At 44.4% G+C, this 63546-nt stretch overlaps 2 protein-coding genes across 14 annotated transcripts; both read right to left on the bottom strand.

The window, feature by feature from the left end:
• Window positions 1-3784: 3784 nt before the first annotated feature.
• On the bottom strand, window positions 3785-55238 carry LOC106601250 (myocardin-related transcription factor A). Of its 12 annotated transcripts, none has more exons than XM_014193309.2 (18): window positions 55020-55238; window positions 53078-53131; window positions 43308-43504; window positions 31234-31299; window positions 15789-15844; window positions 15564-15639; window positions 15123-15338; window positions 10368-10645; window positions 9969-10222; window positions 9693-9858; window positions 9153-9596; window positions 8233-9033; window positions 7877-8086; window positions 7653-7769; window positions 7150-7299; window positions 6954-7043; window positions 6741-6798; window positions 3785-6638 (listed from the first exon to the last, which is right to left on the bottom strand). In XM_014193309.2, exons 3-18 carry the CDS (start codon window positions 43465-43467, stop codon window positions 6043-6045), a joined length of 3738 nt encoding a protein of 1245 aa, XP_014048784.2. In that variant the 5' UTR covers window positions 43468-43504; window positions 53078-53131; window positions 55020-55238; the 3' UTR covers window positions 3785-6042. The 12 variants fall into 12 exon arrangements, with proteins under 12 accessions (XP_014048784.2, XP_014048783.2, XP_045571090.1 ...); XM_014193308.2 differs by having other exon boundaries at window positions 53078-53128; XM_045715134.1 differs by lacking the exon at window positions 55020-55238 and adding an exon at window positions 54573-54792.
• Window positions 55239-58691: 3453 nt separating this feature from the next.
• Window positions 58692-61264, bottom strand: LOC106601293 (reticulon-4 receptor-like 2). Of its 2 annotated transcripts, none has more exons than XM_014193397.2 (3): window positions 61126-61264; window positions 60343-60713; window positions 58692-60127 (listed from the first exon to the last, which is right to left on the bottom strand). In XM_014193397.2, the coding sequence occupies exons 2-3, from the start codon at window positions 60616-60618 to the stop codon at window positions 59348-59350; spliced, it is 1056 nt and encodes a 351-aa protein (XP_014048872.1). In that variant the 5' UTR covers window positions 60619-60713; window positions 61126-61264; the 3' UTR covers window positions 58692-59347. The 2 variants fall into 2 exon arrangements, with proteins under 2 accessions (XP_014048872.1, XP_014048873.1); XM_014193398.2 differs by having other exon boundaries at window positions 61130-61264.
• Between the last annotated feature and the right edge of the window lie 2282 nt (window positions 61265-63546).

The following is a 63546-nucleotide window of genomic DNA, read 5'->3' as shown; positions in this document are numbered from 1 at the left end:
CGACCAACCAGTGCTCCTGCACATTGGTTAACCGGGCTATCTGCATTGTGTCCCGCCACCCACCACACCCTCTTTTACACTGCTGCTACTCTCTGTTCATCATATATGCCTAGTCACTTTAACCATATCTACATGTACATACTACCTCAATCAGCCTGACTAACCGGTGTCTGTATGTAGCCTCGCTACTTTTATAGCCTCGCTACTGTATATAGCCTGTCTTTTTACTGTTGATTTTATTTCTTTACTTAGCTATTGTTCACCTAATACCTTTTTTGCACTGTTGGTTAGAGCCTGTAAGTAAGCATTTCACTGTAAGCTCTACACCTGATGCATTCGGCGCACGTGACAAATACAATTTGATTTGATTCCAATTTGTTGTGGCTAACGTTAGCTAGCTAAAGTTCGCTAGGCTAGGGGTTCAAATCAAATTTGATTTGTCACATGCGCCGAATACAACACATAGACCTTACAGTGAAATGCTTACTTACAAGCCTGTAACCAAATATACAGTTAAGAAAAATACGTGTTAAGTAAAAAATAGATAAGTAAAAAATATGAAATAAAAGTAATAAATAATTAAAGAGCAGCAGTAAAATAACAATAGCGAGGTTATATGCAGAGGGTACTGGTACAGAGTCAAAGGGCGGGGGCACCAGTTAGTCAGGGTAATTGAGGTAATATGTACATGTAGGTAGAGTTAAAGTGACTACGCATAGATAATAAACAGAGAATAGTAGCCGCGTAAAGGGGCTGGGGGGGGGGGGGGCAATGCAAATAGTCTGGGTTAGGAGTTAGGTTAAAGGGTTAAGGTTAGTGGAAGGGTTTGCTAACATGCTAAATAGTTGCAAAGTATCTCAAAAGTAGTAAGTACTTTCAAATGAGCTAAAATGCTAAAGTTATCCATGATGAGAATCAAAACACGTAACCTTTGGGTTGCTAGACAGTCGCATTGTTGCTAGACGGTCGCATTATCCCACCCATCCACCCGGATGGACCATCCACCCTTACTCCTTTTGTTTCTTGTCTTATGCAAACATACCAAAAGCAACAAATCATACCAATTTCAGTCTCCAGGCTTTACATTTATTATGTTACCCCTAGTTTGTGAGACCAGGCTGTGTAGATAAGGGAGACCATGAACACAAAAGGGACTGCAGTCAATAATGAAGGAAATGAATAAATCATAAAGCTATGGGAGAGGAAAAGAAAGAGCAAGAATAAGACAGCACGGGACAATGAAAGAAGGAGCAGAACGAATGGAAGTGGGGAAAAAAGGAGTGATGTTTCCAGAAGGAAAGACGGAAGCAGAACTGGAGGAATTGAACATGAGAGAGACAGAGAAAGACAGACAGCACTAAATTAAAAGAGACAAGAGCGACAGCAAAACCAGAGAGGGCTGACTAAGAGAGAGATAAGCCCACCACATGAGGAACCAGCATTGTGATTGTAATACTGCTGATTGATTGTTAATTGTGCGGCAAGAATGGGGGGCCTTGAGGGGTGGCTGAGCCTGAGGGGAGGGAGCAGAATAGGGGGTTTGAGACAGGCAACAGTCTGGCACAACAGTAAGGGGTGATTGGACTGCAGTCGGAGGATATCGAGCCTTTCAAACCTCCCTCTCGACACATGCTCTCTCTTGCACGCGCACACACACACACACACACACACACGCCCACACACTCTGCAGGCCAGCGACAGCTCCATCAATCTCATTGGCTCAGTGTCTGCACACAGCAGCTGTCAGTGCACAGGCAGGGAGGTCCCAGGCTGCAACGACAGGCTTAAGAAAAGGGAGAGAGAGGGAAGTGTGTGGATGGAAAACATGGAGGACGAAGAGAAATAGATAAGAGCAGACACGGGTCACGCAACTGACATATGCAGGCGCCGTGCTCTGAGTGGCGCGGTGGTCCTGTAATGGTCTGTGGACGGCTGGACACCCTGTCTATCTGGAGGGGGGCATCGACAGCGACCTCAGTATATTAGATGGATGGGCTCCATCGATCTTCCCATCCACCGTTTCATAAACTCAATTAAATTTGAGCACTCCTGAAGAGCTGCATAGTCCCCCTGCACTGCTATTCTCCCATTTGGAAGGAAATCAGGCACCCTTTGCTTGAAGGTCACATCACACCCTGGTGGCCAGAAGAGGTAACGCAGGAAAGAAAAAAGCATTTGGTTCCCTTCCAAGTCTGTACTGTACCTCCGTCAATCAACTCAATTTGCAGCTCTACCTCTACAGGACTCTTTTATCCCCACTAATGTCAACCGGATGATTGTCATTTGTCAAATTAATTCCAGAGAAATTGCTTCAATCCCCCAACAATGGCAGGTAGGTACCCCCACCACTTCATAAGACACAAGTGACCCTAATCAATATGTATGGTTTAAGAGGGGTGATCTGTGATGGAGTAGTGGGTGGGGTTAGACAGCCCATAAAACCTGATGGACTATTTCAGAGCAGAAAATGAATTAAATGCGGAGGAATTCATTGCGATTGGATGCATCCGGAATGACTTAAGTGGGATGGGAGGAGGCATGATGTGGGTGGGTGGTGTGGCGGGGGGTCTCGAGTGACGTTTTCAATTACAGTCAGGAATAAAGTATCTTACTCAATACTCAGAGACCTGCACACTATTGTTTCAGCTTCAATTACAGTCAGGAATAAAGTATCTTACTCAATACTCAGAGACCTGCACACTATTGTTTCAGCTTCAATTACAGTCAGGAATAAAGTATCTTACTCAATACTCAGAGACCTGCACACTATTGTTTCAGCTTCAATTACAGTCAGGAATAAAGTATCTTACTCAATACTCAGAGACCTGCACACTATTGTTTCAGCTTCAATTACAGTCAGGAATAAAGTATCTTACTCAATACTCAGAGACCTGCACACTATTGTTTCAGCTTCAATTACAGTCAGGAATAAAGTATCTTACTCAATACTCAGAGACCTGCACACTATTGTTTCAGCTTCAATTACAGTCAGGAATAAAGTATCTTACTCAATACTCAGAGACCTGCACACTATTGTTTCAGCTTCAATTACAGTCAGGAATAAAGTAGCAAGAGGAACTGGAAAGACGGGACACTTCTTCACTGAGAAAATAAAAGCTGGAAAATTAATTGGGGTTCCAGATTGGTTAATTAAATGAAAGGGACAATATGGGAGGGGCTAGAGGAGAACTAGAACGCTTTCAAAGAATCCTTTAATGGTTCCTTAAAATGTTTGGGGGAGGGGGGGGATATGAACTGCTTATTGAAAGAGTTCAGTTTTGACAAGTGTCCAGAAGCCCTTTGGATCTTCATTGAAGAGGTAAGGGAAGAGGACGATGGCTGCTGTGACCGAGTCCTGTAAGGTTTAGAGAAAGCATTAAATAAAATAATGTATACAAAGATGATACATGTGATCTACATAACATGTGGAAAACCAATACCAATTGTATATACCTTTGTGTTTCTCCTCGTCAGTATACCTGCAGACACACAGACAAAAAAAGTGAGCACATGAAAGTGGACAGTTGCAAAGCAGGGTCTATATCTATGGGCTAGTTGTAATACAGTAGTTTGGTCATTCTAGGGCAGGGATCATCAACTAGATTCAGCTGCAGACCAATTTTTTCTTGAGTGGATGGTCAGGGGGCTGGAACATATTTACAAATATTTCACAAAACAGATGTAATCATTTCAAACCTTGCATACATTTGTATATGAACGTATATCTCTTGTGCATGGGAATTCTTCGGAACTGACTTCCATTATTAAAATAACTTGAAGCCGATTTGCTCGTGTTTTTAGTCTTTTATGTCCAACAATAAAACAATTATATATTGTACTTTATTTTGCTCAGAAAATTTGGGGGGCCAAATAAAATCACCCACTGGTCAAATTCGGGACAAGGGCCGCCAGTTGGAGAAACGTGCTCTAGGGGGATTCTGGTGCTAAATGAGTACTTCACAGTATCCGCTTTTTCAAAATGTTCATCTTCAACTCTCATTCCATGCTGTGGCCCCCAAACATCCACGCTGTAAACCACAATTTATCAAATTTAATCAATTACTTTTCAAAAAAAATTGAAAATACATAATAAAATGTCCAAACCATGAAGAAGCCCAACCAGTTTCCCTCCCCAGAGCAATCCCCAAATCCCTCAAGTTTTGACAACTTAAAATGGAGCATTTCAGAATCCCTAATACAGCAGATCGGGGCTGACTGGTCTACAATCTCTCTACCATGGAGGGTTTTCCATTCAACAGCACCAGTCAGGCCACCATGAGGGCAAAGTCAAAGAGGAGGATATACTGGACAGAAACTGCCTGTCCGCCCCCACCACAAACACACACACAGGAGAAGTGAGAGAGAAGCATATCTTGAATGTATGTTTATGGTGATATGCAACAAACCATGAAAAGGATAATACATTCAAACAAGCAAGCGATGCTCAAAATTGAGCATGTGGGCATGTGTGTGTGCAGTGTTGTATGATTGCGAGTCTGAGACCATGCTAATGCAGGCTGTATCACAACCGGTCGTGATTGGGAGTCCCATAGGGCGGCACACAATTGGCCCAGCGTCGTCCGGGTTTGGCCGGGGTACGCCGTCATTGTAAATAAGAATTGGTTCTTAACTGACTTGCCTAGTTAAATAAAGGTTAAATAAAATAAAAAATGGGTATTCTAACTCCGGATACAGAGTTCACACTGTTGACAGAATTTGTCACAGTAAACCGTGTACTTCGTAGTGCTCCATTGCCTAACATGGAGTCAGGTCAAAAAAAGAACTGTGCATTATAATACATTTTCAGTGTCTAAATTGGTATATTACAGCAAGAATTTATAGGGAGGACTTTCTAAAAAAATTGTTTGGCAAAGGTACTGATACAGTACATATGAATAATAATACAGTCCTGATGTTAAGTGGCACCCAAAATAATAACACAACATTCGTGGTTCACCACTGCAGCTCCTGGTTCAGTAGGCATCACTATAATTGATGGAGTGGACTACAGCATACATGAAACACGTCATCTCTGCATACTTAATTGCTTATATAGGTTAAAATGAAACAAACATTTCCGTCTTTGCAATCTCTTAACCATAACTTACTTTAGCTACAGTACTGGCTGACATAGTTCTGCGTGTCTATGAAATTAACCTACGTCCAAGGAGATAAAGTACACTACGTAGCAGCAATACCTCCGTAAAAAAAAAGCAGGTTCTCATTTTTATCAAATATATAAAATCCTATCACGTCTGTCATGATGTTCTAGAGCAATATCATTAAAGCTAAGAGAGTAAGACCACGTGTTCTAAAACATGAAATCATGTTTCCTGGCATTTTCAAATATATTCCAAAATACACCCCATATTATGGGCAAAAATACATTTTAGTCAAATATCACTGTCTGTGTGTCTCTCCTCTGTACCAGGCTCCTCCTGCAGTTCTCCTACTCAGCCAGAGCTGCGCTCACCAGACTGCTACACTGGAGCCATGGTCTGACTCCTGCATGCAGTCATGCTAACAAATAGCTACTTGATTCTCCTTCACCTTGGCTTCCCTGATCATCTCCTCTAAAGTTCTCATGAAAATAAGTAGGTTGTGGTTTTTTAACCCTAAAGCTGCTAGACAGACGTGATTATCGTCTTGTTCTCACATTACTGGTTCAACATTGTTACAATATCTCCATACTATTACTTATACTACTAAGGGCAATAATAAACATAGACAATAGTCTAAATGGGTAGCTACGGTAAGCTGCTGACAGGCTCAGATAAAGGAGCATCATCAACTACGGTCCACAGGGTTTGTTAACAAAGGTATTACTGTATAAGCTACGTGTGTAAGAGGGCCTGCCTTATAGAACGTAAGCGTACACATAAGAATTCTATCAAAGTGTTATTCAGTAAGAGGGACTGAGTTCAGAGTGCAGTAGAGCCAGTGTGTTTTTGAGTCGTTGTACCGTACGTTGAGAAAAGAGAGAGTCTGACAACGTAACATCAGCATCCATCCGTGTGGATGACACTGTAAGACTGTCCAGGGCTATAAGCAGGAGTCCCAGTGGAGCTGCAGGTCTGAACTGTCCAGAAAGTCTGCTGAGAAGACGCTGGGGGGCGTGTGGGGGCCCAGGGGACCCAGTGGGGCGAGCCCTGCAATCTCGTTGCTCGCCCCTCCCATGGTGATATCCAGCCAATCCATGCTGTCCAGGGCATGGTCTCCGAAGTCCAGGCCAGGGGGGTTGGCCGTGTAGCCCGACAGCTCATAGGTGTCCATGGGCGAAGATGTGTGGTCCAGGATGCTGGGTGTGCTCAGCATTTGACTGTGAAGGTCGTCAATCAGGGTCAGGGGCCCGCCAGGCTCTACCCCCAGGAGGGGTTTGCCCGTGGTGCTCTCCAGGAAGTCCTCCAGACGTCCACTTCCTGTGTTGCTTACGTCCTGGTCAACGGTGGCTGGCGCCTGCAGCTCCTCCTCCTCCCCTGGGCCCGGCTTGGGGGTCTCGGGTTCGGGAGGGGTAGGGGGCGAGAAGTGGAGTTGCAGCTGGAGAGGGGAGGGGGCCTGAGAGTGGGAAGGGGAAGGGGTGTTGGGGCGCAATCGCGCCAGGGAAGGGTCGGGCGCTGGTTTGAAGGTGGCTGAGATTTCTGGGAGAGGAGGAGAGAGAAGAAATGTCAACCAGTAGGAGACAAATATTGAATCAGGAAACCAGGAGGAGCTCTCCTTCTCTATCGGCATTCAACACTCACCTCCTGTCTGAATGAGGATGTCGAAGAGGTCGTCCATATGCTGGGTGGATCCATTATCCTGGGAGCAAGACACAGGGAGAATAGTAAAACGTGACACAGCCACTGAGTTGAGAGGTGAATACAGAAGAGCAAGAGTCTCGGCATGGTTGTCCATAATGAGACCTCTGAGACACAAACATAGAAACAGAGAGACAACCAGGCGGCGTGGGTTACCTTGTCATCCGGTGGGTTAGGGGAGGGCGTCTGTTTGGGAGAAGGAGGGCTGAACAGGGGTTCATGGTCAAGACCTGGACTCAAATCCTCCTGATGGAAATACAACAATGTTCTCATGTCTTAAAAATGTATACTGTTAACTTGTCCCTTTAGAGAACTGCAACTACAGTACAAGTTTTAACAAGTTCACAATTACCGTTTGAGCTGGAGGAGAGGGGGAGGCGTCTTTTTCAGAAGGGGAGGAGTCATCATTGGGGAAGAAAGGCTGGAGATTGGGTGGGGCAGAGAAGGAGAGTGCGACCCCTGGGGAGTGATTGGTTGACACCTGCAGCCCCACCTTCTGTCCCTAAGCAAAATAAATCTTAATTAGCTGAGATTCAAATGAGCTGAAAGCTTCATTCTGAGTTTAAAACATAAATCACAAAGATGAGGAATATCATTACAGTAATTACCAGAATAATAATCACTATTACATTAGTTATCAGCTCTTATATATCAAGGATGCTATCAGTGTATTACAGGGTTTACATCATTAATTCACATAACACAGACGATTATTGGAGTCACCGGGGCAATTCTGAATGACTCTCTCACTTAATGGGACATTAGCAACAAGCCAGTCACCACCATAATTGAGGCTCCATTGACCGCTGTTCAACGGACATCCTACATGTCAGGCTTTTGGAACCTTTCCCTTACCTTTCTGGTTGGCTGTTCCACGAGGCCTGGTTGAGTTTTCGGTTTTGATTGGGTGTCACTGCTGGACAACTGAAGAGGGGATTGGCTGGGCAGCTTGGTGGGAGTTGACTGCAGTCTCTGGTTAGACCAAGGAGAGAAAAGGCGTGAGAACGAAAAGTAAGCAGCACAAGGAGTCCCTAAACAAAAACATTAGGTTTGAGTGAAAGAGGGATTTAAATGTTTGCCTGCAGTATGATGCGATTGGTTGCTTTGCCCTGTGGAGTGCCTTGTGGCGTTTCACTCCCTTGGCTCTCGGCACAGTGATTGGTCAGTGCGATGAGGAAATGGTTGCCGTTGCTGTCTGTCACCAGGGTAGGTGTGGAGTGTGTCTTGAGGAGATCCAAGGGGAAGGAAGTGGTGGAGCGCGACTGCTGATTGAGGAACATCTGAGACACCTGGAAGAGACCAAAGGCAATAGTCTGTTAGAGACAAAACACAAGGTGACACACTGACTATTTTGACTGGGATCACATTTGTTTTGCCGTCACTGTCTGCAGCTCTTGTTGTGACTAGCCGTTGAGTTGTTTTGACTGCCACTGACCTGTTGTGACTTCAGCTGTTGTTGTGCCTGCAATATCTGCTGATGTTGATGTTTTGAATGTAACAGCTGTTGGTTCTTTGATTGTATCTGCTGTTGTTGTTGGGACAGCAGCTGTTGCTGCTGCTTGAGCTGTTGCTTGTGGGACTTCTTCTTCCTCTGCTGTGAGCGGTGTTTCTGCAGATTCTGCTGGTTCTGCTGTAGGAGCAGCTGCTGCAGGGCCTGCTGTTGTGCCAGCTGCAGCGCGTTGATCTGCTGCATCTGCTGGAGTTTCAGCTGCTCCAGCTGCGACCGCTGCTGCGCCTGGATCTGCTCCAGCTGCACCTGCTGAGGTGGGGCTTCCAAGGACGGCTCCACAGCCTCTTCCACATCCCCGACCTCCTGCTTGATGGTCATCTTGGTGACCTCCATGTGGCACTGGGAAGGGGTCGGGGAGCGGGCAATGGGGCAAAATGTGGAGGGGATGCTGGGGATGTCTGGGGGCTCTTCCTTCACCCTGACAAGGCCCAGGGGTTCTGGGGGGGCGTCCCGGCCCCCTCTATTGCCCTGTTCCAGCTGGACGCGCAGGGTCTCCACCAGCCGCTGTTTCTGCCTTAGCATGCACGTCAGCTCCTCGATCTGCTTGTCCTTCTCCTGCAGCATCTGGTCCTTGTTCACAGACGGGGGTGCTACTTGCAGGCGTTTCTGCAGAGCAGCCATGGAGAACTGGCAGGCTGTTGGGGCCGAGCCACTCAACTCCTCTTTGATAGTGCCAAGGTGCTGGGGGGAGGGATGGAGGCTTAGCTGGGTGAGGGGAGAGCTTACCTATTTGGAAAGAGAAAAGTAGTCTCAAGATTCAAACTATAAAACCTGATTTCTGGGCACTATAAAAACATATATTTTTTTTAAAGTAAGGACACATCTGATATAGAAAGGAGACCTACCATCTCCCCAAATGAGTCTCCATTACAGCTCGTCTCGTCTGGGCTCATCCCAGCTAGTGAGCGGTCCGAGGGGGCAGGAGAGACAGGCGGGGAGGAGCTAGTGCTGCCGAAGTGCATGATCTGCTGTGGAGCAGAGGTCATGAACGGGAAGGTTGCCAAGGTTACCACACCTGCATCTCCTGATTGGTGGACCACAGAGGACAGGGCCTGGTGTTGGGAAAGTTGCTGTTGTTGTAGTAGTAGTAGTTGTTGTTGTGTTGGGTGGTTGGTTTTGGGAGCTCCGGCCCCAGACCCTGTGGCACCCCCTGCTGTTGTAGTTGTTGCACTACCACCACCACGACTGTTCTGCTGAGCCTGGTAGTTCCTCAACCGCTCGATGAGGTCATTCTTGGTGCCTGATACAGGCAAGCTCCGCAGTTTGAGCTCATGCTTCAGTTCAGCCACCTGGAGGACAAAAGAAGGTGTCAGAATGTGAAATGTTTAGACACAGTTGGTTTTGTCAACAGTCAACTCTTGATAAATGCAACGGCTTTTACTGACCTTCAGGTCGTCCAGGTTAGAAGGCAAAGAACCTGGTGTGGCCCCTCCCACATGTGTGACATTCTGCCGGCTTGGTGCACTTTGACTGGAGGAGGATGTCGAGGGGGCGGGTACGGCCGGAGAAGGAGAGGGGCCATTGGTGGGAGGTGGTTGATCTGTTAGTGGTCTGGAGAGAAAAAACATGAGTCAAAACGATGATAGGATAGGATACAGGCTGTAGTTGATGAGTATGTGAAGCAATTGTATACACACACGCGCAAACACACACTCACTCACTTGGGCGGTGCAGGAAGGATGGTGTGGTAGTTGTAGTGTTGCTGCTGCTGGTTGATGATCTGCAGCTGGAGGAAGAGCTGCTGCTGGTGGAGGATCTTGGCGTAGGTGGAGTCCAGCTGAGGGGGCGGCTCGTGGTCGGCCTTCTGGTCCGGGGGGATGTACTGGTGGTACTTCAGCTTTCTCACCTTGGGCTTGTTGTCCTTGGGCTTCTTGGATCGCTGAGGGGGGCGCTCTGAGGTGGGCTTTGGCTGGGACTGCAGGGGGAAAGATCATTGAGACGTAGTGGATTAAACACTGGACTAGTCTACTGTTAACAACAGAAGTAATGCTAAACTAATAATACAAATACAATGGGCTTTGGTACAATACTCATAATTAGCCGTGACAGCTGCCACTAACCTTGATCAGTGCAGGGGCGGCTCTCAGAACTGCTGTCCCATTGCTCAACTTCACTGGTTGGCAGGGCCCATAGAAGGGAGGAAGAGGAGGGGGTGGCGGAGGAACCTGAGTGAGAAACTGTGTGGGGGTGCTGTTGCAAGCTAGGGCGTCGTGGGGAGAGGGCAGAGGGGCGTGGCCCAGCGGAGACTCCTGACCAATGGGCTGATCAGGAGAGAGAGTATCACTACTGTCCTCATCAAAGGAGGATATCTCCCCAGCAACCTTGGGGAAGTCTGTCTCTGAGGGAGAGAAAGAGGGATGAAGAGAAGAAAGAACAAAAGAGTGAAAAGAGAGAAGGGGGAAAAAAGAGGGAAATAAATAGTGAGAAAGTAGAATAATGAGCCACCATCGTTGTTGTGATGTAGTGTGAGAGAGCCATGTAAAAAAAAGCCAGGCTTTGTGTCAACATTAGCCATGTCAGTCAGTTAATCAGTCAGTCAGCATCAACAGAGGTTCCTGCAGTGGCAGCAGGAGGAGATGGAGGCCTGCTGGGCCCGGGGCTTTATCGTCACATTGTATATGGCTGGTACATCCCCACGCCTTTGACAAAGACCATTATGGATCTTTTATTTACTGACGGCAGGCAGTTGGAGCGCTCAGCGAGCACCGTTGGCTATTAATTTCCCATCAGTGGGAGATGATGAATAACCAATATGGGGTTTGATTCATTCTCTTCCTGAACCAATCATTTGATGGCTTCCCCTTTGCACCGCCGTGTGTGTGTGTGTTTGTGTTTGTGTGGCTGAGAGTGTGGAAAGCAGCACAGGTTTAGGTCATGTGCTTGTTCTGTGTGGATATAACTGCCTGTAATTTGATTGTTGTTATTAAGAACCACCGACAGCAGGGGCAATCCCCTGAGATTGAACCATGCTGGAACCTGACGCTCAGACATGTTTACGTTCATCTTCACAGCAATCAATCCAGTTTCTATCATCTCATTTATCTCTCGGTTTAACAGCACAGTAGAGACTACCTGTTATGCGAACATACATTTCCTTTACATTTAATCCAGCCAAGTCATGTCTTGATGCGTGCACAAACACAGCCACACACCAACACGCAAACTGACACTCTCACATTTTATAGTGTTGTGTGAAATTGAAATCAACATGTTTCTGTGATCCATGAATGCACAAATGCGAACAAACATTTGTATGATTAATATAATTTGCGCCCATGAGGGGCCCGCAGTGGGGAGGTTGGCAATGAGGTTGGCCCCTGCTCATCAGACAGTCATGAATTTACGGTATGTGTGTAAATACATATCTAAGGTTAACAATGATATCTCCATGCTTGGCAGCAGCTTTGAAGCATCTGAAGGCAGGCAAGGCCCTTCTAGATGGGCATGGTGGGAGAATGCCAACTTGAACATCAATATACTCATTTTGGCTGGAGGACATGGCCAGGAGGGACAAGCAGAGGTTCTCCCGTTTTAACACACATACAGTGCATTCACAGTGTATTCGGAAAGTACTCAGACGCTTGACTTTTTCCACATTTTGTTACGTTACAGCCGTATTCTAAAATCTCATCAATGTACACACAACACCCCAAACTGACAAAGTGAAAACAGGTTTTTAGATATGTTTGCAAATGTATTAAACTTAAACAGAAATACCTTATTCCATAAGTATTCAGATCCTTTGCTATGAGAATCGAAATTGAGCTCAGGTGCATCCTGTTTCCATTGATCATCCCTTTTGATTGCAGTCCACCTGTGATAAATTCAATTGATTGGACATGATTTGGAAAGGCCCACACCTATCTATATAAGGTCCCACAGTTGACAGTGCATGTCACAGCAAAAACCAAGGCATGAGGACGAAGGAATTGTCCGTAGAGCTCAGAGACAGGATTGTGTCGGTACAGATCTGGGTAAGGGTACCAAAATATTTCTGGTCCCTAAAAACACAGTGGCCTCCATCATTCTTAAATGGAAGAAGTTTGGAATCACCAAGACAGCTGGCCGCCCGGCCAAACTGAGCAATCGGGGGAGAAGGGCCTTGGTCAGGGAGGTGACCAAGTACCCAATAGTTACTCTGACAGAGCTCCAGAGTTCCTCTGTGGAGATGGGATAACTTTCCAGAAGGACAACCATCTCTGCAGCACTCCACCATCAGGCCATTATGTTAGAGTGGCCAGACAGAAGCCACTCCTCAGTAAAAGGCACATGACAGTCCACTTGGAGTTTGCCAAAAGGTACCTAGACTCTCAGACCATGAAAAACAAGGTTCTCTGGTCTGATGAAACCAAGATTGAACTCTTTGGCCTGAATGTCAAGCGTCATGTCTGGAAGAAACCTGGCACCATCCTTAAGGTGAAGCATAGTGGTGGCAGCATCATGCTGTGGGTATGTTTTTCAGCGGCAGGGATTGGGAGACGAGTCAAGATTGAGGGAAAGATTAACAGAGCAAAGTACAGAGAGATCCTTGATGAAAACCTGCTCCAGAGCACTCAGGACCTCAGACTGGGGTGAAGGTTCACCTTCCAACAGGACAACGATCCTAAGCACACAGCCAAGACAACGCAGGAGTGGCTTTGGGACAAGTCTCTGAATGTCCTTGAGCGGCACAGCCAGAGCCCGGACTTGAACCCGATTGAACATCTCTGGAGAAACCTGAAAATAGCTGTGCAGCGAAGCTCCCCATCCAACCTGACAGAGCTTGAGAGGATCTGCAGAGAAGAATAGGAGAAACTCCCCAAATACAGGAGTGCCAAGCTTGCAGCATTATACACAAGAAGACTTGAGGCTGTAATCGCTGCCAAAGGTGCTTCAACAAAGTACTGAGTAAAGGGTCTGAATACTTATATAAATGTGATATTGCAGTTTTTTATTTTGAATAAATTAGCAAACATTTCTAAAAACCTGTTTTTGCTTTGTCATTATGGGGTATTGTGTGTAGATTGAGGGGGGGAAAACTATTGAATCCATTTTAGCTGTAACGTAACAAAATGTCAAGGGGTCTGAATACTTTCTGAATGTACTGTACATACACACACATACACTGAGACACACACAGATGTACAGTATTAATGTGACTGGGTCCGATGTGAGCAGAGTTCATATGAGATTTTATTCAGTACCTGTTCTTGACGACCTTCATATAGAGTTTCACTGGGTGGACTATTTTTGCTTATTCAGCAGATGTTCACATCACGCTAGTGAGCAAATTTGTGAATTGTGGCAATTGGAAACATGGGGCTTGTGGAATGGTGGACTTCTTACAAGAACCTGTTTGATGCTGTTGAAATGATAGAATAGTGTAGTGATCATCATGAGAGCTCATTTGCTAGTGTGGCTACATAATATGGAGTGGTACTGTGTCTGCTTGATGCTGCTGCTTTAGTTACCTACGATGGCCTGTTTGATGCTGCTGCTGCTTTAGTTACCTACGATGGCCTGTTTGATGCTGCTGCTGCTGCTTTAGTTACCTACGATGGCCTGTTTGATGCTGCTGCTGCTTTAGTTACCTACGATGGCCTGTTTGATGCTGCTGCTGCTTTAGTTACCTACGATGGCCTGTTTGATGCTGCTGCTGCTGCTGCTTTAGTTACCTACGATGGCCTGTTTGATGCTGCTGCTGCTGCTGCTTTAGTTACCTACGATGGCCTGTTTGATGCTGCTGCTGCTGCTGCTTTAGTTACCTACGATGGCCTGTTTGATGCTGCTGCTGCTGCTGCTTTAGTTACCTACGATGGCCTGTTTGATGCTGCTGCTGCTGCTTTAGTTACCTACGATGGCCTGTTTGATGCTGCTGCTGCTTTAGTTACCTACGATGGCCTGTTTGATGCTGCTGCTGCTGCTTTAGTTACCTACGATGGCCTGTTTGATGCTGCTGCTTTAGTTACCTACGATGGCCTGTTTGATGCTGCTGCTTTAGTTACCTACGATGGCCTGTTTGATGCTGCTGCTTTAGTTACCTACGATGGCCTGTTTGATGCTGCTGCTTTAGTTACCTACGATGGCCTGTTTGATGCTGCTGCTTTAGTTACCTACGATGGCCTGTTTGATGCTGCTGCTTTAGTTACCTACGATGGCCTGTTTGATGCTGCTGCTTTAGTTACCTACGATGGCCTGTTTGATGCTGCTGCTTTAGTTACCTACGATGGCCTGTTTGATGCTGCTGCTTTAGTTACCTACGATGGCCTGTTTGATGCTGCTGCTGCTGCTTTAGTTACCTACGATGGCCTGTTTGATGCTGCTGCTGCTTTAGTTACCTACGATGGCCTGTTTGATGCTGCTGCTGCTTTAGTTACCTACGATGGCCTGTTTGATGCTGCTGCTGCTTTAGTTACCTACGATGGCCTGTTTGATGCTGCTGCTGCTTTAGTTACCTACGATGGCCTGTTTGATGCTGCTGCTGCTTTAGTTACCTACGATGGCCTGTTTGATGCTGCTGCTGCTTTAGTTACCTACGATGGCCTGTTTGATGCTGCTGCTGCTTTAGTTACCTACGATGGCCTGTTTGATGCTGCTGCTGCTTTAGTTACCTATGATGGCCTGTTTGATGCTGCTGCTGCTTTAGTTACCTATGATGGCCTGTTTGATGCTGCTGCTGCTTTAGTTACCTACGATGGCCTGTTTGATGCTGCTGCTGCTTTAGTTACCTATGATGGCCTGTTTGATGCTGCTGCTTTAGTTACCTATGATGGCCTGTTTGATGCTGCTGCTTTAGTTACCTATGATGGCCTGTTTGATGCTGCTGCTTTAGTTACCTATGATGGCCTGTTTGATGCTACTGTGTACAGGCAGGATGTTCTTGTGAATGAGCTCCATGGGGCCGGGCCGGTGGGAGATCTTGTCGTTGAGGTTGTCAGCCAGACGGGCCCTCTTCAGCTGCAGTTGTTTGGCCTGGAGGGAGGGTTCCGCCGACGTCTCTGAACACACAGCACACAGCGGGTTAGCCAGCCAACAACCATCAGGCACGTGATCTTTATCAGGGAACCAGGAAATCAAAGCTGTGAGTTTCAACGTCAATGCTTATGTAATGATGCAGATACGAAGTTACAAGCACACAGCACAGCTACCAGTTATGGCACTCAATATCAGCTAATGGAATGGAAGAGCAAACAATTGTGGGAATTTATTTTGTAGCCTACATTTTTCAGGTGCAGCACCCTCTGGCTCAGGGAGGGGGCGCTGTCTGAGAAACTCACCCTCCAGAATGTGCATCCTGACCAGCTCCGACCTCTCCGGCCGACTTCGGATCTTCCTCTTTAGGTAGTCTTCAGTCTGGGAGAGGGGAGAAGAGGAAGAGAAAAGAGGAAGAGAGAAGGGGAGAAATGATTCACTTTTTAACCAGTTCACCGTTGAGGGTCAGTTTAAAAGTGTTCATCTGACAGACACCACAAAGAGTGAGAGGAGTATGAAGAGAAACTCACCCGCGCTCGCTCTAAACTTCGTCTCTGTTCGTGGAAGGCAGCTGGACTTTTCAGCGCTGGAGAGAGAGAGAGGACATTAACAGGGCAAAGTGTATGTTCATGCTGATGTTTAAAAAAACAAGTGGCTAGAAACGCATGTCCTCATGTACCAGGCAATGACATCATAATGTACACTGCTCCAAAAAATAAAGGGAACACTTAAACAACCCATCCTAGATCTGAATGAAAGAAATAATCTTATTAAATACTTTTTTCTTTACATAGTTGAATGTGCTGACAACAAAATCACACAAAAATAATCAATGGAAATCCAATTTATCAACCCATGGAGGTCTGGATTTGGAGTCACACTCAAAATTAAAGTGGAAAACCACAAGACAGGCTGATCCAACTTTGATGTAATGTCCTTAAAACAAGTCAAAATGAGGCTCAGTAGTGTGTGTGGCCTCCACGTGCCTGTATGACCTCCCTACAACACCTGGGCATGCTCCAGATGAGGTGGCGGATGGTCTCCTGAGGGATCTCCTCCCAGACCTGGACTAAAGCATCCGCCAACTCCTGGACAGTCTGTGGTGCAACGTGGCGTTGGTGGATGGAGCGAGACATGATGTCCCAGATGTGCTCAATTGGATTCAGGTCTGGGGAACGGGCGGGCCAGTCCATAGCATCAATGCCATCCTCTTGCAGGAACTGCTGACACACTCCAGCCACATGAGGTCTAGCATTGTCTTGCATTAGGAGGAACCCAGGGCCAACCGCACCAGCATATGGTCTCACAAGGGGTCTGAGGATCTCATCTCGGTACCTAATGGCAGTCAGGCTACCTCTGGCGAGCACATGGAGGGCTGTGTGGCCCCCCAGAGAAATGCCACCCCACACCATGACTGACCCACCGCCAAACCGGTCATGCTGGAGGATGTTGCAGGCAGCAGAACGTTCTCCATGGCGTCTCCAGACTCTGTCACGTCTGTCACGTGCTCAGTGTGAACCTGCTTTCATCTGTGAAGAGCACAGGGCACCAGTGGCGAATTTGCCAATCTTGGTGTTCTCTGGTAAATGCCAAACGTCCTGCACGGTGTTGGGCTGTAAGCACAACCCCCACCTGTGGATGTCGGGCCCTCATACCACCCTCATGGAGTCTGTTTCTGACCGTTTGAGCAGACACATGCACATTTGTGGCCTGCTGGAGGTCATTTTGCTGGGCTCTGGCAGTGCTTCTCCTGCTCCTCCTTGCACAAAGGCTGAGGTAGCGGTCCTGCTGCTGGGTTGTTGCCCTCCTACGGCCTCCTCCACGTCTCCTGATGTACTGGCCCGTCTCCTGGTAGCGCCTCCATGCTCTGGACACTACGCTGACAGACACAGCAAACCTTCTTGCCACAGCTCACATTGATGTGCCATCCTGGATGAGCTGCACTACCTGAGTCACTTGTGTGGGTTGTAGACTCCGTCTCATGCTACCACTAGAGTGAAAGCACCGCCAGCATTCAAAAGTGACCAAAACATCAGCCAGGAAGCATAGGAACTGAGAAGTGGTCTGTGGTCCCCACCTGCAGAACCACTCCTTTATTGGGGGTGTCTTGCTAATTGCCTATAATTTCCACCTGTTGTTTATTCCATTTGCACAACAGCATGTGCAATTTATTGTCAATCAGTGCTGCTTCCTAAGTGGACAGTTTGATTTCACAGAAGTGTGATTGACTTGGAGTTACATTGTGTTGTTTAAGTGTTCCCTTTATTTTTTTGAGCAGTGTACTTTACATTTTACACTTGAGTACTCAAAACCAATAGCATATCAGTATGCCTCTAGTCATTCATGAGTCAAATAGCAGGTTTCCATTTTCATGGTCTGACAGTCACAAGGTGGGAATGGAATGGAGACATCAACGGGTTTTCCCTGAATGTGATTTTCCACTGTTTGATAATTACTCCAGCCACTACATATTGCTTCCCGGTCTATAGAATAATGCATGTATTGTATATTGAGCTATCATATAGGTACCTGCAGTACCTTGTTTCTGTGGGGAGAAGTGACAAGTAACCTGCTTCTGCAGTCAGAGCAGACAAGAGACAGCGATAAATAGAGTGCTAGCTAGATTGTCAGTAACACATTAGCTCTCCCTCCCTCATCTCCCTCCCTCCAATGCATAGTCTGTGTTCTGACCGGGCGGGTCAGGTCAGTTGGCCCCAGGTCAGCCTCATAGTACCAGTACAAGCCTCAGTTCACCCCGTTGAGCATGGGCACATCACTGTTGCCCCCACACCCCTAGGACTCTACCCCTGTGCCCCCTAGCCTCCTGGATGGGTACATGACCTCCTTGGGCGGTGCGGTTCCAGCGTGCCTGTCTGTCAGTGAGGAGAGAGGAGCGGGAGGGCGATGAGGTCAGAGCCAAAAGCCCCATTTATCTGCGTGAGCGCCCGCATCACCGGCCTCCAACCCACTCGCTGCTGACACACTGCCCTGCTGTTAGGGTACAAGAGGGACTGCTACGTAGCAGTTATAACATGTAACGGCCCTGCTACGCTACAGCCATCTCAAACGTTTGTTTACAGTGCCTTGCGAAAGTATTCGGCCCCCTTGAACTTTGACCTTTTGCCACATTTCAGGCTTCAAACATAAAGATATAAAACAAATTTTTTGTGAAGAATCATCAACAAGTGGGACACAATTATGAAGTGGAACGAAATTTATTGGATATTTCAAACTTTTTTAACAAATAAAAAACAGAAAAATTGGCCGTGCAAAATTATTCAGCCCCTTTACTTTCAGTGCAGCAAACTCTCTCCAGAAGTTCAGTGAGGATCTCTGAATGATCCAATGTTGACCTAAATGACTAATGATGATAAATAAAATCCACCTGTGTGTAATCAAGTCTCCGTATAAATGCACCTGCTCTGTGATAGTCTCAGAGGTCCGTTTAAAGCGCAGAGAGCATCATGAAGAACAAGGAACACACCAGGCAGGTCCGAGATACTGTTGTGGAGAAGTTTAAAGCCGGATTTGGATACAAAAAGATTTCCCAAGCTTTAAACATCCCAAGGAGCACTGTGCAAGCGATAATATTGAAATCGAAGGAGTATCAGACCACTGCAAATCTACGAAGACCCGGCCGCCCCTCTAAACTTTCAGCTCATACAAGAAGAAGACTGATCAGAGATGCAGCCAAGAGGCCCATGATCACTCTGGATGAACTGCAGAGATCTACAGCTGAGGTGGGAGACTCTGTCCATAGGACAACAATCAGTCGTATACTGCACAAATCTGGCCTTTATGGAAGAGTGGCAAGAAGAAAGCCATTTCTTAAAGATATACATAAAAAGTGTCGTTTAAAGTTTGCCACTAGCCACCTGGGAGACACACCAAACATGTGGAAGAAGGTGCTCTGGTCAGATGAAACCAAAATCGAACTTTTTGGCAACAATGCAAAACGTTATGTTTGGCGTAAAAGCAACACAGCTCATCACCCTGAACACACCATCCCCACTGTCAAACATGGTGGTGGCAGCATCATGGTTTGGGCCTGCTTTTCTTCAGCAGGGGCAGGGAAGATGGTTCAAATTGATGGGAAGATGGATGGAGCCAAATACAGGACCATTCTGGAAGAAAACCTGATGGAGTCTGCAAAAGACCTGAGACTGGGACGGAGATTTGTCTTCCAACAAGACAATGATCCAAAACATAAAGCAAAATCTACAATGGAATGGTTCACAAATAAACATATCCAGGTGTTAGAACGGCCAAGTCAAAGTCCAGACCTGAATCCAATCGAGAATCTGTGGAAAGAACTGAAAACTGCTGTTCACAAACGCTCTCCATCCAACCTCACTGAGCTCGAGCTGTTTTGCAAGGAAGAATGGGCAAAAATGTCAGTCTCTCGATGTGCAAAACTGATAGAAACATACCCCAAGCGACTTACAGCTGTAATCGCAGCAAAAGGTGGCACTACAAAGTATTAACTTAAGGGGGCTGAATAATTTTGCACGGCCAATTTTTCAGTTTTTTATTTGTTAAAAAAGTTTGAAATATCCAATAAATTTCGTTCCACTTCATGATTGTGTCCCACTTGTTGTTGATTCTTCACAAAAAAATACAGTTTTATATCTTTATGTTTGAAGCCTGAAATGTGGCAAAAGGTCGAAAAGTTCAAGGGGGCCGAATACTTTCGCAAGGCACTGTATTCTTCCTCGGGGGTTGATTTGAAAATCAAACTATTGTAATGGAAGGGGCCGGCTCTCGGGGGCTGTGGGTGTTTAAGTGAGAAAGACACAGAGGAGAGCCAACCAGTAAAAAGCACAGCCCACTTTATTATCGAGGCATTGTGCTGACAACATCAAAGAGCCATTCCAGGATCTGAAATCAGGAGGACTTTGAGAGTTAGGTGTTATCCTGAGTAGTTTACATCTGGTTGAAGTCTGTTGTTGTGTTTTTATTGTGGAGTTGAACGTGTTAATCTGATGCTGGGTGTTGGTCTGTGCAACTACCTGTACATGAACCCCACTTTCACTCTCTTTTTTCACTTCCTGTCTGGCTTCCTCCCCGGCTTCCTCCCCTTACTTCTAGTCACAACACCCATTATGTAACCAAGACGTATGGACTAAACAAAATGACCCTCATTACACCTTCTAATTGAATTTAATGAAAGATAATAAAACAATAATTGCTGTTGCTCTCATATTCTCATAGCATAGCACCCTAATCTTCATTAATTAGGTATTCATTGTTGAAAGGGTTTCCTGAACCTTCCTTCACCAACTAATCAACCAACATGACTGCGAAATATATATCTGGCCTCTTGAGCAAAACACTGTACATCCTGACCACTCGCCACTGAAGAAATGTACATGGTGAAAGAATTCTTCTCAGTCCTTCCCTGCGCTCCTAAATGGACTGACTGTGTCTGTATCTGTGGCTAAGCTTATGAACATCATGGACCGTGATGTATTTATGCATGCAGAATAACGAGTCACCTAAGTGCATCTGTGAGCGCGAGGAAGAGTGTTTCATGCATGATGGTGTGTGGATCACGTCTTCTCTGCAGTTTTACTAGAAGCAGCACGCGATGTCTTAAAGTGGATATAAATAACATGTAAGGTAGGATATCACCAGGCCTGCTTATTATAGCCCAGGTTCACTCAGTGTGACACAAACACACCCTTACACCACAGCCGGCTAACCACGCATGCAGTCGCACAAATACTGTTAAATGATTCCAACCATGAGAAACAGTCATGATTGTTATTTAATTCAATACATGGTATGTGATATCACTAGCTAAAACAGCCATCTAATAAAAACAATCAACCGTCATTAAACTGCCCAAAATGGACAATAAAGTATCTGTTCTATTTTAAAGGTCATTTTGATTCCTGTAATTGAAGGCTTGACAATACGTTTCACTGTTATCTTGAATTAGACAAATGCTTCAAATTGCAAAAATCTAAATGTCTCTCCACAGAGACATGTGTGTGCGTCCTGAATATGCTTCACTGTTTTCTAGGTTAGAGCGTATACGCTATGGAAAATCCCATTATCTTGACTTAGTAATTCATTTTCATACACTCGTAACAATGTGCGTAAGCAAACATATGACTGTTAGCCAACGTCCTAGAATGTTATGTTATCCACCCAACAGTGCACATTCAGGCTAATGTTTGTCTGGACAAAGAGCCAATTGGCTCATACAAAAGTATGTGGACACTCCTTCAAATTAGTGGACTATTTCAGCCACAAGCGTCAGCTGGACTCTGGAGCAGTGGAAATGCGTTCTCTGGCGTGATGAATCACACTTCACCATCTGGCAGTCCGACGGACTAATCTGGGTTTGGTGGATGCCAGGAGAACGCAACCTGCCCCAATGCATAGTGCCAACTGTAACGTTTGGTGGAGGAGGAATAATGGTCTGGGGCTGTTTTTCATGGTTCGGGCTAGGTCCCTTAGTTTCAGTGAAGGGAAATGTTAACGCTATAGCATACAGTGACATTCTAGCCGATTCTGTGCTTCCAACTTTGTGGCAATGGTTTGGGGAAGGCCCTTTCCTGTTTCAGCATGACAATGCCCCCATGCACAAAGAGTTCCATACAGAAATGGTTTGTCGAGATCGGTGTGGAAGAACTTGACTGGCTTGCACAGCAGGTGTCCACATACTTTTGTTCATGTAGTGTACGTATCTCTGAGGTGGTGAGTAGAAAATGTTGCAGGCCTCCGACTGAACCAGTCCTCCGGTCAGCAGTGATCAGAGGAGCCTGACACTGAGCATCACCCCTACAGTTAACCCTCATTTAGCGCTTCTCTTTTTCTGTGGTTCAAACAAAAACATAGCTTTTACATGAGACCACTTCCTCACTGCTCTCTGATTGGATGGAGTGGTGCCACCCTGGGATTGCATAAGACAGAGACTGGTGTCCCAAATGGCACCCTATTCCATACAAAGTGCACTACACCAAAAATGTAAGAGGGAATGAGAGGAAAGAGAAGTGGCTGTCTGCACACACAGTACCAGCAAGGAGGACCTATTTTGAAGTGATACTCAGACCTAGAGGTTAAATATGTATTCAGGAGGGAAGCGAGAGGACGAGGGGGAGCGAAGGAAATAGTCAGGAGACATGATGACTCACCTGCCGTAAGGTGGTCATTTAGCAGACCAATGCCTTTCCTGTGACTGCTACTCTTTCCCTCTCCTGTCCTCTGCCATCTCCTCGCACCCTCTCCTCTACTGTCCTCTGCCATCTCCTCGCAGCCTCTCCTCTACTGTTCTCTGCCATCTCCTCACAGCCTCTCCTCTCCTGTCCTCTGCCATCTCCTCACAGCCTCTCCTCTACTGTTCTCTGCCATCTCCTCGCACCCTCTCCTCTCCTGTTCTCTGCCATCTCCTCGCACCCTCTCCTCTACTGTTCTCTGCCACCTCCTCGCACCCTCTCCTCTACTGTTCTCTGCCACCTCCTCGCACCCTCTCCCCTACTGTTCCCTGCCATCTCCTCGCACCCTCTCCTCTCCTATTCTCTGCCATCTCCTCGCACCCTCTCCTCTACTGTTCTCTGCCACCTCCTCACACCCTCTCCTCTACTGTTCTCTGCCATCTCCTCACAGCCTCTCCTATCCTCTGCCATCTCCTCACAGCCTCTCCTCTACTGTTCTCTGCCATCGCCTCACACCCTCTCCCTCTACTGTTCCTCTGCCATCGCCTCGCACCCTCTCCCCTACTGTTCCCTGCCATCTCCTCGCACCCTCTCCTCTACTGTTCCCTGCCATCTCCTCGCACCCTCTCCTCTCCTGTTCTCTGCCACCTCCTCGCACCCTCTCCTCTCCTGTTCCCTGCCATCTCCTCGCACCCTCTCCTCTACTGTTCTCTGCCACCTCCTCACACCCTCTCCTCTCCTGTTCCCTGCCATCTCCTCGCACCCTCTCCTCTACTGTTCTCTGCCATCGCCTCGCACCCTCTCCCCTACTGTTCCCTGCCATCGCCTCGCACCCTCTCCTCTACTGTTCTCTGCCATCTCCTCGCACCCTCTCCCCTACTGTTCCCTGCCATCTCCTCGCACCCTCTCCTCTCCTGTTCCCTGCCATCTCCTCGCACCCTCTCCTCTACTGTTCCCTGCCATCTCCTCGCACCCTCTCCTCTACTGTTCCCTGCCATCTCCTCGCACCCTCTCCTCTACTGTTCCCTGCCATCGCCTCGCACCCTCTCCCCTACTGTTCCCTGCCATCTCCTCGCACCCTCTCCCCTACTGTTCTCTGCCATCGCCTCGCACCCTCTCCCCTACTGTTCCCTGCCATCTCCTCGCACCCTCTCCCCTACTGTTCCCTGCCATCTCCTCGCACCCTCTCCCCTACTGTTCTCTGCCATCTCCACACACCGTCTCCTCTCCTATTCTCTGCCATCTCCACACACCGTCTCCTCTCCTATTCTCTGCCATCTCCACACACCGTCTCCTCTCCTATTCTCTGCCATCTCCTCACACCGTCTCCTATTCTCTGCCATCTCCTCACACCGTCTCCTATTCTCTGCCATCTCCTCACACCGTCTCCTATTCTCTGCCATCTCCTCACACCGTCTCCTATTCTCTGCCATCTCCTCACACCGTCTCCTATTCTCTGCCATCTCCTCACACCGTCTCCTATTCTCTGCCATCTCCTCACACCCTCTCCTCTACTGTTCTGTGCCATCTCCTCACAGCCGCTCCTCTCCTATTCTATTCTCTGCCATCTCCTCACAGCGTCTCCTATTCTCTGCCATCTCCTCACACCCTCTCCTCTACTGTTCTGTGCCATCTCCTCACAGCCTCTCCTCTCCTATTCTATTCTGTGCCATCTCCTCACAGCCTCTCCTCTGCCATCTCCTCACACCCTCTCCTCTACTGTTCTGTGCCATCTCCTCACAGCCTCTCCTCTGCCATCTCCTCACACCCTCTCCTCTACTGTTCTGTGCCATCTCCTCATACCCTCTGCACTCTCTCCAAAATCCTCCCTCTCTTATGTTGAATGAGACCCTGGCCTTGTTGCTTAGTCTGGCCCCATGCAGACTGGGGTTCTCTTCTGATCAACGTAAGAAAGGAGAAGTAAACATAAAAGAGAAGCAGCAATAGCAGATATAATAAGGTTGAGCAATACATCCCAACAAAGCTGCTACTGTGACTGTCTAACACTGTTGCATTTTAGCCACTCGGAAAGCACAGTAAAGAAATATTCTAACGTATCAAGGCTGTTAGTAGTAGAAGGAAATGCGAGCCTTTTTTGTGTCGGCCGCACATTGAATTCAATCCCGCTGCACACAACACTGTGTGCCGTTTCACTTGTTACCAGCAAAGGTTCATGAAGAGTGCCCAGGGGTGGAAGACTCAAATGACTACTCTAGCCAAGTCTGACAACCACTACACACATCGGTCTGAACAGAGTGTGACTAAATTCAACGGCACCCTTTGTCTCAACATTACTATAAGGAGTAGATTTCAATTGGTATCTTCTCTAATACTCCAAAAGCATGGAGAATAGGCATTGTTAAATACTTGTCTAAACGCTAAGGTAGTCTGTGTCAAACCATAAGACCTTCCCCTTGTGTGGTTCTTTACAGAACAAGAAAAATGTGAGCAATTTATAATAGTGTTATATCGTGTAATACTAGGCAGTGTACTGTAAATATGAACAACTTGCAATGCATAGAGAGTAACGTTAGTACATGTGCATTTCCTTTACTGGGCCAAATAGGGTTTTGAAAGTGAACAGAGAAAGCGTTCTATTGGCGTTTCAAAACCCTGACTGAGGAGGATCATGCATCCTCAATGAATGAAATGCCAAAGAAAAACATGTCTGCTACTGGTTTATTACTCATTAACCCAATCAGATTAAACCCATTCATGTCCATAACGGATATGTATCACTTCCTTTGGTACACTTGTTCTCTGAGCTTACTGATGGAGATTTTTTACCGGCCAAAGCATTTGTCTACAATATGAGGTTTTGATATTGTTCTATATTTAGCCTTTGGACACATGGGGTTAGTGTCTTGTTCAAATGATCAGATCTTAATTTTTGGTACTGTATATAGAGTGCCCTCCGTAATTATTGGGACAGTGAAGCATGTTTTCTTATTTTGACTCTATACTCCAGCACTTTGGATTTGAAACGATACAATGACTATACGGTTAAAGTGCAGACTGTCAACTTTCATTTGAGGAGATTTTCATCCATAAATAGGGTGAACTTGAGAAATTACAGCACTTTTTGGACCTGAAAATAGCTGTGCAGCGACGCTCCCCATCCAACCTGACTGAGCTTGAGAGGCTCTGCAAAGAAGAAAATGGGAGAAACTCCCCAAATACAGGTGTGCCAAGCGTGTAGCGTCAAACCCAAGAAGACCCGAGGCTGTAATCACTGCCAAAGGCGCTTCAACTAAGTACTGAGTAAAGGGTCTGAATAGTTATGTAAATTAGATATTTCCGTTTTTTATTTTGAATAAATTGGGGTGTTGTGTAGATTGATGAGGGAAACAATTGTTTTAATCCATTTTATAAAAAGGCTGTAACGTAACAAAATGTGGAAACAGTCAAGGGGTCTGAATACTTTCCGAATGCACTGTATATGTGGACATCTGCTCGTCAAAAATCTCATTCCAAAATCATGGGCATTAATATGGAGTTGGTCCCCCCTTTGCTGCTGTAACAGGCTCCACTCTTCTGGGAAGGCTTTCCACTAGATGTTGGAACATTGCTGCGGGGACTTGCTTCCATTCAGCTACAAGAGCATTAGTGAGGTCTTGTGGCTGATGTTGGGTGATTAGGCATGGCTCGCAGTCAGCATTCCAATTCATCCCAAAGGTGTTTGATGGGGTTGAAGTCAGGGGCTCTGTGCAGGCCAGTCAAGTTCTTCCACACCGATCTCGACAAACCATTTCTTTATGGACCTCGCTTTATGCATGGGGGCATTGTCATGCTGAAACAGGAAAGGGTCTTCCCCAAACTGTTGCCAAAAAGTTGGAAGCACAGAATCGTCTAGAATGTCATTGTATGCTGTAACGTTAAGATTTCTGTTCACTGCAACTAAGGGGCGTAGCCTGAACCATGAATAACAGCCCCAAGAACATTATTCCTCCTCCACCAAACGTTACAGTTGGCAGAACGCATTCGGGCAAGCAGGGTAGAATTTTGACGAACTGACTTGTTGGAAAGGTGGTATCCTATGACGGTGCCACGATGAAAGTCACTGAGCTCTTCAGTAAGGCCATTCTACTGCCAATGTTTGTATAGCTGTTTATGCTCGATTTTATACACCTGTCAGGAACGATGCACATACTTTTGTATATACAGTTGAAGTCAAAAGTTTACATACACTTAAAACTAGTTTTTCACTCCACAAATTTCTTGTTAACAAACTATAGTTTTGGCAAGTCAGTTAGGACATCTGCTTTGTGCATGACAAGTCATTTTTCCAACAATTGTTTACAGACCGATTATTTCACTGTATCTCAATTCCAGTGGGTCAGAAGTTTAAATACACTAAGTCGACTGTCTTTAAACAGCTTGGAAAATTCCAGAAAATGATGTCATTTGCCATGACATCATTTGAGTCAATTGGAGGTATACCTGTAGATGTATTTCAAGGCCTACCTTCAAATTCAGTGCCTCTTTGCTTGACATCATGGGAAAATCAAAAGAAATCAGCCAAGACCTCAGAAAGAAATTGTAGACCTCCACAAGTCTGGTTCATCCTCCACAAGTCTGGTTCATCCTCCACAAGTCTGGTTCATCCTCCAATTTCCAAACGGCTGAAGGTACCACGTTAATCTGTACAAACAATAGTACGCAAGTATAAACACCATGGGGCCACGCAGCCGTCATACCGCTCAGGAAGGAGACGTGTTCTGTCTCCTAGAGATGAACGTACTTTGGTGCGAAAAGTGCAAATCAATCCCAGAACCACAGCAAAGGACCGTGTAAAGATGCTGGAAGAAACAGGTACAAAAGTATCTATATCCACAGTAAAACGAGTCCTATATCGACATAACCTGAAAGGCCGCTCAGCAAGGAAGAAGCCACTGCTCTAAAACCGCCATAAAAAAGCCAAACTATGGTTTGCAACTACACATGGGGAGAAAGATCGTACTTTTTGGAGAAATGTCCTCTGTTCTGATGAAACAAAAATAGGACTGTTTGGCCATAATGACCATCGTTATGTTTGGAGGAAAAAGGGGGAGGCTTGCAAGCCGAAGAACACCATCCCAACCGTGAAGCACTGGGGTGGCAGCATCATGTTGTGAGGGTGCTTTGCTGCAGGAGGGACTGGTGCACTTCACAAAATAGATGGCATCATGAGGGAGGAAAAATATGTGGATATATTGAAGCAACATCTCAAGACATCAGTCAGGAAGTTAAAGCTTGGTCGCAAATGGGTCTTCCAAATGGACATACTTCCAAAGTTGTGGCAAAATGGCTTAAGGACAACAAAGTCAAGGTATTGGAGTGCCCATCACAAAGCCCTGACCTCAATCACATAGAACATTTGTGGGCAGAACTGAAAAAGTGTGTGCGAGCAAGGATGCCTACAAACCTGACTCAGTTACACGAGCTCTGTCAGGAGGAATGGGCCAAAATTCACCCAACTTATTGTGGAAGGCTACCCAAAACGTTTGACCCAAGTTAAACAATTTAAAGGCAATGCTACCAAATACTAATTGAGTGTATGTAAACTTCTGACCCACTGGGAATGCGATGAAAGAAATAGAAGCTGAAATAAATCATTCTCGCTACTATTATTCTGACATTTCACGTTCTTAAAATAAAGTGGTGATCCTAACTGACCTAAGACAGGGAATTCTTACTAGGATTAAATGTCAGGAATTGTGGAAAAACTGAGTTTAAATGTATTTGGCTAAGGTGCATGTAAACTTCCGACTTCAACTGTAGGCAATTAAGGTCACAGTTATGAAAACTTATGACACTAAAGAGGCCTTTCTACTGACTCTGAAAAACATCAAAAGATGCCCAGGGTCCCTGCTCATCTGCATGAACGTGCCTTAGGCATGCTGCAAAGGGGCATGAGGACAGCAGATGTGGCCAGGGCAATAAATTGCAATGTCTGTACAGTGAGATACCTAAGACAGCGCTACAGGGAGACGGGACGGACAGCTGATTGTTACACGTGGTCTGCCACTGCGAGGACAACACCTGCACAGGATCTGTACATTCGAACATCACACCTGTGGGACAGGTACAGGATGGCAACAACAACTACCAGAGTTACACCAGGAAAGCAAAATCCATCAGTGCTCAAACTGTCCGCAATAGGCTGAGAGAGGCTAGACTGAGGGCATGTAGGCCTGTTGTAAAGGCAGGTCCTCACCAGACATCACCGGCAACGTCGCCTATGGGCACAAACCCACCGTCACTGGACTAGACAGGACTGGCAAAAAGTGCTCTTCTCTGACGAGTCGCGGTTTTGTCTCACCAGGGGTGATGGTCGGATTAGCGTTTATCGTCGAAGGAATGAGCGTTACACTGAGGCCTGTACTCTGGAGTGGGATTGATGTGGAGGTGGAGGGTCCGTCATGGTCTGGGGCGGTGTGGCACAGCATCATCGGACTGAGCTTGTTGTCATTGCAGGCAATCTCAACGCTGTGCGTTACAGGGAAGACATCCTCCTCCCTCATGTGGTACCCTTCCTGCAGGCTCATCCTGACATAACCCTCCAGCATGACAATGCCACCAGCCATACTGCTCGTTCTGTGCGTGATTTCCTGCAAGAAAGGAATGTCAGTGTTCTGCCATGGCCAGCGGGGATCTCAGTCCCATTGAGCACGTCTGGGACTTGCTGGATCAGAGGGTGAGGGCTAGGGCTATTCCCCCCAGAAATGTCCAGGAACTTGCAGGTGCCTTGGTGGAAGAGTGGGGTAACATCTCACAGCAAGAACTGGCAAATCTGGTGCAGTCCATGAGGAGGAGATGCACTGCAGTACTTAATGCAGCTGGTGGCCACAACAGACACTGGCTTACTTTTGATTTTGACCCCCCCCCCCCCTTTGTTCAGGGACACATTATTCAATTTCTGTTAGTCACATGTCTGTGGAACTTGTTCAGTTTATGTCTCAGTTGTTGAATCTTATGTTCATACAAATATTTACACATTAAGTTTGCTGAAAATAAACACAGTTCATAGTGAGAGGACGTTTCTTTTTTGGCCGATACCGATATCCAATATTTTCCTTGCAAAAAAAACAATACCGATAACTGATATTACACATTTTAGCGGCCTTTTAGGCATTCTAGTACAGTTAAATAGTTCACACACACACATGGACGCAGCTGTCTAAGGCACTGCATCTCAGTGCAAGAGGCGTCACTACAATCCCTGGTTTGAATCCAGGCTCTATCACATCCGGCCGTGATTGGCAGTCCCATAGGGCGGCGCACAATTGGCCCAGCATCGTAAATAAGAATTTGTTCTTAACTGACTTGCCTAATTAAATAAAGGTCACACACACAAAAAGTTATTTTGTTGGCATTTACTCATGTCCCCATTACCAGTAAAACATAATCAAAACCTATTTCTTTCACTTACTTGCTGTGCTGTTTTGTTGTTCATTTGTTCAGTCGTTTCATTCCCAACCAGGATTTCTATGGAACGCCGTTTGGGTCTTTGCGTGCCAAAAAAGACGTGTCAAATAACACGACAATCTGTTTCAGTAGCTATAGTTAGATAGCTAACTATATAGCTAGCTGTCATCATCTAAAATAACCCTAATTTATAACCCACGACAGAGAATGGTTGATTGTCAAGGGCAATGAATTATATTATCTTGGCTTTAATGGATTTCGCCTTCGAGTTGTCTCGCTGAAATTTTGTTACTCTTTCAAATGACTGCTTGACTTGTTGACTGTTCGATCCACACAGCAGACATTGTGGGCTAGTTTAGGAATGCTGTGTTGCACGTATAGTGCAAAATTTTACGTGGCGCCATTACGTTTTGGACCTTCGTTATATTGGTATGCACGTCAGCTTTGACATGGGTTTTGTACAATCGGGCGTTAAACTAGACATAGGCCGATACCGGCATTTTTAGCTAATATCGTCCGATTACGATATGTTCACCGATATATCGTGTGTCCCTAATATAAGGTCCAGGCAATCTATACAACTATTAAGATCTGACAATTTGAACATATTTACATGACTTTATTCATGAAATGTGTTAAAAACAGTAACCCCATGTGTCCAAAGACTAAATATAGTACAATACAGAAACAGCTGTAGTTCACAAACAATGAGTTGAATCATATATTTGGCATATTTGGGCTTAGATCAGGTCACCTGTATTTACTATGTTGATACCAAATTTCATGCATTTACACCAAACAAAATGTGTTCTGTGGCGCATTCTGATATTGTACTAAATATAGTTAGAGGACGTAAAGGGGTAAAAAAAAAGGTTCCTGGAACTAACTAGTGTGAAACAGAGAGGAAGTCTATCTTAGTAATGTAAACATTCATTGACTGTGCAATGAAAATAACAAGTGTAAAGGCTCAAAATGAAATGTGGCAATGAATTAAACGCACAGACCCCAGTACACACTGACTGAGTTTAGCATTCACAAGTCAGAAGCAGAGGAAGGAGCACGATCCACTTTGAAGACTGACAACGACATTTCTCTGAAAAAAGACAGCGCCGATTTAACCACATGCATAATCATCAGGATCTCTAGAACCTTAGAACATGAAGCAAAGCATTGAGATGCGTATAGCCATGTAAGACACTATACGGTTGTATATTAAGTGCCTGTTATGAAACAAGTGAGGTGACTACAATAGGAGTAGCTTTACTGATTGTTATGGGCGTGAGAATAGGTCAACAAACTATCCATTCACTTTGAAAAGCAAGCTAATGCAGTGAGGTAGCAGCTAGAGGAAGGGGAGATTGGTTTGGGGATGAGGCAGTTTGACGGACGGGAGAGTGTTACTTACGTGGCATGATCCCCTGGCTGACCAGTTCCTCACGGGTCCGTCTCTGCTGGAGTTTGAGCTGGAGCACTGCATAAGAGGGACAGCAAGAGGTCAGGTGAGTACACTACAGACAGAAGCAGCAAGGGCAACAACCAATAGTGAAAACCCAAACGCCCTACAGTCAGTTTCCGTTCCGTGCTCTTCTCCTTGGGAGGAAATACAAGGCCGGTTACAGCCGTGTTGTAAATGAATATAGTGCATCTTTCTGGGAGGTACAAGCCAAGAGTTGAAGAGTACCCTACTCACTGCTCTTCTGGCCCTCGCTCTCTCCCTCCCACAGAGTCGTCTGACAGCCGATACAGAGGTTATCATCAGAGGCAGGGAGGAGAAATAGCAGGCAGACGGTCTCTGTCACACACACACACACACACACACACACACACACACACACACACACGCGCTTCCTGTTTCTACATTCAAACAGCAGCCGGGTTGTCGCGTTTTGACAACTTCTACCACACAGAGAGAGATAGAGGACGACACTTCCGCATGGCTTGAACAATGCTAATGCACAGAGGACTTCTTGTAAAAACAGGAAGGCCCACATTCACAATTCAAAATAGAATGAGTTGTTATATTGAGAGGAGTATGTGTACAGATAAATGGTAACACTTCTGTACTGACTAAATGTGTATGACATGAATAAATGTGTCTTGCTAACAGCTGCCTAATCTCAGCTAGACCAATAGAAGGAACACAGAAAGCTAGTGATGGAGACCATGCTCTCTGCATCATATCATCATTGCTATCCAGTGTTTACACTTCAGCCAAAGTGAGCTGAGTGGACTCTTGTAAGTGATTCCTGTCAGATGTGAGGTAAAGTAAACCTACATCTCAGTATGCACATAAGCAGTTTTCATGAAATTAGAGATGTGATACTGTACATGCGAGGGGAAGTTAAGCTGTTACAGTATACTACATAGCCACACAGTATGTGTCCTGGTGTTCATGTGTGAGAGTATGATTGTTGGACCAGTCCATTGTACTGTACACAAAGTGATGCTTGTGTGCACCTCCTGAGGTAGTTGTGTTTGTAGCTGGTCTGCTGCCTTCATGTGAACCACAGGGAAGCATACTGACTAGTAGGTCAGAGTGAGATCAATGTGGGCGATGTGGGACTTCTTTCTCATGGTTTCCATCTCTCTCTGAGCTCAGCTTCTGCGGTTTTTCACATCTCTGACCAGCGTCAACATTTCTGACAGTCCTGGCTGTCGCCGCCTGGGCCAAATCATCCTCTTTTCTCTTATATGGCTGCGTGACGAAGGACTCCCAATAGTCCCCTTGACAGGAGACGAGATTAAATGGGCTTACGGGGGGGGAATGACGCCAGGTGCTTATACACAATCTTTTCTAGGCAAATGCTCACTCTGAAATGCCACAATTTGAATTCATTACCGTTCTCAGTACCTCAATGTGATGTAAACGAGAACATTACATTTTCCTACCACATCTCCTTTGTGCTCAATTTATGTATTGTCGCCTTTCTCTATGCGTCACTGCAAAACTTCCTGTGCACTTTTTCTGCATCGCCTATTCAATCGTTTACTTCTTTGAAAATATTTTCAAAACCTTCCATTCCCTCCATCCCAACCCTGAGATGAAACCCATCCTTCTCCCTGCTGGTTTCTATTTGTGTACCACACTGTAATATCTGGGAACTCTATCTCTCTGCCCGGCCCAGCCTGTTGAGTTACAGGGAATATTACTGTAAATCCCCCAACGCTCAAACTGCTCCGAAGCAGAAATCTAAGGCCTGGGCTCGGCCTGGCTGAATGAGGGGACACATGTGAACAGACACCCTCCTCAAACAGGGCCAAGGTATGCCGTCCACCTTTGAAACTCTGAAGTCAAACTGGCTGCCAAGGCAAGTGCCTGTGGGTTACCGCATCGTACAGTGTCTCTGAAAGACTGTACGTCTCGGTGCAAATAACCTCTCGGTAAATCACAGTCTGTCTCAATGGTTCCAAGTCCATCTCAGTGTCTCAAGCCTGTCCCTGTTTTCCCTCAGCGTCCATCTGTGTCTTAGTATCTAAACCCGTCTCTGTGTGTCACACTAAACACCACAGTATCTTCATCAGTCTCAGTATTTCTCACCTTAACTCAGTGGGCCAGCGTATCTGCCTCACAGCACATTTATGTTTCTCTAAAAGTCAGTGCGAGATTCTCAGTGTGTCACGACTAAATCTGTTCAGGCTCTTTTCGCGCCAACTCAGTTGGTGTCACGGCCCTGGCTGCACCCACAGGTGCCTGAGCATTGTCCACTGGGCACAGAATCCTGGCGCTGCCCCATCTGTACCGGGGCCAGAAGGTCCACTTAGTATCTGACCAGCAGCCCAGAAGTACAGACACCCACTGAGCCGGCCTGAGCAGCATAACTCAATACACACGATTCACTGAGAACAACTCAACTGTATAGCTGGGTGTGTTTTATGGGGAGCTATGAAACAAAAGCCAAGTAGAAAGAGTAAGGATAATAATTCTCCATAATGATGCTATATCAAAAAGATCTGTTTAAAAAATAATATAGCCAAACAAAGAAATGAAACCATATCTTCCATATCTCATATTATAAAGAGTTTGTGTGTATGTGCGCGTAATATGAATCCCACCTTCCCTCAGGCTCTGACAAGCCCGGCGTTCTAACTCCAATCGTATGCGTTGCTTATCCATGCTGTTGCTGATTGGAGGGGGCCCAAAAGAGGTGGGGTCTGTGTGAAGGGACGGGTTGGTGTCCAGCATGGTGATCAGGTTCAAAACAATAAATAATTATTACTGAAAGACGGTGGTCCCATCCAAAAAATACATTCAAATAATGTCCAACATTCAAATGTAACAAAAATAGAATTCTCTGTTCAGCTAAGTTCAATACAGTCCAGTCAATATGGATTATTACGTTTGTAATATCTTTTGGAAAAGTCACAGAGATTCTGCTAAATATATTAATGCAGGAGTGATGGACCAAAATAAGAGCATTAGAATAGAAATGGTCCTTGTGCAAGCGACAAAAATCATGAGAAGATTGAAGTTTTCCAAAAGTCCATAAAAAGTGCTCTATACACAACTGTGTTCTCGCTGACCTTTCCTCTTTCTCGTTTTTTAGCAAACAAAGTTCCCGAATAGTTCAGAAAAATGGCCAAATCTTACTGAAAAACAAAACTAAATGAAAAAGATGGAAAAAAAGAAACACTGGCTTGCAGTGGAAATGTACAGCTGCTATGAGTTTCAAGAGCCAGTATCTACTGCAGCAAGATGAGTGAGTGAGGTGAGTGTGTGGGTCTGTGAGTGTGTGTCAAATGCCTGTGAATCCTTGATCAAGCACTGTCACAGCTGTTGCTGCACCCACTCACTCCGCCATTGACAGACACCAACACACTTCAGCTAAACCTTTTCCTCCTAACCACAATCAAATACTTCCCCCTTGGCACCTGGGACCTCTGCTCATTAGTGACAACATAAGAGTGCACACCTGTGAGCTTTGTGCACAATCTAGACGCCACATACTCAACTGGTGGACTGCGGTCTGGATCCGGTCCCAGAACGGGGTCAATACAGGCCGCGGGTCCAGATGACAAAATAAATAAATATAAACTCAGCAAAAAAAAAGAAACGTCCTCTCACTGTCAACTGTGTTTATTTTCAGCAAACTTAACATGTGTAAATATTTGTATGAACATAACAAGATTCAACAACTGAGACATAAACTGAACAAGTTCCACAGACATGTGACTAACAGAAATGGAATAATGTGTCCCTGAACAAAGGGGGGGGTCAAAATCAAAAGCAACAGTCAGTATCTGGCGTGGCCACCAGCTGCATTAAGTACTGCAGTGCATCTCCTCCTCATGGACTGCACCAGATTTGCCAGTTCTTGCTGTGAGATGTGACCCCAATCTTCCACCAAGGCACCTGCAAGTTCTCGGACATTTCTGGGGGGAATGGCCCTAGCCCTCACCCTCCGATCCAACAGGTCCCAGGCGTGCTCAATGGGATTGAGATCCGGGCTCTTCGCTGGCCATGGCAGAACACTGACATTCCTGTCACTGACACTGACATTCCTGTCTTGCAGGAAATCACACACAGAACGAGCAGTATGGCTGGTGGCATTGTCATGCTGGAGGGTCATGTCAGGATGAGCCTGCAGGAAGGATACCACGAGGGAGGATGATGTCTTCCCTGTAGCACAGCGTTGAGATTGCCTGCAATGACAACAAGCTCAGTCCGATGATGCTGTGACACACCGCCCCAGACCATGACGGACCCTCCACATCAATCCCACTCCAGAGTACAGGCCTCGGTGTAACGCTCATTCCTTCGACGATAAACGCGAATCCGACCATCACCCCTGGTGAGACAAAACCGCGACTCGTCAGTGAAAAGCACTTTTTGCCAGTCCTGTCTGGTCCAGCGACGGTGGGTTTGTGCCCATAGGTGACGTTGTTGCTGGTGATGTCTTGTGAGGACCTGCCTTACAACAGGCCTACAAGCCCTCAGTCTAGCCTCTCAGCCTATTGCGGACAGTCTGAGCACTAACGGAGGGATTGTGCGTTCCTGGTGTAACTCCGGCAGTTGTTGTTGCCATCCTGTACATGTCCCGCTGATGTGATGTTCGGATGTACCGATCCTGTGCAGGTGTTGTTACACGTGGTCTGCCACTGAGAGGACGATCAGCTGTCCGTCCCGTCTCCCTGTAGCACTGTCTTAGGCGTCTCACAGTATGGACATTGCAATTTATTGCCCTGGCCACATCTGCAGTCCTCATGCCTCCTTTCAGCATGCCTAAGGCGCATTCACACAGATGAGCAGGGACCCTGGGCATCTTTCTTTCGGTGTTTTTCAGAGTCAGTAGAAAGGCCTCTTTAGTGTCCTAAGTTCACATAACTGTGACCTTAATTGCCTACCGTCTGTAAACTGTTAGTGTCTTAACGACCGTTCCACAGGTGCATGTTCATTAATTGTTTATGGGTCATTGAGCAAGCATGGGAAACAGTGTTTAAACCCTTTACAATGAAGATCTGTGAAGTTATTTGGATTTTTACGAATTATCTTTTAAAGATAGGGTCCTGTAAAAGGGACATTTCTTTTTTTGCTGAGTTTATTATTTGGAAGTAGCTCGGGCATTGACCCCTGGTATCATATAAATACACATAAGACATGGAAACATTTGTAGAATTGCAGAAAATTTGCTTTAAAACAGCAACATAATAAAATGCTCTGCCCCATGCAAAATGTGTAGAATTGTGGGAAATTAGCTTTAAAACTGCAAGATTTTCTCTACGCCAACAGGAGGGTTGTGTACAGTTTGGGGTCACATGGGTTGCAAGGTGGGGGTTTGTTACTACGCCGATAAATAACAATATCCATCCAGACCTTTGCCCCCTAGGAGAGTTGTGGGGACGGAACTTCTCAAATAGTACTTGAGTACTCCTAATGTAGGCAGACAGCATAATGGCCCCACACAGTACTCCTAATGTAGGCAGACAGCATAATGGCCCCACACAGTACTCCTAATGTAGGCAGACAGCATAATGGCCCCACACAGTACTCCTAATGTAGGCAGACAGCATAATGGCCCCACACAGTACCCCGATGTAGGCAGACAGCATAATGGCCCCACCCAGTACTCCTAATGTAGGCAGACAGCATAATGGCCCCACACAGTACTCCTAATGTAGGCAGACAGCATAATGGCCCCACACAGTACTCCTAATGTAGGCAGACAGCATAATGGCCCCACACAGTACTCCTAATGTAGGCAGACAGCATAATGGCCCCACACAGTACTCCTAATGTAGGCAGACAGCATAATGGCCCCACACAGTACTCCTAATGTAGGCAGACAGCATAATGGCCCCACACAGTACTCCTAATGTAGGCAGACAGCATAATGGCCCCACACAGTACTCCTAATGTAGGCAGACACCATAATGGCCCCAGGGAAGAAACTGCCACCACACAGAAGCACGTGTTGTCCCAAAGCCAAGACTGGGTCTTTGACGGTTTCGGTCATCACCGTTTGACTTTTGTAAGCAAAACATTTGCTAATACAAGAAGGTAGTGACAGAGAGTGAGAACTTTAAAATGTGAAACACGTTTTGGTCTGCCACTTCTCATTAAAACATCAATGCTAATCAAAGCCCTAAAATCATTTTCTAAAGACGAAGTACAAAAATGGTCAAAACAGACATTTAAAAACAGAAATGCAGCCTACAGCTGTGTGTACTGCCAAAGTTACCATTTGTATTCACTTAATGGTGGATCAGGTGAGCTAAAATAAAGTTGAGAACTAGCCTGGGGGTCATAACAAAGAACTATGTGAGGTAGAGAAAATCCCCAGGGAAGCTCTTGTTGATTATTATTGGCATTCACTTTGTGTTTTAGAACAGATTTGTGTAATGGCCTAGCTTTAGAGAGCCGGCCACAATAAAGGCGAGCATAAGAGACTATTTACAGATGCCAACAAAGTGTGTGTATGTGTGTGAGAGGGAGAGATGCTGGAATCAGGATGCACAATCCTCAGGCAAAGCTCACTTTGACAAGGAAGGGGAAAATGAATCAAGACTCTGATCCCCCTTGCTGCAGATAAGGCACCAACCATATGCTTGCAGGGATAGTCCTGCTTTCGTGTGTGTGTGAGAGTGTGTGTTTATGTCAGCCATAAATACTGATGATAGGAAAAGCTAATAACTCACAGGGGCTCTAAGCATATCCAAAATACCTAAAGTTGCATTCTGCTGTTTCAGTGAAAGTGGTAATAATCAATGTTTATCAGACTGAAATAGAGCTCCTGTGGGCATCCTCTGACTACTAGATCAGTGATGGTTATGCTCAGAACTATGCAAGGTCAAGGTCAAATTAACTAAGTTAAGAATCTAGGGTCAAAATCAGCCCATAGCCCAGTACTAAATGCAAACCAATTCTCACTATTGCCTAACAACCCAAACAATTCCTTGCTGATAAGCCCCAAAGAAAACACGAAATAGCTAGAGAAAAAAAAAATTCTGTGAGGCTACTTGCCGATCCTACTGTACATGTTTATAAAGTACTGAAGCCTTATGACTTCTGAAAGAAGGAAACCGTATACAGAGTTGACCTCTGGTAGTTCCAGCAGGGGTAGTTCACTTACCAGCCGTTTCATAACCCCAGAAGATACATTTAGCCTGTAGGTTGTGTGACCAAGCACCCTCAGACAGGGAGGTAAAATAATCACATCTCCTAGAAGCGGTCTGGGGGGGGGGGGGCGGTGTGGTGGTGGTCTTTAAATGGAAGTGCTAGGACATCGCTGAGGAGAAATTATGATCTTCAGAGCCAGAGGCAAGAGACACTGATAATTGTCATCAAGGTAGCTCCTATTCCAAGAGGAAACCGCTAGGGTATCTGATACTGGCCTGGGACCGGTTTACCGATAGCGATGGAGCTTATGAGTATTTTAACGATGAATCGCTACAACGGCAGAAGATCTAACATGAGTTTCCCAAAACACCACACACAGAGAACATTCGCTAAGTGTGTCGTTGGAGCATGTGGCGATACTGATAGGATTGAAAGAAAGGCAGCGCTGCTCTCAGATCAGCTTTCTCCATTTAAATCTTACCTTAACATTCTAATTATTTCACAATAATGACGATGGATCAGCTCCTAGAGAGATATATTACCACATTATGGCTGCAAATAATGAGGCGGCTTATTCTAATGCTGACCCGATAATAATGCACTAAATCAGTTTGGGCATATAATTGCGCACGTTGTTACACATCAAAATATATTGAGTCAAAAATTACAGAAAGTAGCCTACAATTAGCTACTGTAAATATAACTCAATCGATGTCAATATGATTTCAATATATAGGCCTAGAGCCTATACTGTATGCATCTCAGTTTTCATTTGAAGCATCTTTTTATCCTTCACCTGTTTGTATTTGTAGTCAACTTTGCTCTGATGTTATCGGCAGTCACAGAGACAGATAGAAACAAGATGTTTATGTTTAGCGGAGATCTGTGTATAAAGTGAAGCAGAAGGGCAACAAAAGCATCTAACGACGCACTTAGCTGTTAAGAGTGTTATGAGGCAGTCGGTAAATAAAGAGCGTTTTGAGGTGCAACTTTAGTAACAAGGCTTTTGGGAAACAGCTTGGAAATCTAACCATGCTACTACAAAGGTTCTAAAATGAACTTAATATGCTTTTTGGAAACTGGGCCCTGGCGTTTCAGTATCTGGTGGGCCTACTGTGTTTGAAACAACATGGAGTCCACATTCAAACAGTAACGGCTGCTGCCTTCACACCTCTTCATCGAGGTCTTACTCAGGAGGAAGGGTGTGCGGTAAACAAGTCTCAAATTAACTCCTTCTCTCTGGGCCTGGGCTCCAGAATGTGAGCAGCCCCCCTCCCCCACCAAGCCTTCCCCTCGGACTGACTGTTTTAAATAGTAGGCCAGCTGGCTATGGGGGCTATATCCAGCTACCCTTAACTGGTGCAGACGGCGGCTAGGGTTACTCACAGATATCCCTGCACACACACAACCTGACTCCACACATATCTTGTGCTAAGGATCTAGAACCTGTTCAATATCCTCAGTGCATTTGAACACATAAAAACCCAAGTTTACACTGAAACAGACATTTCGATTACATTAAGAGAATTTCCAAGGTTTGAAAATGAACCTCATCTCGTGATTCATAGGACATGTTGCATACATGCAAATATCAATATATATGTGATGTGCCACAGTACTTCAGTTCCCTGTCCTTCCTCTAATGCTGTATGGCCAGTTGTAGTGTTTCTGTCAGCCAATAGATGGCAGCGTGTATCATCCCAAACGTCACTGATATTTCTAATAGTCTACGATGTTCAATCCAGCTGCTGGGTACATCTGGCAGCATGTGTTCAGGGCCAGAGATGAAAGAGCAAGTAGGGAACATAAGACTTCAGGGTGATTAAACTCTTATGAACTCTTTGTGCAGTCATCCTTACTGTCACGTCCCTTACTCCTGGTCAATCACATTCACAGTACATGAGGTCAGCTATATGGTTCAGGTGACAATGTTTTCCACTAATATTTCACAGTTGAAAAAAAATACACATTTAGACTGATAGCAGTGGACTTTATATGCCTCTTGATCTCATCTCTCTCACTCTTTGCTGCCCCTCATTCATAATCTTTTTCCTCCCTTCCATTAATCTCTGTTCTCCCTTCGCCTCCCTTCTCTCGTTTGACAGCCTTGATTACCATAGATGTGTAAACATATCAAAATATGAACAGATAAGGAATTGAGGATATATCTGTCAAGAACATAACTTCCGGCTGCTATTATTCCAAAATCCACATGCCAACACCCACACTCAATCAATCGGTTTATTATTCTCTGCTACGTAAGGCTCCTCGAGCATGAGTGTTTCAGATAAACGTCAGGAAGACATTTCTGTTTCCATGTTAACAACAGACGTCTTGGCGGGTTCGGGATAATGGGAGAGATCTATCAACGTGCCCTTGAGCAGGACATTGACCCTGGATGCTTCTGTGGGATGACTGGTATGATGTAGTTCTTGAGTGGCTTCACTGCAAGTATATTGTATGTTTTGGATATTCAATAAAAATAAAAAAAACAACTGTGTGTGTGTGTGTGTGTGTGTGTGTGTGTGTGTGTGTGTGTATGCTGAGAATCAACTCAGTGCTCTGTGTGGAACAGTGTCAGGAGGAACTAGCTGAACTAGATCATTAAGAGCACAGATTTCTGCTTTCCATTAGGAAACGTTTATCTCTGGTGTGCCGTGACCTATTAAACACGTCCCAGGAACCTCATCACACCTGACTCCCTACAGACACTTCACACTCCTCCCCTCACCTGTCAGAACAGCAGACTAAAGGTGCAGAGCATGCTCACTCATAATGGAGCCTGTGTGTTTATCGGCAAACGTACACTGACACCCATATACCCTAATTAGCATGCTATCCACTGGTGAACATTCAGTCACAGAGTAAGATGGAGATCAGAGTGGAGTAGATCAGAGTGGAGCAGAGCACAGTGTCAGGGCAGCAGTGTCTAGCCCTGCTGTGATTCGAATTACAACTGCAGTCTGGGTGTGAGTGCAGTTCCTCGACAACCACTACACACTTGATCTCTCAGGCCTCCTCCTTAGCAAAGTGGTTGGATTCAGGCCAACTTTGTCATTAAACAGTCGTGTTGAGCTGCCTGCACTTCAGTGAAATATTGGGACAAGTATGCAACCTCTAAATTCCTAAAATAACTGAGCATGTGCAGTGTTGGGGAAGCTACTCTGAAAATATAGTTTACCAAGCTACCAATTACTTCACACTGGAAGAAATTAAGCTACATTAAAGCTACCCGTAAGAAAGATATAGTTTACTTAACTAAAGTTACTTTGAACAAGAGGTTAATTACATCCAAAGTACTTTGTGATAAATAATCATATCTAAATCTGAAATATCAGACTACAAATTGCAAGAACAGATGACTCTGGGGTCAGAAGTTAACAGAATGTTTCATTTAGCCTATTAAAAACACACAAACTGTGTTTCAAGTGAGAATTAGACAGAAATAAAGGAAATTGCCTACTTCACAAATATTATCTTTCAGCTGAAACAGTTATGTAGTTCCAGTAGCTAGCCTCAAGGCAAAACAGTTATGACCTACTGAAAACACTACCAAGATCTGAATTGAGTTCAACTACCACCAAGCTACTGCAACACTGAGCATGGGCATGTACGCACAGGGATAACACAAAGTTAGAGCTGCAGTTTGCTGCGGTAATAAAATGTTAACTATGTAAACTCACACAGCTCAGGGAATGGGACTGCATCTGATGATAGCATGAGTGGAAAGGGTGAGAAGAGTGGAAAAAGTGAACACGATTAACTCAGACTTTTATTGCTCATGAGATCATGCTGCTCTTTTTAAGATTTGCTTGTCTCACAGCTTCCCCTCGCTGAGATGCTTGTGGTTGAGGATGCTGGTGTGGATTGGTGGAACAAAGTGCTTTTCAATGTTTCCAGTGCTGCTGACTGTGTTTGTTGCTCAGAATTGTAATCCGTGAACCAAAAGGCTTCTCAACAGCTTTTACCCCCAAGCCACAAGACAACCCCTCTTTTACGCTACTGCTACTCGCTGTTCATCATATATGCATAGTCACTTTAACCATATCTACATATACATACTACCTCAATCAGCCTGACTAACCGGTGTCTGTATATAGCCTCGCTACTGTTATAGCCTTGCTACTGTTATTATTCACTGTCTTGTTACTGTTGTTTTTTTACTTCCTTACTTATCTATTGTTCACCTAATACCTCTTTTTTACATAAATTGCACTGTTGGTTAGGGCCTGTAAGTAAGCATTTCACTGTAAGGTCTACACCGGTTGTATTCGGCGCACGTGACAAATAAACTTTGATTTGAAAAGGAGAGAGTAGCCCCCATGTTTAGACTTTATCGCCTCCACACACACACACACGCACACACACACACACACACACACACACACGTTCCTATTTTCCTCATGTCTGTAAAAATAATTTCATACACAAGCTCTTCCTCCTCATGACTTAATGAGAGAAGCTCAAGTTCAGCTGGGTTTTATTCCTGCACACCAGCTTCTACTCCTCAAGTGCACTTTCGCAAACTGCATTCCAGGTACCCTTTGACCCGGAGTGCACATGGGTAAGATACTACTCGCCCCCCCCCTCATTGAGCCCTTTCAGCTGGAATTCTAACAACTTTGCCATACAACTCTCCCTCCTTGACCAGAGACCACTGTGGGTACTGTACCAAGTGAGAGAAAGTATGAGAGCAAACTGTAACGGTTCTACAGTTCTACCTGCATTATAGAAGTGTTTACACAACACAGAGCCTCAGACTGAGTAACCTGTCCATGCTTCATAGTTTTCATTTTCTACAGTTCATACCAGTAGCTTTCTGATGGAAGTGGATGGTCTTCGCACCACATAGCGTCAGTCCACCAGGGTTTTAATCTCATCAGTGGGCTTGATGGCAGTTGCCTGGAATCAGAACAGGCACTCACCGTTTTTCCGGTCTCTCAGGGGCAGCAGGTTGGGGGCTGGCAGCAGCGACAGCCCTTGCAGCTCATTGGTCACTGCCTCGCTATGTGGGCTGGGGGCAGAGTCAGACGATGCAGGAGCCGAACCACTTGGGCCTGGCTCCTCCCCTGCTTGGGCCTCCATGATCGCAGGGGTGACGGAGGGTGGCTGACAGACAGACCTGAGAGATTAACAAAATAACACATTCATCAAAAATGCCTAGAACTATCTCACAAGTGATTTACTAAACTGGCTAGAACATCCCTCATTTACTTGTATCCCCAACTGCTTCCTGCTGGCTGCCTTACATCACCTGCCTGACACATTCCCAGGGCTCCCCTCCAGTTCAGTAGCCTGAAAGAGTGTATGAGCCCTAATCCAATAGGTTAATGGGTCTTGCTGCAGAAGGACCAGCCCGTTCCCATGGCAACCCACCATAACAGGCAGGACCGCAGATGAAACACTGGGCCCAGCAAATACCGGGGAGGACCAGCTCCTTGCCATGGCAACGCCTTACATAAACACCACCCAATGCAGATAAATGTACAAAAATCACATGCTAACGGATTCAGAGGAGCAGCCTAAAACAGACATAGCCTTGGAATGAGAGCTCAACTTGCTACTGATGGGCCACAAAGGTGCTCTTGCAAACCTCCAGCTAATCTGTCACTTAGTAGTGTGTACCGATATGGTCTCCTACACTAAATATCAATGTGGCTTGATGGAATGCAGTCTGTATCCACATGCCATTTTTGCATAGTCATGTGGTGATCTTTACTCATAATGCATTCATTGTTAAAATTATTTGCAGTTTTCTCAGCAGGTAAAACAGCAGCATAGCTAAATAGCTGTGTTTTACAGAATTTGGTGCAGCAGTTAATTTTGCTTCTGCGCAATCTACTGTAATACAACGCTTTGCATAGTGTTACACTGCCATCCATTGTCGTCTTGTTTAGTGCCTCACCCCATGGTTAAATGCCCAGTGCAGTCAAAAAGGTGATTTTCCTGTGTTTTATATATACACTGAACAAAAATACAAAACGCAACATGTAAAGTGTTGGTCCCATGTTTCATGAGCTGAAATAAAAGATCCCAGAAATGTTCCATACACACAAAAAGTTTATTTCTCTCAAATCCCTGTTAGTCAGCATTTCTCCTTTGCCAAGATAATTCATCCACCTGACAGGTGTGGCATATCAAGAAGTTGATTAAACAGCATGATCCTTACACAGGTGCACCTTGTGCTGGGAACAATAAAAGGCTACAAAAAAAGTGCGGTTGTCACAGAACACAATGCCACAGATGTCTCAAGTTGAGGGAGCGTGCACTTGGCATACTGACTGCTGGAATGTCCACCAGAGCTGTTGCCAAAGAATTTGTTAATTTCTCTACAAAAAGCCACCTCCAATGTCGTTTTAGAGAATTTGGCAGTTGGTCCAACCAGCCTCACAACCGCAGACCACGTGTAACCACACCAGCCCAGGACCTCCACATCAGGCTTCTTCACCTGCAAGATCGTCTGAGATCAGCCACCCGGACAGCTGATGAAACTGTGGGTTTGCACAACCAAAGAATTTGGGCACAAACGGTCAGAAACTGTCTCATGGAAGCTCATCTGCATGCTCGTTGTCCTCACGGGGGTCTTAATCTGACTGCAGTTTGGTGTCGTAAACCCACTTCAGCTGGGAATTACTCACCTTCGATATCCACTGGCACGCTGGAGAAGTGTGCTCTTCACAGATGAATCCCGGTTTCAACTGTACCGGGCTGCATGGCGTGTGGGCGAGCGGTATGCTGATGTCAACGTTGTGAACAGAGTGCCCCACGGTGGCCGTGGGGTTATGGTATGGGCAGGCATAAGCTACAGACACAATTGCATTTTATCGATGGCTATTTGAATGCAATTTAAACGGTCGCGAACAGTGAAATGTGATGATATTTAAATGAAACCAGTTAATAGTAGGTTGACCCAATAATGAAAAATGACTAGCTGGTACGTTGACAAAGTTGATCATAAAGTTACGGGTCCCCCCCCTCACGTCAAACGCTTGGATCCAGGACAGGATTTACTACCAGCTTTATGCAACGTCACGTAAAGCTGGAAATGTCATACACCAATGGTAGTCTTATAATCTTAACTAATTTAAATATATAAAACCTGAACAGTCATCACATGAGCACATCATATGGCTTTGTTTACAAAGCCTAAGATGGCTCAAGCAGAACGGTACATAACTGACTTTTATCAAGCAAACTACTACGGTAACCAGCATGCTGGAAAAAGCACCCTGTGTTGTGGCTGGATACCAGTGTTAATTTAACGTTACACTATTATCCGATGAATGAAGACATCTGACAGCAGTGGCTGCTTTTCATTTCAGGGGGACAGGCTGCACCGAAAATTACCATCATGTCACGCGTGTGCAGTGCAAATTTAGAGCGAAGTTGCTTTATCAATTGGGGAGAACATTGGATGGGTCTTGCCAGGAAGCTAATCCTGAAGACGGCTGCTGTACCATCATTGACAGTGGATCAGTGGATGTTGCAAGCTCTGACCATAATGTACATAAGAGGTTGAGGAGTCTGACACGGTGGCTGTAACTGTGGCTGTTTTGACTGTACATTTTCTGTAACATCTGATAGTCACTATATGGTTTTTGTTCTATAGTATTTGTAATTTACCTCTGAAAATCATATTTTCGGAATTCTATTGTGAGGGTTGTTGCCTTACAGTTAATGTAGCTTGTGTCATTGGGGCTAATCATGATGATTAAAGGGGGGGGATTATTATTTCAATTTCCATCTCCTTTTATCTTTTCACTCATCAAGCTGTAAGAAGACATTTGAGAAATTCCAACATCTACTCTGTCTGCACTGCTTCCCAGGCAACCACCGTAGCAGGAATGCTGTGATGCAAAAATCAGCTTTATCAAGAAAAAGAAGGGGGATATGCTGTAATAAGGGGGATATGCTGTAATAAGGGGGATATGCTGTAATAAGGGGGATATGCTGTGAAGCCAGTCATCGTTATACATTTCAAATATAGAGAATTTCAGGCACACAAAAATTCCAAAATACAAACATTGAAAGGGTTCACTAAAAAGTGCAATGCAATTGTGTATTGCTGCTGATATTCAACAGTCCATGATCAGCTCTGTCGACCATGAGAGCATTTTGCTGAGAAAATGGGTTGATGCATACTGTTTAGGCTCAGAATTACATGTGGTCCATTGTTTACCTGGTCACCAATAACTTGTGGCCAATTTACCTTGTTACCTGGCAATGTACACAGGGATGTTTGAAAGAGCTGTCAGTCAAGGAGAGCACATGAATATAAACTCCCTGCCCACTCAGCCAGTTGTTTCAGGCTTACTGATCGTTATAGATGAGAGGTAAAATGTATTAAATTCTGAGCATGTTTTGGTCATTAAAAGGCTATTTTTACTTGGGAAATAGGATGATTGTGCAGGACCTTTAAGTCAACATGGCAGTAACCTGAGCCCGATGGGCAGATTAACACAGCTGCCCTCTGTGAACCAAAATCACACCAATAGCTTCCTGCCACTCGAGCCATGTTCCAGAGGCTTCCACCCTTACACAATCTAGCTACAACTGTTGGAGTACATACAAAGACATATTATGCTGTCAGGACAAGGGAGCGCCACCACTCCACACTTTTCAAGCTGAAGGAGAGGTCACAAGAGAAGCATTGCATGGAAAGCCTGAGTTCACACAACCTTTGAACTCCACTGGTCCTGACTGGTGACCTTCCCCGAGGCTTTTCAATCCTTCAAGAAAACGGGTTATTTTCAAACTGGGCTCTTTCTAAAAACAGGTTCATAATATACTATGTCAGTTTCCATTGGCAACCCATCCCCTTTCGCCAAACTTGCCCCACTGCCCTTGTCCACCTCTTGCCATAGATAGATATAGGCCTAGGCTATGTGCTGAAAGGGTGCTGCTTATTAGTAGCGAGCAGAAAATGAGTTATCCATCTTTTACAAAATGACTCATTTCTTAAGAACCAAAAGTGTGACAAGTCAGCTGCTGACGAGTGTTAAGAGTGACTCACCTGTCATTTCCCAGAAAGCTATTACACAGAGTGCTTTAATCAAATACATGTATGATAATTCAGTTCTACCAAAACCATCAACACTGTCCATAATTAAATGGAAATAGTTTCGCTAATATTTAACTAAGCCAAAAGATGCTGCAGGGACTGTCCAGGAAGCTCTAGTGAAAGTGACATGGTAACCTGAAGGGTTGTTGTGAACTTGTGATAGATACAATGATACACGATAACAGAAGACAACGGAACAATCGCTAGAAGAGCCATAAGAATGATAAGACACTGGACTGTTGTCCAGGTAAACCATGTTGACTTGACAACCAGTTGGGAAACAGTCAGTCACCCAGAGTAGAAGTCCTACTGAGACAAAACAGCTGACAGAAATGTTAAACAAACCCAGAATTATTCAAAACAACAACATAGCCAGATATCCTATAGACACACTTTAACCCTGTACTTTCAGAGACCCGTTTTGCTTATTATAAATGATTTTGGTCATGTGCTGTTGGAGAGGGACTTTTACTTTCCCTTAGAATGACAGCACACCACGCCTGTAGCATGTACTGAGCACTAACAGATTGTATCACCATGTTGCACAATGAGTTACAGTTCTTTCAACGATTCATTACAGTCGGCACTGAGAACAAGCTGGACTGAATTTGAAGAGCACAGTGTGATATTCAACGCCTTAATCATTTCCCCTGCCAAAGCAATGACATCATAGCCCGGCCTCTCTGCATCCCTCATGTTCAGACAGAAAATGTCCAGCGCCACCACCACGTGATCCGCACTTATTTTCCGTCACAGTCGAGAAATAATTCAAATCAGGTTTTAGTGTTCACTATTTGTTGTGATACATGATACCATTGGGGCAGCATGTAGACAGCATGGCAGACTAAAGCCCTTCCTCCTAGGTCCCTGTTGGGAGTAGCGGAGGACTTGCTGTCTCTGATGACGTCACTGAGTCACAATGCCACGAAGTCTGCCCAACGTCTTAATTACACATGTGCGTAATCCCTGCCAGGTGGTCCAGTTCCACTACTGACAGAACTGTCAATCATATCTACAACCAACACACTGATGATTTACATGGCATTAGCAAACCAAAACTAGTCCAGTACATGCTGTGTTTGTGTTTACGTACCAAGTTGTACATAAGTGTACATACATAAAACATAATTCAGTAAGTGGGTTCATATTCTTAGCATTAATGATATTATGGTGCAAACACAGAACAAGGTGTACAGTGCAATATATCAATCAAACTGTTACAAGTAGAGGTCGACCGATTATGATTTTTCAACGCCGATACCGATTATTGGAGGACCCCCCCAAAAAGCTGGTGACGATTAATCGGCTGATTTTAAAAAAATATTTATTTGTAATAACGACAATTACAACAATACTGAATGAACACTTATTTTAACTTAATATAATACATCAATAAAATCAATTTAGCCTCAAATAAATAATGAAACATGTTCAATTTGGTTTAAATAATGCAAAAACAAAGTGTTGGAGAAGAAAGTAAAAGTGCAATATGTGCCATGTAAGAAAGCTAACGTTTAAGTTCCTTGCTCAGAACATGAGAACATATGAAAGCTGGTGGTTCCTTTTAACATGAGTCTTCAATATTCCCAGGTAAGAAGTTTTAGGTTGTAGTTATTATAGGAATTATAGGACTATTTTTCTCTATACGATTTGTATTTCATATACCTTTGACTATTGGATGTTCTTATAGGCACTTTAGTATTGCCAGTGTAACAGTATAGCTTCCGTCCCTCTCCTCGCTCCTACCTGGGCTCGAACCAGGAACACATCGACAACAGCCACCCTCGAAGCAGCTTTACCCATGCAGAGCAAGGGGAACAACTACTCCAAGTCTCAGAGCGAGTGACGTTTGAAACGCTATTAGCGCGCACCCTGCTAACTACAGTGAGGGAAAAAAGTATTTGATCCTCTGCTGATTTTGTATGTTTGACCACTGACAAAGAAATGATCAGTCTATCATTTTAATGGTAGGTTTATTTGAACAGTGAGAGACAGAATAACAACAAAAAATCCAGAAAAACGCATGTCAAAAATGTTATAAATTGATTTGCATTTTAATGAGGGAAATAAGTATTTGACCCCTCTGCAAAACATGACTTAGTATTGGTGGCAAAACCCTTGTCGGCAATCACAGAGGTCAGACGTTTCTTGTAGTTGGCCACCAGGTTTGCACACATCTCAGGAGGGATTTTGTCCCACTCCTCTTTGCAGATCTTCTCCAAGTCATTAAGGTTTCGAGGCTGACGTTTGGCAACTCCAATCTTCAGCTCCCTCCACAGATTTTCTATGGGATTAAGGTCTGGAGACTGGCTAGGCCACTCCAGGACCTTAATGTGCTTCTTCTTGAGCCACTCCTTTGTTGCCTTGGCCATGTGTTTTGGGTCATTGTCATGCTGGAATACCCATCCATGACCCATTTTCAATGCCCTGGCTGAGGGAAGGAGGTTCTCACCCAAGATTTGACGGTACATGGCCCGTCCATCGTCCCTTTGATGCGGTGAAGTTGTCCTGTCCCTTTAGCAGAAAAACACCCCCAAAGCATAATGTTTCCACCTCCATGTTTGACGGTGGCGAGTTGAGTTGATGCCAAAGAGCTCCATTTTGGTCTCATCTGACCACAACACTTTCACCCAGTTGTCGTCTGAATCATTCAGATGTTCATTGGCAAACTTCAGACGGGCATGTATATGTATTCTTGAGCAGGGGGACCTTGCGGGCGCTGCAGGATTTCAGTCCTTCACGGCGTAGTGTGTTACCAATTATTTTCTTGGTGACTTTGGTCCCAGCTGCCTTGAGATCATTGACAAGATCCTCCCGTGTAGTTCTGGGCTGATTCCTCACCGTTCTCATGATCATTGCAATTCCACGAGGTGAGATCTTGCATGGAGCCCCAGGCCGAGGGAGATTGACAGTTCTTTTGTGTTTCTTCCATTTGCGAATAATCGCACCAAATGTTGTCACCTTCTCACCAAGCTGCTTGGCGATGGTCTTGTAGTCCATTCCAGCCTTGTGTAGGTCAACAATCTTGTCCCTGACATCCTTGAAGAGCTCTTTGGTCTTGGCCATGGTGGAGAGTTTGGAATCTGATTGATTGATTGCTTCTGTGGACAGGTGTCTTTTATACAGGTAACAAGATGAGATTAGGAGCACTCCCTTTAAGAGTGTGCTCCTAATCTCAGCTCGTTACCTGTATAAAAGACACCTGGGAGCCAGAAATCTTTCTGATTGAGAGGGGGTCAAATACTTATTTCCCTCATTAAAATGCTAATCAATTTATAACATTTTTGATATGCGTTTTTCTGGATTCTTTTGTTGTTATTCTGTCTCTCACTGTTCAAATAAACCTACCATTAAAATTATAGACTGATCATTTCTTTGTCAGTTGGCAAACATACAAAATCAGCAGGGGATCAAATACTTTTTTCCCTCACTGTAGCTAGCCATTTCACATCGGTTACACCAGCCTAATCTTGGGAGTTGATAGTCTTGAAGTCATAAACAGCGCAATGCTTGAAGCACAGCGAAGAGCTGCTGGCAAAACGCACGAAAGTGCTGGTTGAATGAATGTTTACGAGCCTGCTGGTGCCTACCACCGCTCAGTCAGACTGCTCTATCAAATCATAGACTTAATTATAATATAATAAACACACAGAAATACGAGCCTTAGGTCATTAATATGGTCGAATCCGGAAACTATCATCTCGAAAACAAAACGCTTATTCTTTCAGTGAAATACGGAACCGTTCCGTATTTTATCTCACGGGTGGCAACCCTAAGTCTAAATATTCCTGTTACATTGCACAACCTTCAATGTTATGTCATAATTACGTAAAACTCTGGCATAAATATGCAGGTTTAAAAATATATACTTCTGTGTATTGATTTTAAGAAAGGCATTGATGTTTATGGTTAGGTACAGTCGTGCAACGATTGTGCTTTTTAGCAAATGCGATTTTGTTAAATCATCCCCTGTTTGGCGAAGTCGGCTGTCTTTGTTAGGAAGAAATAGTCTTCACAGTTCGCAACGAGCCAGGCGGCCCAAACTGCTGCATATACCCTGACTCTGTTGCAAGAGAAGTGACACATTTTCCCTAGTTAAAAGAAATTCATGTTAGCAGGCAATATTAACTAAATATGCAGGTTTAAAATATATACTTGTGTATTGATTTTAAGAAAGGCATTGATGTTTATGGTTAGGTTGATAAGGGAATAATATGTTTAAAGGTAAATGATTAAAGAATCCAACCCTGAAACATAACTGATTAGTAATTAGTAGTTAAGTAGCATGTATAATGAATAATTAAAGTACTGAACGTAAGTCCCATAAGGTCTAGTAGAGACCCGGGAGGAGGAGAAATGTGTGTGTATTAGTGGGCCTAAGAAAATAGCGAGAACCATTAGACTGGGTTTGACCCGACCTAGCGAGGAACTTTGAGAAACTTAGAGAAGAAAGGGAGTAACTCTCAAGGTCACTCTAATCTCGGGGGAAAGGAACAGACAGCGCTGGGTAGTGATTAACAGTGGTGAGAACTCCGGGGAGGGATACAACTCACCTACTGTTCGTGTGGAGGTATGTGTGTAAGACATCTACTGTTTGTGTGGAGGTATGTGCGTAAGTGGGGAGTGAGCATAAAATGAATGTCTTTGTGTACTGGACTTCAGAACGTTCTCTGAATAAACTGTACAGACCTTTTGCAGAAAGCTGAGTCCTTGCCTAATTATTCTTAACCCAGTGTCTTACAAACCTTGGGGATTAGTCAGGGCTTATTGATTGTTAATTATTATCATTGGGATAGAAAATTCTTCTGACATAGGTACACGTTGCTCCAACGTGTACATAACCATAAACATCAATGCCTTTCTTAAAATCAAAGCGATTATATGCAACGCAGGACAGGCTAGATAAACTAGTAATATCATCAACCATGTGTAGTTAACTAGTGATTATGATTGATTGATTATTTTTTATAGGATAAGAGTAACGCTAGCTAGCAACTTAGAGCGTTGGACTAGTTAACCGTAAGGTTGCAAGATTGAATCCCCGAGCTGACAAGGTAAAAATCTGTCATTCTGCCCCTGAACAAGGCAGTTCCTAGGCCGTCATTGAAAATAAGAATGTGTTCTTAACTGACTTGCCTAGTTAAATAAAGGTGTACATTTATTTTTTTTACGGCCAAATCGGCGTCCAAAAATACAGATTTCCAATTGTTATGGAAACTTGAAATCGGCCCTAATTAAATCGGCCATTCCGATTAATCGGTCGACCTCTAGTTACAAGTTTCAGCCCCGGTAATGAAACATTAGGATTCAAAGAGATTGACACTTCTATGTCAAGATTCAGATTGTATTTCAACTACCTATAATCTTGTCCACTTTGAAGTGAGATATGAACTGAACATGGATGAGCTAAACGAACTCAAGCCATGATTCAAAGAAAGTGGAGGAGTTGAAAGAAGATGAAAAACGAGAGGAAAACAAACTAACTAGACTTTCATGATTGAAGAAAAGGCATTCACAGCACGGTCACAGCAACATGATGATGACAGCAGTAACATAGACCATAAGAACAGTACGACTTCAACCAAAAGGAGTGTGTAATCGTGAGATTACGAGAGGCGTTTGTGCATAGCATACCTGGTCTATTTCCTGTTTAACAAGGTCCTGGGTGTTTCCATTTCAGTGGGGCTGCTCTCATTGTGAAAAAGTGAAAGGAGAGGGGTAGTGAGGATAAAAGAGAGATAAAGAGATACATTTGTTACAACATGTAAACAGATTACATAAATATCTTAATCTCTAAACTTTATCTAAAATACATTTTAGATCCTAATTCCTGTCCAAGGAGCAGGCCAACTGTTCTCAGGTCTCCCATTTACACATAGCTCAAGCTTGATAGAGATTAGATGCTAGGTAGACCCACCCCACGTAAGTATAATACAGCATTTAGATAATCCACCTGTTCATAGGCACTGACAATAGAAAAAGTAGGCCAAGTGCAGAGGATCAGCCTGAATAGGGTTATCTGTGAGCCAAATAAATATGAAGCACTTATGTCATGGCCGGAAAATAAAATATAGAGATTTGAGGCAAGGATAGGTTTATATTTTTTGCCAAATCGACACAAATCTAAGCCTTGAGAAAGATAACAGGCAGGATGTGAATCCACAACACTAGCCCACTCCACTTTTACAGGCAGTATTAATGCTAATTTATAAAATGGGTGGGTCGAGCCCTGAATGCTGATTGGCTGACAGCCGTGGTATATCAGACCATATACCACGGGTATGACAAAACATTTATTTTTACTGCTCTAATTACATTGGTAACCAGTTTATAATAGCAATAAGGCACCTCAGGGGTTTGTGGTACATGGCCAATATACCATGGCTAAGGGCTGTTTCCAGGTACTCTGCGATGTGTCATGCATAAGAACAGCCCTTAGCTGTGGTATATTGGCCATATACCACACCCCCTCGTGCCTTATTGCTTAACTAACCCAATTCAGTTGAGAAGGGTGAAATTGCAGACTGCAATTCGGGGCGTTCCTGCATCTGCAGGAATCCCTCTTTATACTTCTATACTTTTAGGACATGCGGCGTTAATGCACAATGACGTTGGATGGTAGCCTCCGTCCTCCAAAGAAGGGGCTGAGGCAACAACAATAATAACACCGGTAAACAGTGTAAACAGCGCGTCAAACTGGTCGACGCTGATCTTCAGTGCGTAAAAAAACGTTTTGCAGGCCATCTAATAATTTGTCCCGGTACAAATGTATTGAACGTGCATTTCACATTATGGTAGCCTACCCTTTTGGCTTTACATTGGAGATTTGCACTTTTTTTCATGGTTCTATATCAGTTTAAATATTTTTGAACGAAGAGCCATTTGGGAGCCAAATGAGCCGACTCTTTCACATGAACGGAGCCAATGAGCCGGCTCAATGCCCATCACTACTCGACACCAGGCAGAATAAGTGATTAGCTGGAACAGGCTGTGCGGCCACACAAGTTTTCAGTCAGACATTCACGCTTGCCATAGAGTTGAAATATGTATACTTAGTTAGCTACACATCTACCTCTACTGCACCTGCTGTCTCAACCTCTGAATGTTCGAATATGAAAAACCAACTCACATTTACTTGTTGCTTCCTCTATAACCCCTGTGATTATTTGACCCTGATGGTCAAATAGCTTTGAAAATCTTGAAAAACGATAAGGCCAGATGTCAAAATGCCTTAGCTAGCAAGTCACGTTAGCAGGCGTGAGTTTTTAGGCTACCATTGTGATTGACAACTAGATAGATAGGGAACTAGCCGTTAAACCACACACTAATGTTAGCTATCTAACCATTATGGTAATTGTGCTGTAACTATGACGTAATACGCTCGCTAGATGCTAACTACATAGACTCATGGCTCGTGCCAGTGGAGCAGCCGTAAACCAGATTTTAGCCCCGCGTAGCCAGATGTGGGTGCACTGTTGCTAAACTAGCTAATTTACCAAATCACTAGCCAGGTCCCTAGTCTGATTGCGATTGTTTGATAGCTAACCTAGTTGCTAACATTAGTGGTTCAACTCACCTCGCAAGAGAAACACGCTGCTGCAGTGCTGGTGGTATGGAACCGAGACAGCAATCATTCGACTGGTGACGGCAGAAAAGTTATGGTCGACATGTTCGTCGCATTTCCATTGGTCTTCAATCAAATCGATACTTTACTGACCGTTGTTAAAGCTAGCTAGCTAATAACATTCCCTCACAAACTGCTCACTCAAACGAGTGTCAAACTAGCAAGAATAACAATCCTTCAGAATAAGAGTTCTGTCCTGTAGTCTTTAAGTGTAAATTATTAAATAAGGAAAACAATTATGGACAATATCTTAATACTTGATATATATTTTACCAGTTAAATAAAATGTATTATATATTTGTTTGCATTAAGCTGTTTTTCCCAAATGATAAAACAAAATTGTGCGTGTGCTTCTATCAACGATTTCGAATGCGTGTCAAAATAAAAGTCCTATACATATCACACCAACCATTCCAGGCCCACAATATCAATTGTCTCTACACCAACATCAGTACAGAAGTAAGGTTGAAAGCAGTTAAAAAACCTCTTTAATCCCGATGTCTTCCGCCCAAGCAAAGATCCTGCAGCTCTAACAAATGATTCTCACTTTAATGGCCAGATGTTTGGGGAAACTATTTTTTGTAAGTGTTCCAACCTGTCCTTGATCTACTTCCATTATTAGGATGACATCTTTGGTGTTTGGCACCACAGTAAAAAAGACTAAGTTTATTCACATGTTTAACACAAACCATCCTCACATAAATACACCATACACTGATTCTATTGATTTTCTGGACATTACTGTTTTCCTTTTTCCCACTAGATGGAGACAGAATCTTCAAAACCAAAGTAACCTTAAATCAACAGACACACACTGGAAAGTATGTCCTCTCCTTGACTCTTCCAGAGATACTTTTGAGGAGATGGGAAACTCAATTGAAATCGAATGATCACCCATTGTGTGCATAGTCCATGCCTTGTCAGTGTGAAGCGCTGTGCATTCTGGGCGATTCGGGGACAAGCAAAGCTTTTCTTCAAGGAGTGAATCGGAGTCAATTGGGAGCTAGCTCAGATGCCAATAGTTTCTTTAGAAATGTAATGAAATAAAAGTAGTCAAAAATATAAATAGTAAAGTACAGATACCCCAAAAAACTACTTAAGTAGTACTTTAAAGTATTTTTACTTAAGTACTTTACACCACTAAGCTAACATATAGGCTTCATAAGCACTGCATAAAGGCTTAACAAATCATCTATAAGCATATGTCATACTCTATAAATGGTGTATAAACATACAGTGCATTTATAAAGTATGACATACAGTTATCGATTATTTGTGAAGCATTTATGTAGTCCTTATGAAGCCTTTATGTATGCTCAGTGGTGTAAAGTACTTAAGTAAAAATACTTTAAAGTACTACTTAAGTAGTTTTTTTGGGTATCTGTACTTTACTATTTATATTTTTGACTACTTTTACTTCACTACATTTCTAAAGAAACTATTGTACTTTTTACTCCATACATTTTCACTGACAACCCAAAGTACACATTACATTTTGAATGCTTAGCAGGACAGGGAAATGGTGAAATTGACCACGTGTTATCCCTACTGCCTATGGTCTGGCGGACTCACTAAACACAAATGCATCTTTTGTAAATAATGTCTGAGTGTTGGAGTGTGCCCCTGGCTATCCGTACATTTTTAAAACAAGAAAATGGTGCAGTCTGCTTTGCTTAATATAATACATTTGAAATGATATATACTTTTACTTCTACTTTTGATACTTAAGTATATTTCAGCAATTACATTTACTTTTGATACTTAAGTATATTTAAAACCAAATACTTTGACTTTACTCAAGTACTATTTTACTGGGTGACTTTCCCTTTTACTTGAGTAACTTTTTATTAAGGTATTTATACTTTTACTCAAGTACGACAATTCGGTACTTTTTCCACCACTGTGTACGCTCTACTTTGTACATTTGGGACCGACACAATCACCTCAAATGGTGGATTTGGCGCCCCCATCTGTCAACAGTTTCCACAAAATGTAATTTAAATAGTTTCATGCAACGTGTGGGAAACAGCACATTAGATATATTAACAAGATTGACAAAGACACGTTACTAATAAAAATACAAAAATAGGAACACGCATTAGAAAACTTAAAGGAATAGTTCACCAAAATTACATATTGGTTTCCTTACCCTTTAAGCAGTCTATGGACAAGGTATGACAACAATCCATGCTTTGGTTTAACTGGCCACTGATTCAAATGCTAACTTTTGAGTATTTGTGGCACAAATCCAATGCAAGTCAATGGTTCCTATATTAGCTTCTGCACACTTTATGTCCAAATCATCCTATAGTATCTAAAAATGTATTGTGTAACTCAATTAAATTACTACAGATTATTTGGGTTGTGGACCAGGACGTGGACATGAAGCTAAGGTTATGATTCGGTTTAGGGTTGTGGTTGAGGGTTAGGGTTGAACTGGGGTGTTGAAGGTAGGAAGCTAAGGAAATCCTCTGGGTTGATTATGAAGACGTAACTGTCATAAAATCCCATACTATTTTCTCTCGGCTAAATTAGAGAGGTTTCTTCGGAGACAATGGCATCTGTTTTCTGTTGTGCAATATGAGCGAATGGAATTGAATTATGTAACTTATAATACCTTTGTCTGTCCTGTGTTATGTTTTTAAGTAAAAGGATGAGAGCTAGTTTGTATTAAAACGCCCTACGTCAATCTCATAGATCTGTCTGCACTCGGTTCTGACAACTAAAACGTTGTAATACACACACCTGCTGGTAGTAGACGGTTATTATGCCATTGTTGTGTCATATCATTGTTATCTGGTTCATCTGATAATAGCTTTGGTCACATGGGTGGCTGGCCCATATCTCCATTGCTGAATCGCCTCTCCTTATCCAGATTCATTTATAAGGCTGCTGAGCAGAAACAGCATCAGTACTGATACAAGTTCAATTTCTGGACATTATCCTCCTCTTAGATAAGGTCTGCCCAGGGGATTTGAGCTGGGTGGCTGTCTGTTTTCTACCCGTGGCAGTTCGTTTCCTCCTCTGGTTTTTAATCAGAGTCGTAATCTGCTGATGTTGCTCTGGAGGCCAGGCCCATATGCCGCATCATTCTCCCTGTGACCTGGATCTAAGCCTTTTAAACCCTGCAGCAATTTGTCTCTGGCCAAAGACCGGTGTCAGAATCTGAAATCCTCCATGTCCTTTATCGGAATCTAATGCAAAACTGCGCACTTCCTAAAATTAAGTACTTCAAAGAGTTTCATCTGTGCTTTCTATTTCAATATCACCAAACCCACAGGAATATGATGTGGTTGTGGCCGAGGTCCGGCTTCTCCAGGCTCTCCAGGCTGGAGGCCAAACCCAAAAGCAAAACGTATGTTACCAAACACACATTTTCATCTAAAAGTGGAGAACATTTTGTCACATGGCAGACCTAGATAGATTGAAACCGGCTTTAATCTGTGTGGGCAGGAATAATGGTGATTAATTGGTGAATAATCTGACCTTGACTAAAGCAGATGTTGATCATCTAAGGGAGTGTTTAGTGCAGTGCATGGAATAGGGGAAGTGGAGACCCCTACACTCAAATCTGGCAAAGATTTAATCCAGGTACATCACACGGTAGAGTCAAAAAAAGAATCATACTTTATTACCATCTTTATACAATAAATTCCCTATCAAACATATCCATGTGTTAGAAGATAATCATCATTCATGAAAACAAAACAACTACTGTACTTTGGAGTATAGGCCTACATTTGAAACATGACACTCATGTTCTCAACAGTGTGCAGAAATGGAATAGACATTGAAGAGAAAATGTTGAACAGAAAAAGACAAGTACTGTACTGGTGTTTTAAGAAATAAATTAACAGGATAAATTGTGAGCAGTCAAACACTTCAGGTAGGTCTTAAATGATACACCGACAAATAATGATCTCCATTCCTCCAGTTCCACAAGTCACAGACTCCTAGATACATCATACAAAACTGCTCATACTCTAAAATATTGTTTCTCAGACTCTTGGAACCAGATTGGGCCATGCATTATGACCATGATGAAGTAGAAGAGAGAATGAGTGCCTCCAACAAGTTCAACTGAATGTTAAGGAGCAGTCTGAGCCTGAGGTGTGTTATGAACCCTCACAGTCAGTTTGCTGCAGATGGGAAATGGCCCCTTTCTTTTTTTCTTCTTCAAACATAAAATGACCAGGGAGCATGGTGTAAAATATGATCCTAGATCGGTGAGGGAAAATGCATCTATCGAACACTTACTCAGTGTCCCTCCCCCATGACAGTCACCTCTCCTGGGACTGCGACTCAGCATCCCAGCTCTTGACGCCATGTTGGTTCTTCTTGCGGGTGTGCTCAGCCATAACCACAGCTGCCAACACGGTAACCAGCACCGTCACGGTGATGACCAGCACGGTGGCCGTCTCTGCCATGCACAACTGACTGTCCACCCATGCCAGCGAGGCACCCGCCAGCTGCAGAGGCTCGTGGCACGTCACATTGTGGTAGTCGTCAACGTGCAAGTGGCGCACACTCAGCAGCTTGCTGAAGACCCGGTGCAGGTCGCAGTCGCAGTTCCATGGGTTGCCAGCTAGCTGCAGGTGGGTGCCGGCCGTGTGGAGGCTCAGAAAGGTCTTGAACTTAAGGTGCTGCAGCTGGTTTCCCTCCAGGCCCAGCAGGGTGAGGCTGTGCAGGGGAGCCAGAGCCTCCGTGTCGATGTGAGTGATGTTGTTCTGGCCCAGCTGCAGGGCCTCCAGGACGGGCAGCATGGACAGGGAACCATGGCGTACAGCTCCCAGCTGGTTGGCATGGAGGTAGAGGTGGCGCAGTCGAGACAGGCCCCGGAAGGCTCCTGGCTGCAGGAAGATGATGTGGTTGTGGCTGAGGTCCAGCTTCTCCAGGCTCTCCAGGTGCTCCAGGCTGGAGACTTCCAGCCGCTCAAGGGTGTTGTGGTCCAGCCGGAGCTCCCGGACCGAGGACAGACTGTGGGAGAAGTCCGACGGCAGCCGGCGCAGCTTGTTACGGCTCATGTCCAGCTTCTCCAAAAAGGAGAGGGAGTAGAAGGCCTGGGAGCAGAGGGTACAATAAATTATGAACATGAAAAAGTAATCATCGGCATCTAACCTTCATATCCACCATCAAATCCTTATGCTAAACTATGCCACTAATGCATAGGCTATCGCAGTGTTTCTCAATCCATTACTAGTGTTGGGCTAGAACAAAAATGTACACAGTAGGTCCCCCATGAGTATATGACATTTATTGGTTTCGCATGTGTTACCTCGGGCTGCAGCAGCTGGATTCCACTGTCAGACAGCACCAGGACACGCAGTGACCAAAGTCCGGCAAAGGCACGGCTCCGCACTTCCATCAGCAAGTTGCCACCCAGGTCCAGCAGCCAGGTGCCATGGGACAGGCCATGGGGCACTTGGAGGAACCCGCGGGCTCGGCAGTCCACCAAATCCGAGTGTTCGTAGCAGAGGCAGTGGTGAGGGCACTCTTTTGAATCTACCACTGAAGACAGCGCCAGCAGCAGCAGCAGAGCAGGAAATAACATATTACTTGCAAAAATGTGCACCTAAAGTGCTTTATCACGACAAGGCTTGAAGACGTTTGGAGTGGAGTGTCAGAATCCAGATATGTGAGGAATATCTGCAAAATAAGGCAAACAACCATTATACTTATGGTTTGGAGATACAGTATCAAAGCTGTCGCTGAGTAGTGAGTATTCGGTACGATAGAGGAACATGTACATTTAATAGATCTGTCATCTGTAGGCTTTTAATAGCTTGAACAAGTCGACATCTCTAAAAGACAAGTTAGAAAACATTTAGAATCCGTTACTGTACACAATACCAGCAGTGAGCCGGTTGCGCGTAATGTGAAGGTTTTACGCATAGCCTATTGTTGGTAATTGCAGAAACACACAATTGCGTTTCTAAATACATTACAATGTAAATATAAAAGGTTACCTTTTTAAACCGACAAAACAGCAAGCCTATTCAACGAACTATAACAGCAACGGTAAATAACTCGTAAGTAATTAAATTAAACAATACTTTACCTACAATCTTTATATCCAATCAACGAGACGCGCTGGTGCCGCATCAGTAAACTAACTCCTGCATCCTCATCTCTCTTTGTCACGCTCCCTCCCGCTTTTTCCGTCGAGACCTAATCCACAAATCATCCGCCCTACAGATGTTCCCATCTAATAATGGAGTTTTTGTTCTAGTACTCCTTCTCAGACCCCCTCCCTTTTATTTCACCTCAATTTATCCAGTGTCCTGCTATTAGCAAGAGTAGAATAAACATCCCAGTTACCCATTGAAGACCCCTCGTTTTTCTAATTTGAAAAACTGACGATGGAACATCTGCCCTGCAATCCCCCAATTTTAATATTACACAATTTGTAGTTTTTGTGAATTTCTTCTGAACAAATGTCATTGGGTCGTATTAAATCACATTCACGCAGAGGTTACATGTTGCATCCATCAAATTGTGTCCAATAGTTATAAACAGTGAATTCGGAAAGTATTCAGACCCCTAGACTTTTTCCACATTGTTACATTACAGCCTTATTCTAAAATTTAATAAATAAAGTCATCTTCAATCTACACACAATACTCCACAATGACAAAAAACACAAGTTGACATTTTTGCAAATGTATTAAAAATAACAAAAATACCTTTATTTACATAAGTATTAAGACCCTTTTCTATGTGACTCGAAATTGAACTCCGGTGCATCCTGTTTCCATTGATCATCCCATCCTTGAGATGCTTCTACAACTTGATTGGAATCCACCTGTGGTAAATTCAATTGATTGGACATGATTTGGAAAGGTACATTTCTGTCAGAGCAAAAACCAAGCCATGAGATCAAAGGAATTGTCCATAGAGCTCCAAGACAGGATTGTATCGAGGTACAGATCTGGGTTAGGGTACCAGAAAATGTCTGCAGCATTGAAGGTCCCGAAGAACACAGTGGCCTCCATCTTTCTTAAATGGAAGAGGTTTGAAACCACCAAGACTTTTCCTAGAGCCGGCCGCCCGGGCAAACTGAGCAATCGGGGGATTAGGGCCTTGGTCAGGGAGATGACGAAGAACCCGATGGTCACTGACAGAGCTCCAGAGTTCCTCTGTGGAGATGGGAGAAAGTTCCAGAAGGACAACTATCTCTGCAGCACAACAAATCAGGCCTTCGTGGTGGAGTGGCCAGACGGAAGGCTCAGTAAAAGGCACATGACAGACAGCTTGGAGTTTGCCAAAAGGCACCTAAAGATTCTCTGGTCTGATGAAACTCTTTGGCCTGAATGCCAAGCTTCACATCTGGAGGAATCCTGGCACCATCCCTACGGTGAAGCATGGTGGTGGCAGCATCATGTGGTGGGGATGTTTTTCAGTGGCAGGGACTGGGAGACTTGTCAGGATCAAAGGAAAACCTGCTCCAGAGTGCTCAGGGCCTTAGACTGGGGCAAAGGTTTACCTTCCAACAGGACAACAACCCTAAGCACACAGCCAAGACAACACAGCAGTGACTTCGGAACAAATCTCTGAATGTCCTTTAGTAGCCCAGCCAGAGCCCAGACTTGAACCCAATCGAACATCTCTGGAGACCTGAAGAATGGGAGAAACTCCCCAAATACAGGTGTACCAAGCTTGTTCCGACATACCCAAGAAGATTCGAGGCTGTAATTGCTGCCAAAGGTGCTTCCAAAAAGTACTGAGTAAAGGATCTGAATACTTATGTAAATTGTTTTAAAAAATAAATAAATAAATATATATATATATATATAACACACATTTCGCAAACATACCAATATTCCAAACTTGCCACACCACAGCATTTTCTTTATCTAAAGGCATCCATTGAAACAATATTCTTCTCAAAAAGTTAAACATCATGCCACCAGTTGCTACACCATCTGAGAGTTTGACCACAAATTAATAGATGGACAATTCTTTGCACCTGGAGGGGTTCTAGGTGGTGATAAAGGCAAAACTGGCTGTGAATAATAAATTCATACACAGTCCTGCTGACCAACGCACGTGTAGGGTACAGTTTCAGATCTGTTTCACCTCTCTCTATACATGGAGTCCTGGACAAAGGAAAACTATTCTCAGCCTGAATTAATTGAGGTAAAAAATGTCAGAACTAAAGCCAGAGTCCAACTACAATATGAGTGACTAAGCATGCCATTCTATATGGAAGAATAGGCTCCTTTAATTGGTTGAGGTCATCTCCCTTGTATTTCTGATTATGTGGAGCAGCCCACAAATGCCCCTAGAAGCCCTCAATTTCTCATGACAGGTAGGCAGGCCTACTCTATTTAATTCATTAAGTGAGTGAATAGGGAACATGTGGCATTTCACCAAATAGATTTTTAGATGTCATTATGTGTAATTCTGACAATGTGCCATGGTTCTTTGTTATGTGGATACTTATTGTTTATTGAAGGCAAGACCTTAGAGCTTGGATACT

The sequence above is a fragment of the Salmo salar genome, chromosome ssa03 (genome assembly GCF_905237065.1).
Source record: "Salmo salar chromosome ssa03, Ssal_v3.1, whole genome shotgun sequence".
NCBI classification, from domain to species: Eukaryota; Metazoa; Chordata; class Actinopteri; order Salmoniformes; family Salmonidae; genus Salmo; species Salmo salar.
The sequence above is the reverse complement of the archived record's forward strand: the minus strand, read 5'-3'. Positions and strand labels throughout refer to the sequence as shown.

What these genes read in the sequence shown, in the direction of transcription:
- LOC106601293 (XM_014193397.2), bottom strand. Translation starts at nt 60,618, where the DNA reads ATGTTATTTCCTGCTCTGCTGCTGCTGCTGGCGCTGTCTTCAGTGGTA. An exon ending in TCCAGCTGCTGCAGCCCGAG is followed by an intron (nt 60,128 to 60,342) that starts GTAACACATGCG and finishes CTCTGCTCCCAG; the next exon opens with GCCTTCTACTCCCTCTCCTT.
- LOC106601250 (XM_014193314.2), bottom strand. Translation starts at nt 31,584, where the DNA reads ATGATAACCTCTGTATCGGCTGTCAGACGACTCTGTGGGAGGGAGAGA. An exon ending in ATCCTTCCTGCACCGCCCAA is followed by an intron (nt 9,859 to 9,968) that starts GTGAGTGAGTGT and finishes TTTTCTCTCCAG; the next exon opens with ACCACTAACAGATCAACCAC. An exon ending in CATCCTCATTCAGACAGGAG is followed by an intron (nt 6,639 to 6,740) that starts GTGAGTGTTGAA and finishes CTCCTCTCCCAG; the next exon opens with AAATCTCAGCCACCTTCAAA.